At 32.2% G+C, this 67,136-nt stretch overlaps 11 protein-coding genes across 13 annotated transcripts; 3 read left to right on the top strand and 8 right to left on the bottom strand.

Moving 5' to 3' along the window:
- Window positions 1-8,284: 8,284 nt before the first annotated feature.
- On the top strand, window positions 8,285-14,311 carry LOC103578806 (centrosomal protein of 164 kDa). Of its 3 annotated transcripts, none has more exons than XM_053738148.1 (10): window positions 8,285-8,519; window positions 9,331-9,579; window positions 9,776-10,465; window positions 10,711-11,870; window positions 11,938-12,263; window positions 12,488-12,801; window positions 12,934-13,106; window positions 13,188-13,401; window positions 13,474-13,668; window positions 13,730-14,311. In XM_053738148.1, exons 1-10 carry the CDS (start codon window positions 8,441-8,443, stop codon window positions 13,966-13,968), a joined length of 3,639 nt encoding a protein of 1,212 aa, XP_053594123.1. In that variant the 5' UTR covers window positions 8,285-8,440; the 3' UTR covers window positions 13,969-14,311. The 3 variants fall into 3 exon arrangements, with proteins under 3 accessions (XP_053594123.1, XP_053594122.1, XP_053594121.1); XM_053738147.1 differs by having other exon boundaries at window positions 12,488-12,861; window positions 13,733-14,311; XM_053738146.1 differs by having other exon boundaries at window positions 12,488-12,861.
- Window positions 14,312-15,304: 993 nt separating this feature from the next.
- Window positions 15,305-16,632, top strand: LOC128667553 (uncharacterized). The gene is made up of 4 exons (XM_053737966.1): window positions 15,305-15,393; window positions 15,964-16,070; window positions 16,150-16,427; window positions 16,495-16,632. The coding sequence occupies exons 1-4, from the start codon at window positions 15,305-15,307 to the stop codon at window positions 16,630-16,632; spliced, it is 612 nt and encodes a 203-aa protein (XP_053593941.1).
- A 754-nt stretch (window positions 16,633-17,386) lies between these two features.
- Window positions 17,387-19,052, top strand: LOC103578805 (H2.0-like homeobox protein). Its single transcript, XM_053738449.1, has 3 exons — window positions 17,387-17,730; window positions 18,588-18,775; window positions 18,849-19,052. Exons 1-3 carry the CDS (start codon window positions 17,445-17,447, stop codon window positions 19,050-19,052), a joined length of 678 nt encoding a protein of 225 aa, XP_053594424.1. The 5' UTR covers window positions 17,387-17,444.
- Window positions 19,053-19,170: 118 nt separating this feature from the next.
- LOC106694134 (odorant receptor 49b-like) lies at window positions 19,171-20,617 on the bottom strand. The gene is made up of 6 exons (XM_053738184.1): window positions 20,360-20,617; window positions 19,889-20,298; window positions 19,720-19,819; window positions 19,528-19,629; window positions 19,311-19,469; window positions 19,171-19,227 (listed from the first exon to the last, which is right to left on the bottom strand). The coding sequence occupies exons 1-6, from the start codon at window positions 20,609-20,611 to the stop codon at window positions 19,171-19,173; spliced, it is 1,080 nt and encodes a 359-aa protein (XP_053594159.1). The 5' UTR covers window positions 20,612-20,617.
- Window positions 20,618-21,009: 392 nt separating this feature from the next.
- LOC103578803 (uncharacterized) lies at window positions 21,010-22,780 on the bottom strand. The gene is made up of 6 exons (XM_014444394.1): window positions 22,451-22,780; window positions 21,986-22,392; window positions 21,808-21,907; window positions 21,646-21,747; window positions 21,159-21,317; window positions 21,010-21,066 (listed from the first exon to the last, which is right to left on the bottom strand). Exons 1-6 carry the CDS (start codon window positions 22,778-22,780, stop codon window positions 21,010-21,012), a joined length of 1,155 nt encoding a protein of 384 aa, XP_014299880.1.
- Window positions 22,781-23,320: 540 nt separating this feature from the next.
- Window positions 23,321-25,000, bottom strand: LOC103578802 (uncharacterized). The gene is made up of 6 exons (XM_008559988.2): window positions 24,689-25,000; window positions 24,213-24,619; window positions 24,038-24,137; window positions 23,869-23,970; window positions 23,436-23,594; window positions 23,321-23,377 (listed from the first exon to the last, which is right to left on the bottom strand). Exons 1-6 carry the CDS (start codon window positions 24,998-25,000, stop codon window positions 23,321-23,323), a joined length of 1,137 nt encoding a protein of 378 aa, XP_008558210.2.
- A 1,207-nt stretch (window positions 25,001-26,207) lies between these two features.
- Window positions 26,208-27,189, bottom strand: LOC103578801 (uncharacterized). The gene is made up of 4 exons (XM_008559987.3): window positions 27,106-27,189; window positions 26,607-27,013; window positions 26,421-26,535; window positions 26,208-26,357 (listed from the first exon to the last, which is right to left on the bottom strand). The coding sequence occupies exons 1-4, from the start codon at window positions 27,187-27,189 to the stop codon at window positions 26,208-26,210; spliced, it is 756 nt and encodes a 251-aa protein (XP_008558209.3).
- A 745-nt stretch (window positions 27,190-27,934) lies between these two features.
- On the bottom strand, window positions 27,935-29,629 carry LOC103578800 (uncharacterized). The gene is made up of 6 exons (XM_008559985.2): window positions 29,330-29,629; window positions 28,861-29,267; window positions 28,695-28,794; window positions 28,509-28,610; window positions 28,067-28,225; window positions 27,935-27,991 (listed from the first exon to the last, which is right to left on the bottom strand). Exons 1-6 carry the CDS (start codon window positions 29,627-29,629, stop codon window positions 27,935-27,937), a joined length of 1,125 nt encoding a protein of 374 aa, XP_008558207.2.
- A 516-nt stretch (window positions 29,630-30,145) lies between these two features.
- LOC103578799 (odorant receptor 9a-like) lies at window positions 30,146-31,613 on the bottom strand. The gene is made up of 6 exons (XM_053737965.1): window positions 31,320-31,613; window positions 30,850-31,256; window positions 30,682-30,781; window positions 30,516-30,617; window positions 30,285-30,443; window positions 30,146-30,214 (listed from the first exon to the last, which is right to left on the bottom strand). The coding sequence occupies exons 1-6, from the start codon at window positions 31,611-31,613 to the stop codon at window positions 30,146-30,148; spliced, it is 1,131 nt and encodes a 376-aa protein (XP_053593940.1).
- A 1,128-nt stretch (window positions 31,614-32,741) lies between these two features.
- LOC128667601 (odorant receptor 49b-like) lies at window positions 32,742-34,165 on the bottom strand. The gene is made up of 5 exons (XM_053738413.1): window positions 33,875-34,165; window positions 33,401-33,807; window positions 33,239-33,338; window positions 33,068-33,169; window positions 32,742-32,963 (listed from the first exon to the last, which is right to left on the bottom strand). The coding sequence occupies exons 1-5, from the start codon at window positions 34,163-34,165 to the stop codon at window positions 32,742-32,744; spliced, it is 1,122 nt and encodes a 373-aa protein (XP_053594388.1).
- A 5,883-nt stretch (window positions 34,166-40,048) lies between these two features.
- LOC103578797 (cuticle protein 8-like) lies at window positions 40,049-40,564 on the bottom strand. The gene is made up of 2 exons (XM_008559983.2): window positions 40,283-40,564; window positions 40,049-40,191 (listed from the first exon to the last, which is right to left on the bottom strand). Exons 1-2 carry the CDS (start codon window positions 40,530-40,532, stop codon window positions 40,049-40,051), a joined length of 393 nt encoding a protein of 130 aa, XP_008558205.2. The 5' UTR covers window positions 40,533-40,564.
- Between the last annotated feature and the right edge of the window lie 26,572 nt (window positions 40,565-67,136).

The raw sequence follows: 67,136 nt of genomic DNA, 5'->3' as shown, positions 1-67,136 counted from the left end.
CTGGAAATAATTAGAAGCTGTGGGCACGGGTGTTGCTACGGCAACCGCCAATCAGAGAGGGCAAAGAAAAATTATTTTTTTCCTTTTCATACCGTGATTTTTCAGTGCTTGAGCACCCGTCCACACTCGCGCCCGCGGGGAGATAATGTATGCAGCGACACGTCGAAACACTGGGACTGAAACAACCAAAGAGTCAAGAGAAAGAGAGAAAACGAGACAGGGAGTTTTGAAACCTACTCCCTTGACCGCCCGCAACTCTTGTTTACTGAGCTTTCCAAGTCCCATTACATTCCATGTGTCACTGCTCCGGGCTTACGCTCTTTTATATATCACACACTCGCTCGTCTTCTTTATTCCTATCTCTTGTCCTCACCCTCATCCCTTTCTACCCACCACTACCACCACCACCACCACCACCACCACCACACCTGTGTCATTGCAAAATTAATCCCTCATATCTTTCATTACAATTTCTATTTTTAAAAATAAAAGACTCGGATTTATCTGATTTAATCTCGAGTGCATTTCTCATAATGAAAAATAACTTGATATGCATATGACTTTCAAAAAGACCTTGAGATAATAATTTTTAATGAACTTTCTCTCCTTTCAAATCCATTGAAATTATTGTTAACAATATTTTTAATTATCGCTACTGTCTAAAATACTTAGACATAATATTATTACGTGATAATTATTTTTAGTTGGGACATTGGTGTGTGGGAGGAATAATTAAGCGTACGAGTTCGATGGAATTGGATGATTTTTTGCTCTGGACTTGAGTATGAGGGTTTTAGTATTTTAGTGTTACTAGGAATTGATGGAATGAGAAATATATATATATATATGTATATATAAATGTAGAGATGGGTGTCGACGTCGAGGCTTGAATGGGTCTTATTTTGGTTGGGCTGACAAGGCAGCTCTTTGTTTTGGGCAAACTGAAACCCCTACCTGTCCTAATTAACTTATTCAGACTCAATTCTCAGCCGGATATGTTATGTCTTGCCAGCAGAACTTTGTTGTGTATGAAAATCCTGGATAATATACCCTTCTCTTTCTACACTTTTTTATAGTTTTCAATTTAAAAAAAAAAATTACAAAAAAAATTACTGTAAAAAAAAGCAATTATCATTTTTTTAACTACTGAAATATTTGATAAAATTTATTTAATTATATTTATTTGAATTTATGGACGGATCTACCATTAAATAAATATCAAAATTTGTTTTCATCTCAGGACTTACTGATGATGATTGTAAAAAATATAAATTCAAATTTTTTTTTTTTTTTAAATTCCAAGTCTTCAGTTTTGAAAATATTTATATTGAGATTTTGTTTTTTAAGAGAATGAAATTTACAAAATTTGGTCAAATATAAAAAAAAATAAAGTTTTTGCGAAATTCATCGAATTTAATTTGAGAAAAAAAACTAAGATGAGTTATGAGTAAATAAAAAAAGCAGGTTCAAATTTCTCGGTCAAAATATCTTCCGGTGGACACGTAGGATATATATGTGTAAAAGCGAAGGCGTAAAGAATACCCGTAACATGACACGTATACCTTTGCTGCACGTGGGAAGAAACCGCAATGCTTGTGTACAACGGCATGTCAAGTAAGCTCATAGAAATCGAAAATGGGTAGTATTAAATATATACCAGTGTATAACATCACAGTGTTCAGTGTCTTCTAGTCTCATAAAAGGGGTGAGTGTTTTGATGTTTTGAAAACATGTCAGATTCAATATCGGCGTTGGGCATCGATCTGCCGGATCCTCTCGTTCTCTTCTTCATTAAATCCAAACCTAAACTTGACAAATACACGGCATTGCTTCTTAATTCTTCTTATTTCTCTCACTTGTCTATTATTCTCGGCAATAGGAAGTTGTCTGATTATTTTCTTTGGTATTATTTTTTAGTCGCGATACGATAAATATAATCAGTTGCCACAATGGGAAAGGCTTAGATCGATCTGAGTGCTCAAGTTTCTCAGATAAATATCGCCATTGCCTTGTCATTTATCATTTATTACAAATCTCTATTCATTTTTTTCTTCTTATTATTTACTAAAAACATCCATCTCAAAAATAAAAAAAAATAAACTTCAATAATGAGAGAATAGAAGAGAAAATTTGTAAACGAGAATCGGTACATAAAAAAAAATCTAAATTACTAGAAGAGAATTAAAATACAAGTAGATTTCAGTACTTGACATTAGCTTCCTAATTCTGTTTTAATAATCCGTCAATCGACTCGTTGACGAGCCATATTCTTATTCCAAGACCTTTCGATTATCGCGAGCAGCTAAATCCGCTTTTAATTCACGAGGATTGCAAACGGAATGATCTCTATTAGACTTAAAATCAACTGCCCGTTTTAAATCAACGGATTTCATCCAAGGAGTTTCGTAGGCGGATCACTGGCAACTTTTAATAATTACAAGTGATCAATTACTCTGACCAATTAATCGTTCTATAAGACTATATTCTTCATTACAATTGTTATATTCAAAAACTCTATCAATACCAATTATAAATAATTATTTATAAATTTACCATCTGACTATCTCACAAGAGATTTCGATGATAAAAAATAAAAATCGTAATTCCCTGACTTGCTAGTAATTAATTATTAATTATAAATTAACAACAGATATTTTTATTATGAAAATTTTAAGTATTTAAATACTGAGTTAGGTGTGGCGTGGACATATATATGTATATAACGTTGCATTAAACGAGCCCCTCTCGCTTTAAAACAGTAAATACATTTTAGCGGTAAGGGTAATGTGTAATATTTTTAATTGGATCTCACCCTCTTGCTCGCACCTTGTAGCCGTCGGAGGAGCGTCAAGCCGAGACTATCTTGCCCTCTCAGTCCCACCGTATCCAGAAATGAAAAAACAAAAAAAAAAGCGCTCGAAGCTTTCTACTTGTACTGGCACTGCTGCAGTACAACTCGCACGGAACTCGCAATTATTCTCGGCTTGTGAATTGTTGCGATGTGAATTACATATTTTATTCTTCTTCATCCCTCATCCCTCATCTCTTGACGTAATTCTTCATGCCAACCGACCAACCGGCGACATTGCTCTTTTACGCCACCGCTTTTTCTAAAAATTTTTTTACTGGCTTTTTCCAGGCGCAAATATACCAGACAAATGTTTATATCAAGCCACTATTGGCACAGCTTCTATTGTCATCATTGAGAATAATTTATTTTTATTTGTATAAGTGGATTTAAAGATGCCTGGAGTCATCGACTAGATTCTCAACGAACCGTTCATTATGTCATGTTACGGTTCGTTAATGTTGCTGCTACGGGCAACATATCGCACTTACCGATCGCCTTGTCAATTCTGACAAATTCCCGATCGTAATCTTGTTCCAGTCGGCATTACACGATGAGAAATAGACATCTGTGATGTTTATGTCTGCATTATTATCTGTTTTGTAGGAAACACCTTGAATATATAAAAAGGAAAAAAAAAAAACACAATAAAAAATTATTAAGAAATTGCGACGGATTTGGAAGCTTGTGGAAATCGTCAACAAGCGGAAATTTAATATTTTATTATTTAAATTTTATGAATTATACAGCATTAAAGTAAATGTTCCATTATTTAAATTATGAGGATTTACTATATTGTGCTGGGTATTTTAGGTTTTTTAGTTTTTATAATTTAAATGTGACAGTTCGTGTGATTTTCACCGTTCTAATGGCGCTTTTCCGATTATTTTTTGAGTGTGCATTTTAATTTTTTTCCTCAGTGTCCAATGGTGATAAAGAAGAGCCTAGAATTTTTTATATAATTTTCAAAGATTATTACTTCTTTTTTTTTTCGAGCGTTGCGACGAAAATTATTTTTAAGACCAGAAAGATTTTCGACGCTGAAATAAAGGATTTTGCTTCGTTTTCGATTATTTCTTTTAGTAATTAACATTAAAATTAAATAACAGTAAATTTTCATCGAGTTATTGACTAATTTTTATATCTGTAAAAATATTCCATGCAAAGACTTAGAAAATTTCAAAGATTATTATCAATTATTAATGAGAATATTGTGTTTAAAATACTCAATATATGATTATTATTGAATTTAATGAATCCTTACGAAAATTCGATATTATTTATGCAATTCGATAGATTTAATCTGCAATTTTGATGAAAATTAATTGACCATTATCTATGATAAATAATAATCGAAAAGTCATTTCGAATGATTAAATTGAAAATTTTTTATGTAATATTAATCAAAATCAAGTAGTCCTAATTAAATTTGCTGTAAGCAAAATCCAGCATGTAGTTTTTTCAAAATTGACTATAAAAGTTCTAATTTACTGCTCATTTATTTATGAAAATTCAAATTTAATCAGAAATATATTAATTGAAAGTATAAATTACTCTTGAATTTAAAAAATTTTTTTTATGCACGGAGATAACTTCTGACCAAATACTAGCCTACAATTGATTATTTAATTTTCGGCCATTTAAAAATAGAGTAAAAATGATAATTATTATTTTAATTTCACGACCTTGGACTAAAAACCTCCAGTGGAAACTATTTGAATGCTGTAAAATTTTATAATGAGCATGAAATTATTTCCTGAAAAGAGTGTTTTCAGTTGATATGAATTTTAAACTTTAATGTATCAATTACTAAATTAAGAATTTAGAAGAATATGTCTACGAGAATGTAACTCGACATTGTTTAACACTTGGTTGTCGTTATTTTTCAATTTTCGTCTAAAAAAGTTACCAGAATAATTATCTAAAATAAAATAACGGAGTAGAAAATGTATTTCAATTATTTGTAATTGTTAATGATAAGCAATTAGATGGTAAATAATAAAACGTGATGATAATAGATTGATTCGATTTTAAGCTGCCTTGTGATTTAATTTATAAAATAATATTTACTTAAAAATTTTTCTTTCTAAATAAAATTCTATTAACAGTTTTCTCGTTTTTGTTAATTAGAAATTATCTTGTTTTAGAAAATAAATGTTGTTTTCAAATTTGAACGAATTCATTGATTTCTTCTAATTATAAAAAGCTGAATTTTTTGTTTTTAACTGTATCTTGATAATTCTTTCTTTAAATTAGAGGTAATTTTTTAATTATGAAAACATATTGACTCAATAATTATTCTTGTCCTTAGTTGTTTAATAATGAGCAGCAAATAAATCCTTATAATAAACTGATTTTATTAAATTACTTGATAAATATTAAAAATAACAATAATAATTAAAATTATCTAGGATAACTTACACCGTTCACTTGACACAATAATTATCGGTTTCAAATAGCGATTTCTTCGTAAAAAAGAGTAATTAAAATGTTTTTTTTTTTCTGATCCGAGCAATGTGGATTGAATTTTTTTTTTTTTTCATGTCAAAATTAATTTTCCTCTGAGATTGGAATGAAAAAAATTTTTAAATCTAAACTGATGATGCGTACGTTAAATAAAATGAAGCTCGTGCCGTGATTACATGTGACGTATTTGAATAGAAAAATCAAATAGAATAGCATTTTTTTATTCTACAAAATGGCACACATATATATATATATGTATATTGATAAATGTATATACATGTATAATACTAACAAGCCACCATTTTGATTCGTGAAAGCGTTGGCCCACTTTTAAGGGGTGGGTTTGCTTTTAGAAATAAATTTTCTGGCTGTTTCGTGACCACCCCTCGTACTGTGTGACATTTATTTAACAAGGTAACGTAGTAACTTTGTTAACTTTGATTAGGGGAACCCCCGGTGAGTCAAGTGAGAGCCTAACGACCAATAGAATTGTCCCGGACCATCAAAACGTTTATCGACGGACGTGTTATTTCTCTCGCCGATCTACTAACGGATTTACTTTTGCTTTTTTTTTTTTTCTTTTTTGCGACCCAATAGCAACTTTCATTCTGCACATTTGTAACCTTTTCTTACTACTCATTGTTCGGACTAGTTCTATTCATAGAAATAAATAAGTTGATCTATTAAATTCAATCTGTTACGTCAGTTTATTATTTGAGGCATTGGTTCAATTCAAAAGATTTATTTTCACGATTTCTCGCTTCCTGATCAACAAAAATATATTAATTTATTTCCAAGTAGTCTTTATATCAATCAGTTTCTTAAATCTTTCCGACAGTAAGATCTTTAAAAATTTTTGATGCTTGTTTATCGCACCGAATCCGAAAATTTCTTAAACTTTTTAATTATTCAAATTAATGTAATGACATCAGGCATTAAGCTGGACATTTTATTATTTAAGCAATCTTAAAAGAATAAATTTTCGAAATAATATTATTTCAACTAGCGGATATCGCGGGATTCAAGTCTCCGAAGACAAATTGCTCCGCATTTTAACTTTTATTCGTAAATAAATTAAATTAAAATTTCAATTTCGCAGAAATTTTCTAAATAATTAAATTTAGTATACGAAAAATTAAAAAATGATAATTATTTTTTTTGTTTATATGAAAATAAACTCATAAAATAACAAAAATAGTATAAAATTCCAATAATTAAAAAAAAACAATTAAAAAAATAAGCTTATCTTTGAGTTACACTGTAACAAATTTGCGGAATGAATTCATTAAGAAGTGAAGTTTTTTTTAAATATTCAAACTCCGAATCAGAGTGAATGCGGATTTAAATGAACTCCGTAATCACTCCTGATTTTTTACAGTGTATATATTTTAAGAAAAATATGAATATATTTTATTAACTAATTTTTTAATTTAATTTAAGCTTTGGTTCCTATAAGTAACAAATTGATAATTTTTTTCTATTTATATTTTATAAATAAATTTAAAAATAATACGAACGTTCAGGAAGAAACTCATCAGCTCTTTTTTTAATTGATATATCTCTTTAATTTAAATTGAACAGAAATTCGGAGCTCTTTGAACAAAGTTTTGAATTTCCGTGTATTCTTGGTCTTTTAAATTACGGGAATGGAACATGAAAAATAAAAATCTGTTTGTTGGCCGTAAAAATAAAATAAGTTTATAAAATAAATAATTACAACAATAAGAAAAGTCGAGCATAATTATGCGAAAAAAATGTCAAGAATAATTTAAAAATAAAAATAGAATAAATTTGATTATGAAGAAAAGGCTTTTTCATTAAAATTTTCATCATTTGTGTATAACTAAATCATTATTATAATGAAAAAAATAAGAATGAGCTTTTACATCAAGTGTGTACATACGTCTATATATATATATATATATTTTAGAGTGAATGTTTATGCCTATTGAATGATTATAATAAAACTATGGTGCAGCAATTATAATAAACGAAGGAATGCGCCATTACTCCGGCTAGTGAAATATTTTCTAGCAATAATTTTTTTGTCCTGAATTAACAGTGTTGAGCGACAACTCATATATTAGTATAGATATATATACACATTAAAGTAAAGTAAAAAATAAAAAATAAAATAATACATATATATATATTTGATGCTTAGTCGTGAATCAGTTAACGAGGAATATAATTTAGCAGAAGGGAAAAAATAAAGAATAAAGGACTGCGTCAAAGCTCGCAAGTTATTCTCACGTCAACTTTAGAGGGTTTATGTTCACAGTGAAGGATATCATTATCATTTAATTTTCATGTTCACGCTGTTGCCTTGAATTTCAAGTCGTTAACCTACGAATATAACACGACATAACGAAGCTCTTCTATTTCTCCAAGTTAAATTTAAATAATAATATCACTATCGGAGACATCATTATTATTTGAGGACATATACAAAAATATTATTATTTCCCTCCTCTCCTTTGGTCCCCGCGACCCTCGATCACTATACGCCATATACTTATACATAAATATACTTTCTCACGCAAATTACCAAAAATCCGCTAATAGTTTTTTCGACTAAAATATTTTTAATTATTCCCTCGCTAAAATCCATGTAAATAATTTTCTTATTTTTTCATTAGTGTCAAAAAAAAAAAAAAAAAAAAAAAAATAACATATACACTTTTGGCTCCATCTGGTCATTGAGCTTCAATGCATCTCGAGCTAAAAAAATTTTATTGCCAGTTTTACTCCCGGTCGCTCGTATCAGAAATAATTTGATCGGAAGAAGTAAACGAAAAAATCCCCGTTAGAAATTATCTGCAGCTGTCCCTTCTTGTGTCCGTCGGCAACAACGATTTCCGTATAGTTTTAATTTATAAATTTGCCGCGATAATTCGCGGCGCCGCTTACAGTCTGGCCTCCTTCCCTTAGTTCAAGTTGAATTCAACATTGACCGTCGCACGGTTTAGCTCGCGCATAGTGAAAACATATATAATATCAGTAATATGATAGCTTTATATAAATTTTCAGTTCTTCCTCTATTAAGTCCGCGAGTAAACGAAAATTTACTTAATTTAAAAATGAAAATACGTATTTAAAATATTAAATAATCAAGACGAATTAATCATGAGTATTTCTCAAGACAGTGCAGCGACGATTGTCTGTCGCGAAGTCTTTGACGAGGCTTCGCATCCTTCTAATGAAGGTGAGCTTTTTTATTCTTTAAAATTTTCTTTCATAAATGAAATTGAATTTATAAAAAACATAATTTCATAATACAGAAATTTATTTTAAAATGTCAAATGATGGCTTAAACAAAATGACAGACTAAACGACTTGTACATTTTGTTTATTAATTTAAAATTAAAAAAAATAGTCAACTTATTATAAATTATTTATTAATTTTAATATTTTATATGTTAATTTGTTTGTTTATTTACATAACGATATCTACGCAACGGCTCGACCTTACGTGCCCGTACGAAAATCAATAAGTTCATACTGCAGGCAAAACATAGTCGCTGTGACCCTTGATTTCACCCGATATAATTGTTTATTATTTTTATATCAAGCAAATATTATTAAAAAATTTTACGCGAGACTAATAAATTTATCTGAAAAAAAAAAAAAAAAAAAAAAAAAAAAAAAAATGAATACATAAATAAAACTAAAAATGTAAAAAATATTTAAAGAAAGGAGTAATGTAAAGTAGATATTTTATCCTCAGACAGCTGGCTCGCCTGGCAATCGCACACCCCCATGCCTCTGAGCGCACCTGTCAAAGTAGCCTTGATAGAATTTTTAATCATCGCTATTCAACTGCCACAAAATATTAAACCAAACATTCTTTCAAATAATAAATCTTCATTTTTATTCACACCAAGATCTTTCATCCATTTCATACATATTCAAGATAAAAATACTCTCTAGGTTTTTTTATCCGTCAATCACTTGGTCCCAGTTTAGCCGAGCTCGAAGGAAGCCGAGTTTTAATTGAGATTGATGATTTGTTGCAGAGATTATCGATTATGCTAAATGTATTGGCATCAATCCAGTTACGGAACCACACCTCCTTGATCTTGCGCGTGAAGGTCTGATGGCAGCTCTGCCAGAAGGATGGTCCCCTTGCTTCCACGAAAGCTACCAGAGCTGGTACTACTACGAGGCCTCAACGGGATTTACCTCGTGGGAGCATCCACTGGATGAAAAGTACAAAGAATTGGTCAAAAAAGCAAGAGTATCCCAAAGTCGACAACAAAGTCTTGGTATTGCCAATATCTTATCTTAATTATTTTAAATCACGTACAGTAGCGATAGCACGATTAAATATTTATCACCACGCGATTATCGTCAGTAATCTGTTTTATGAATTTAGTATTCGATTGTATGCACGTAGCACGTTTAATCATATTTACTGATATTTACTGATATCAATTGATATCAACGACTGGTCGTCCACAGACGATGACTCCAAAACAACGGCTAAGGATCTTGAATCCCATGAGGAAGCAACCATCCCCAAAGAACCTCCACCGTCAAAAGTGCCCGTTCTGCAGACCAAAATACCCACTAAATTGGCACCGCTTAAGAAATCCGCGAGCGATATTTCACGGCGCAAAGATCAAAGAAGATCTACCAGTGAGGCCAGATTGCCCATTAACTCGATGATCGACCGCTCGTCGAGGGACTACACGAACCTTCAATTCCAGGATCCCAAGTTCTATCAAAGTCCTAAAATACTCAGTCCCGAGAGGGAGATAAACCTCAGGGAAATAGTAAAACGTTCTGAGTCGATGAGTCCGAGGTACGAAAAGGACTGGGAACAGTTGTCAAGTAAGTTTAGTTCCGAAGAGAATGTTATTGATATTGACAAACTGAGCATTAGTTCGTTGACCAAGTCAGAGGGGAGGCCAATCGTCGAGAGATTTGACAAGGAGAAACATCCAAGCCAGCTGATGAACAGGCAGAAGGAGTTGACTTTAACTGGTGGCGGATCCATGTTCTTGAAGAGCAATCGAAGTCGCGATAATACTCCTTGTCATGATGGCGGTAGGTTTGAGGATTTTCAGATTCATGGGGTCAATCCCAATAATAACAGCTACTGCCTTGAGAGACCCAAGTCCATTCTTCGGGAGAAGCCTTCTGAAGATGGTGAGTTACTACTCAGATCTACTTGACTCGTGCCCTCGATTCAAAACAATAGCACTCGGTCTTTTTTTTTTAAAAGCATTGTAATATGTATTTTTAACGTACTTTTTACAATAGCATGCTATTGCTAGATTATATTAGCTACTTGTTTTTAAAAACTTATATTTATATGATGGAAAATTCGATTACAATAATATTTAAAATATCATTCTAAAATTATTATTGTTAACTCATAAAAAAAATTTCAGACGATCGGCCTACTGAAGAGGAACGAAAAAGTGTACGCTTTGATCTCGAAAAAGATAATTTGGAAGATATTAAATTCACTTACTCGGGTTCTGAAGACGAGGACTGGGACTCGGAAGTTTCTGAACCAAAGTCTGAGCACAATGAATCTAAAGATGATGCAGCTAATGGAGGAGATGATGATAAACTGAGTGTCAAGGGCGAAGGCAGTTCATTCGATAAATTGTTATTGAGTCCTGGAAGTTCAAAAATTGTTGGCAATCGGTTTCTTGTTCAAGAAGTATCAGAATCAGAACACTTGAGCCAGTTGAATAAAGAAGATTCCAAAGATGATATGGATTATTTGCCAACGAATAAATTTATCAACATTAAGAACATTGATTTGTTTTCCAAGAGCGACACTGAGAGCACGCCAAGAACCAGTGGGAAAGATGATTCCAAGTCTGGGGAGCAGACTGCTGATAGGGAACTGGTGCAAGCTAGTCATCTGATTAAACTCAAATCAGATCTTGAGGTTGTTGATCAAGAGCGCAATAAAAAACGAAGGAATCTTGATGAGGATATTAAAAGCGCTATTACTAGGCAGCATGAGCGGGAAATTGTTGGTTTGAAGAGAGAGCTAGAAGAGAGGGTGGAGAGAACGAGGAAGGAAATGGAGGCTAGTTTTAATGAGGAGCGACTGGAGATGGAAAAAGTAATGCAGGTAAAATTAGAGGAACTGCGAAACCAGTTGTTGCAGAAAGAGCAAGAGGAGATTAATAATTTGGTGGCTGAGATGGACGAGGCGAGAAGGAAGAATTTGGAAAAGGTGAGAAATGAATTGGAAACTTGCTATGAAAAAGAAAGGCAGGAAATTTTTGCTAAATTGAAGAATGAGTTGGATGAAAAGAAACAGGAGATGCTGGAACTGAGAAACCATGAGATTGAGAAAATGGAGAATGAGTACGATAAGACACTGGATGAAAAAAAAGCCCTTAAAATAGCTGAGCATGATTTGGCTCAAAAACAGAATCAAAAGATTGAAGAAATGAAAAAAGAACTTGACAAGGAGTTTGATGATTTAAGGAAGAAGTTGAGGGCTGAGCAGAGAGAAAAGATGACTAAGATCACTGAAGAACATGAAAAGTGTTTGGCTGAAATTTCACGTGATTATCGTGTTGAAGTATGTATCTGCTCATTAATTTGTAATAAATTCAGTAAAAATAGATAGTTATGGGTTTTTGTTGCAGGAAAATATGGCCAGGAAAGTTTTCAAACAAAAATTGGATGAAATTCGCTCAGACTTTTCACGAGAAATCGAAAAAGAGGCAAAAAAAATATCAGAACGTGCTACGCGACAGGATTCCATTGATTATGACAAAATTCGCTGCGAAAAACGACTTCTCGAAGATAAATACAAAACTCTGAAAGACAAATACTTGAAACTAAAAAACGACGTGCGTCTGGCCGTGGAAAAAAGAAGCAAACGCAAAGAGGGTAACACGACGGCCTCCGAAACTGAGAAATCTGCTTCCACGAGAACCAGGACCGAGAGAACAGAGTCCCTGACCCAAAAGTGAGTTTATTTATTTTATTGTTCATCATAATTTATAAGCATCACCATTAAATACGTATCCTAACGGCAATCTTTTTCTTTTTTTTTTTTTTTTTTTTTCTTATTATTATTATTATTATTATTACTAATGTTTAATTTAATTTATCGAGCCGTCGAGGTACAAGTTTCACCTTCATGTAATTCGCCTTAATATTTGGCTATAGGCCTTAAATTCGTATTACTAGAACATCATCGAAAAATGTAAGCTCGAGTTCAAAACCAGAGGTCCACAATCAGAACATCGCCGACAACTCCGAGAGCCAGCAGTCCTTAGGGTTTCAAAGGTTCAGCCGCGCCGACTCCCGAGACTCGCGGAGCGGAAAATTTGAGTCTGACGACACCACGACGGCCAGTGAAACCATGAACTCGAATATTTTACAGAAGAAAAAGAGCCACAGCAAGAAGTCGCCTGGTTCAAAAATCACTCATAATAATAACAATATTGCGGATAATCCGGTGGAAAATATTCGAAAGCAGTTGGAGAAATTGGAAGACCTAGGTGATCAATTACCTACTAATGAAAATGCTTATACGTTGAGATACCCTTTTCAAGATAAAGGTATAGTCCACGTGTGAATTTAATTCCCTGGAATTAAATAATAATAATATTTTTATAAATGAATATTTACAGTGCCAGTGAATGCCTCATCAGAGTTAGAGTTTTTTAGACATCGAATCCATGTGGAACGAGACTCTGTAAAACGAGCACGCGAAACTTTGAGAGCACAGAAAAACATATTCCAGGGCGTACAGAAAGCCTGGAAAGAACGAAGTGCTCGAGCTACTTTGGAGCAACTTGTTCAAGTAAATTTTTTTTTAATCTTGTTTGTAGTTTTTCTCTTGCTCTTAGTTTTTGTTTTCTCTAGCTAATTTAAGTGTTTGTAGGAGGAACGAGAGCTTTCAGATATGGAGGTCAGTCTACACCGTACCAAGAGCTTGCTCGGTGAAAAGGTTATTCATCTGAAGCATCTCGAGCAGTCATTAGAGCGGGTCGCGAATGCCAAGAAAAATGAAAATGATATCAGTCCAATTAAAAGTGATGAATTGACTTTGAGTGATATTTCTAGTGCCAGTAGCGGGTTTTCTTCAACTGATTTGGGTACGCTAATTATTATAAATCTCATCAATTGCTTCCAGGTCAACAAACACATATAAATATATATTATTTTAGATAAACCAGATTACTATCAAGAGTCGACAGAAATAATAGCGAGTTTAGAAAATTTGAATTCCGAAATACGTGAAATTTGGAACGTATTAAACAAACGTCGCGGTAATAATGTACCGCCTCCACCAAATTTAGATGGCCCCGACACCAGATGGTTTCCATTTCAACATTTGACCACCCAGTCAAATAATATTCAAGGTATCATAACTTGATATTTATAAAAAATGAACTTATTTTTATCTAAAATAAAATTTAAAAGCAGGTTTTGGAACTCCGAACATTCAATCAAATATTTTGTCACAACTGACGGCCCATCCGCCGACGACAACGCAAAATATAATTGCTCAATATGGACCAAACAGTGGATTCACAACGAGTGTTGGAACCGTGGAACGCGGCTCGAATTTGATCGAGCGAACGCGAAATATGCGCGATTGGTTGAGACAAGCGCGAGTTGAGACCACGGATTTGATCAGCACTGGACAAGCAACTCTATGAGTTTAAATTTTTTAACGAATCAAATATTGATATTGATATTGACACTGATACTAATACTGACATAGTAGAGACAAGAATTGATTATTATTATAAATTAATAACTCTTAATAATTAATCAATTTATATATTTTAGATAACTTTTTCTTTGTCCTTGTAAATTTATTTCGCTGTAAATAGTTGACTGATTAACGATTGATATTGTACAGGAAGGAGAAAGTAATTTTTATGACAAATTATAGTTGATCATTTGTTTTATCATTTTACATATATATATATTATATATATATTACATTTTTTATTCATCAATGCCAAAGTAAATATGCAGTACTATGCATCAAATGTATACGGGATCTTAATAAGGTTATTAATTATATATATATATATATATATCTACTCATTGACATAATTTCCTTAGAATTTTTGAATCTTTGAAATTATAAAATTAATTAATGTGATAAAGAATCTACCAGATATGTAGGATTATTTAAAATACGATCAAAAAACACCTTAAACTAATGAATAATTGTTAATTAAATTATAATCCCACGACAAAAATTAAAAAGTACCTCGTTATTGTGCTTCCTTATTGTATTTTTCATTTGTGATATCTTTCACTCACCTGAAAAAAATAATCTTTTCAAATATATTAAATATATAATTCCATAGTACTTAAATAGTTATTTATTTACATTTACAAAAAAATCAAAACTCTTCAGGAAAAACTTTGCAGTCTTCGTGTTGTCGTTCACAAGTTTCGGAGTTTTCTTCAAATACTTGTTGAGTCGGCAGCCAGGAAATGAATTCTGACCGACGGGAACTACTTTTCTTGTCGCTCTTCAAAGAGTTTTGGGCCTTCAAAATAAACGGCGATATTTTGCACATCAAAAGTTTTACGCATGACAAATCCATGCCGTCTAGTTGGTCAATCAGTTGACGCGGCAGTTCGGGATTTTGGGCTTGTTGTAGTAAATATTTAATCTGTAATATATTTCACTCATAAACAGAACTATTTATCGACAGAATAACTTTTTTCAGTCATTACTCGTTGGCTTTTTTGAAAAGTTTGAGCTTCAGATTCAAAACCAAAATCAATGACAAGTATCAATTTTCTAATGAATATAACATCCTTAATAAATAAATTACCTTGTCATCTCTAGATTCAACAATATATTTGAAAGGATCAAATTCAATTTCATCATCTGATTCATCTCTCGATGATTTCATTTCAAAAAATGATGCGATCTAATTAAAAAAAAAAAAAAAAACAAAATTTTTTTTCGGTCATTATTTATAAAAATTTATAACAATAAGCATATTTACCACTTGTGCAAGAAATATGGCAGAGTTGACAGTTATCGCGGCTATTTTGGGTGAGTCTAAACCAAGAAGTCGAAAGAACGCAGACGCCAAGTTTCCAGAGTTAAAGTTCTGATTTCCTCCATCACTTTGAGTGCTCTCATCACCCTTTTTGCGATCGCTCTGTTGTTTTAAACTCTTGGATACTAACTCCGCGACTTCTTTAACCGTTTCCAAGTAACCCCTCATGCTCGCAAGTCCATTTTTCAATTTATCAAAAAAACCTGCTCAAATTATATTAATAACTCAAATCAAAAGCTGATAGTTATTTGTGGTATATACAATTATTATTACCTTCTTCGCCGCTTGTAAGTGAAACCAAACTGACCAAAATGAATATTTTAAAGAGCACAGACATTTCGTGTGATGTCTCAAACTGTTATGAACAATCTGTCCACATAACGGTGTCATAATTAATAAACTTATTTCCAGCAAGTATTTAAATCAAAAGATGTCACGCGCTTCGCATTGTTGCTCAACCAGAAATACGGAGACCTAGACTAAAACTAAGACTCGCTCAGCAAATTCAGTATTCGCACTTTAAGTCTCATTGAATAATTCGTCGTCAGCCAACACAGTCATGATTTTATTATCAAAAAATAATTATATATATTTAATATATATTTTCACTTTGATAAGTTTTTTACCTTCTGGGTATTTGGAGCTGTATCCTCAAGAAGTGCAAAGTCTCAGTGAACTTCCGATGGAACAATTACTGAAGATAAAGAACAATTTTATTGAAACTGGTTCGTAATTTTTTTGATTTAATTATTTTAGGTACTTATTGTTGTTAAATAAATTTAGGAAGCGATGCCGTAGAAGAAGAAGAAGATGATGAAGAAGTAGAAGAAGAAGAAGAAGGAGAAGGTCTACAAGGAAGAACTTTACCAATAAAATTGCCCCTAAAAAAAATTGGCAACAAATCATTACGTAGACATGGTGACTGGTGGGAGGAAAAAGGAGAAGACACTAAAATTTCAAAAATATTTCAATTTACACTGACAACTCTATCATTTCTTGCTTTCGGCGGTTACCTTCTCACCCTCGTCATCACTTCTCTGAAAAAAAATCAAGCTTCTCAAGGAAATGTCATCGTTTTATCAGTAAATATTTTTATACAATTGAATTTATTTATTTTTAATAAGATAATAATTTTTTATAATTTTTCAGAACTTGCAAAAATATACGAGACCAAAACGTCATATATTTACAATAGACCCAGCAGAAAATGAATATGATACCGACAGACTCTACCGTGGGATGATAATGCTTTCTCGCGAGTACGCTTCCTACAATAAATGGAAATAAAATTGGTTATTATTTATTGGCTGATGCTGTCAATATCAGCTGGCAATTGAAATTTTCTTTATCATTAACTGTAAGCGTTTTGAAATCAAATAAAATCAAATAAGACCCGTATGTAATAATTATCTGTGTGCGTATGTGTGTGAGAATAGATAAACTACGATGAATAAGTACACAAACTACGGAGAATATTCTCGAGATGTAGGTGGTATAAAGCACCGTATACGCTTTCTCAAATAAACATTTAAGTGTCTGTATACATCGCCGGTGGATCTGAAGATAACCATATGGCGTCCAAGGATTAATTTTATAATAATTTACTCACTTTATTTTATAAAAATTCATTTAATTATATATTTGTTAATAATTTATTTAATAAATTGTTTATTCTCCATTAATCTAAAGCATTTATTATATTTTATTTATGAATAAAATTTATCGAGATATATTATATATATGATTGGGTATGAGGATTAAGTAAACAAATAGAGGCAGCAGTATAATCTACTTAAGATTGTTTAATGTATATAACCAATATTTATTTTCTCAGCTTCCGGATGATCATCATCTTGGTGCCCACGAAATTTTATTTTAAAATAAGCCACGCCTCCGTTTAGTTTTAGTGGCAAATCACCGGGATCTCACTACACTGTCTGCTACTAAATGATGATTTTTGTTTAACGTAAACTTAAACTCGAATTTCTTCGGTCCATCAGATTAATTTATTCCTCCATTTGGTAAATACTTAATTCTTTACCATCGGATTACAATGTTAATTTATTTAATTGAAAATTAAATTTACAAGTGAAAATAAAATGGAGTACAGTACTCACATTGCGGACTCACCGAAACTCAAGTTTGGGGTGGACAGAATTTTATCCAAGGATTTTTGTAACAAACCTTTGCCAAAAGTTACTATTAAGTTGTTCGGTTATTCGGGTCATGAGTGTCCGTGCATTGGTGGCTGTGGCAAGTGTATGACAATTTGTAATTTTACGCGCTCAGAAACGTCACCGGTGATTTGTACTCCCAATTATACTAGTGTAATTGAAAAATATCAAAATATTTGCCGGCCGTCTCCTCTCAGGCCAATTCCACGAGGTAATTACCCTATTATTTTTTTATAATTCTGCGCTTTATTTTTTTTTAATCACCTGCAAAATTATTTTTAAATAATAGTTATAATATTTTGTAGCAATAAAAAAAATTGTAATCTATTTTTTTTAAATTATATCAGAATAAAACATTCAAATTTCAAAAGTAGGAAAAAAAAATCGCATTGAATTTAAAATCAACACAAGTTTTTTCATAAGTAAATAGTGAATTACAATTAAGCTATTAAAAAGAATAATAATGTCAAGTGTAATGTTACATCATGAATCGGAGCATATGGACAGCAGTCTTGTTTCCCTGAATATCTATAACAAATAGAGACCATAATATTTAGACTTTAGTGTATTCTCGCGTTTCCTGTCTATGTTTAAACAATATCCTAAGTGCCTCGCATGACTTACCCCGCTGTGTAAACAGTCTTTTATACCTTAGCCGATGATTTGTCAAAAAAATCCATTCAAGCTACAATTAAATAATTATAAAAAAAATATCTAATGCCAGTGAAAATAAATAAATTTTTATACAACCGCAAGACGTAAACAAGTGATAATAAATTTAAATAATTTATACAATTAGTAAAATACGTCTGCGGGTAATAAAACATGGGGAGCATGTTTAGATCACGACACATGTTGTATACTTTGAGATTGTAAATCACATCCAAGTACAGACGTACTCGACGAAATCTTCACGGCATGTAGTGCATACTTTGTTTTACTTTTATGTCTTGAGAAATCGCGACCAGAAATTGCGAAATTGTTTCATTTTAAAAAATTTGAATTATTTGAGATATTTTTTTGTTTACATAGATAAGGATTAGTTGAGTGTATTTTTATTTGTTTTAGTGCCAATTTCATCTACAACGACGACAACTAACAGTGAAAGTGGTACACGTAGAAAAAGATCGTGGTCGAGAGCTGTTTTCAGTGCGCTGCAACGAAAAGGTCTAGAGAAAAGATTTTCCTTACAGAAATATATTACTAAACCTGATAGACGGCAATTAGCGGCTACTTTAGGACTTACTGATGCCCAAGTAAGTTTTCTGTTGGGAAAAAAACTTGAAATTATCAAACTTTTGATTTTTCATATGAAAATTTGTTTTTCAGGTTAAAGTATGGTTTCAAAATCGAAGAATGAAATGGCGACATACTAAAGAAAGTGAAAATATAATACCAGGTGGATCGGATTTAGTACAAAAAAATTTATCGTCAAAATTAAAAAATCAGGATTCAGAAAATTTATCTAAAAATAGTCAGACTGAAAAATCAGAAATAAATGAAGAAGAGGAAGAAATTCAAGTTGATATATGAAGTTTATTTTATAAATAAAATATTTAATCTAGTTATAAATAAATATATATTCCTTATTGATAATAAATAAAATAATTTTTTTAAGACATTTGAATATTTTCTCACGTTCAATATATAGTTATTCTCCCAACACTGCACGGAGGGTCATGAAGTATGAAAGAGTAGTTGATAAAAACTGCAAAATAAAAAATTATCATTTTCTAAATATTGAAAAAAAAAAAAAAAAAAAAAAAAAAAGAATTTGTATTTAAATCTTACGGTGGCATAAAATTGAAGAGTAAGAGCAGGAAGAATCCCGACAATTGATATGACGAGAGGCTTTTGAGCTCGACGGATGATAATTGCCGTCGACTGTTGCAATTTTTTCGAATTTCCAATCCACGAAGACTCATAGACGGACCAGGCGACTTTCTCACTCTTGAAAAAGTATTTAGATCATTACAATTAATTAGAAAAATTTTTTTTGGTTACTGACCATCTCACGCAGATCGTCAGCCGGCCAAGCACTTATGTACAGTCTCATACATCCGCCAAATACCATTAAAATAAACTGTGATAATACTGGAAGAGGTTGACGCTATTTCGAGAAACAAAAATTAAAAATTCCTAAAAATGATCATTTTAATAAAATTTTTATTATTTATAATTATTTGGTCATTATACTTGCATAAATAAGCGGGATCGCCCCAAAAATTACAGCCATAGCCATGGTCGCGTTACTTTTCAAAATGATAAATTTTACAGAATGGCAAAGTTGTCTTACAAATCTGTAAATTTTTCTACATAACTCGGGATTTCTGACAAAAATTAATTTCTTGACCATCAAAGTTTCTTACCGTATGCAATTTTGGTGCTCGTATATGCAAATTTTGAGCTCTTCATTATTTGTTACATCTTGCAATTTGTTTGAGAGTAATTCTAATTTCGTTGAAGAGTAACTCAGTAGCAGGGCGACCATAAAATCAACGGTAATGCCCATTCCCGTTTGCAAAATAGCCAAAATTTGCTGAATATATATAATATAGTGTCGTGTTGTGAAAGGTTTTATTCCAAAAGGGTACCAAGTGTCTGCTGGTAGTATTTGCTTCATAAAAAGTGGCCCACATGAAAAGGCTATGGCTGTTTGAAAATACGAAAGCCCCACAAAAGTACAAAATGGAAAGTAACGGCTCACATATTTACGAAATACAACTTTTTCATTTTCTTTTATTGTTTTTATATAGTCAGCTATTTCTTTTAACAAAACCTATGATGAAAAATTACGTTATTTAAAAAAAAAAAAAAATATCACTTAAAGTATAACTTACAAATAATTGACGGCGCTGAATTCTACAAAGTAGTAAATTGAAAAAAACATCTCCCAGTGCAGTTAATTCGGACAAGGATTTCATCATCAAAATAATTTCACGTCTATTATAATAAGCGCCTAGAAAAAGTGGGACCAGAAGTCCAATGACATTGAGGAAAAAAATAGTCCACAGAAATTCTTTGGCCAGCTTTGAAAATTTATTTGAATTAGGGTCTGGTGGCCAAGTTGAGGTCAATTTTCCGAATATCATCAAGATGCGAATCACTGTTGCAGGTTCAATGTACATTTTTATTTTTATTTATAAAAATACGCCAATAATAAACTCAACTAGCTTACAATACGTAACAAAGCTTTGTTCTTCCCTAAACTGTTCACAATATAATACATCAAAGTATCAAAGTTAAATTATAGACGTGTAATTAACTTTTATTAAATTGGATCCCGCAAATCGTACTCGTCTATAGTGAGCTGTAATTAATGTTCGTTAGTCTGGAGAAATTTATTATTTATGCTAATTGATTGACTCATCCGTCGTTATTATAAATGGGCTATCAGTTATCAGAAATATATCAAAGGAATACGTAAGTAGTTTTATAATTGCTGGTCATTATAGAAAAAGACGTTAAGTGGAATATTTTATTGGGGAGTCTATGAATTAACTACAGCGTGCATTGCTGCAAAATATGAAAACGCCGTGGAAAGAAACTGGAAATAGTTTTAATTAGTACTGTTCTGAGAAGTATATAAGTACATTTTTTCTTTTTATAATATAAAGGTAATTTAGGTAGAAAAATTACATTTGAGTAGAATTCATTTGATAGAGTCTCCAGAAAGCCCGGCACGTCAATCGTTATTGGCTTCAGTGTTCTGTGGATTACTGTTAGCCAAAGTTTTCTCATTGCTGATGGGTGGTTCCCAGATACGTGGAATATTTCATTTGAAATTGTAGAACTCGACTGTAAGTGATTTTTGTCAATTATCTTTTTTTACGGATAATATAATTTTTTTTATGAGACAAAATAAGGTTTGCTGAATTTTGGTGAAAAAAAAAAAAAAAAACATCAGTTTGTAAATTATAGTGGAACTGAATTTTTTATTAGGGTAACATGAAATTTCAATTAAAGTAATATCAGATGTAGTTGAAATTTTTTTTTTTATCAAAAAATCAGCTAATATAACAGAATATTTTATTTTAGCCAAAAAAAGTAGTGTAGTGAAATTTTTGACTTATTTCTTATAAACACCCATTTTACCTCATTTTTTAAAATATTTATATTTTCTTACAACAGTCAGTAAGTTATCGGCAGCCCAAGTACAAACGTAAATATTTACTGTTGCACTGACTACCAGTATAGCGAATTGTACTTTAACAGTAATCGGTTCATCCTAATTTAGAAAATAAAAATTAATTTTACAATTAAATGATAATCAATAGTTTATTCCTACCGATATAAGAACAATGGCACCAAAAATCATTCCAACTTTAGTCATTGTGACTGTTGTCAGCACAATCAACCGAATCGGCCGAATTACTTGTTTTCCATATCTATAATATTAGGCAAACAAATTTCGTTTCTAAAAATATTTGATTTGACTAAAATAAAAATTAATTAACTAAATTTACTGTAATATATCCTGGTGGGTTTTAATGAAATCTTGAATTTCTTTATAACTCGCAATATTTGCAGTTTCTGAAATAAGAATTTCAAACCTGGCGCTCAGGTACCAGATAAATAATGCAGCCTGACAGTCTAAGGTCATCCCAGCTGCGCACTGATACCCGACAATGCACTGATGCAAGTAGACAATTGTCGCAACAACCGGATGATCTACCGGAAAGGGATACACAGCATCACTGGGAAATTTTTCCGGCAGTACCAGGGGTCCCATTAAAACTGCGCTTGTAGTCAAATAATAGCTGCAAGTCATGTATCCATGGAACTTCCAACATTTGTCGACGTATTTTTCTAAGTAAAATCTTTCATTTTCATTTGAATTTCTCACAAAATTATTCAGAGACGTTCCCAGTTCCTGTTGTTAAAAAAATAATTACCATAATTTCTTTAAATAAAAATAAAAAATTCCAAACCTGTAATTCCTGACGGTAAATCCTGCAGACAATAACTTTAACAACGAAGTTAACAATTCCTGATATCAGAATAAATGATTTCATTACCACAAATGTGTCATCAATAAATTTAATGATAGAAACTATGAGAGGAAATAAAAGTCCTAGAGAAAGAAAAATCGAAAACCAGAAAAATATCTCGAAAAGTATGAAAGTTAATTTAGTCGATGATGTAGATGGAGACCAAATGCACGTAAGATAGACAGTGAGTCTTGTAAAGGAAATAGCCGTTTCTGGTGTTACACTGAACCCTTTAGTTCCAAGTTTTTCTTTGCTGGCTGCTTGTTTCATACTGATAATAAACTGACTAATGAAAGACAAAGTGCGTGGGGGCAAGTTGCTACTTATTATCGATGTACTAGACAGCAAGGCGTCTGGGGTATCTTGCAGTTGCGGAAAATCATGAATTTATAACTAAAGTTATATTTAAGACACAAAAGAAGGGTTGAAAGTTGCAACTGATACCTTCTCATACGCATAGAAAATGTAAGTCATAATTTATGCTTTCAACGCTGCAGGTTACACAGTAATTATTTTAATTGTAGTGTCTGTTGAAGTAACAAAGGAGCAACAACGCAACTTACAGCCGTGGATGGGGTCTTAACTATTTTTAGCTGTACATTCGTAGAAACAATGAACAATAGAAAACTAAAATAGTGCGAGGGTGGCTGGAAAATCGAATTGTTATTTATAAGGTTCCAGAAATAGTGCGAGAAAATATTTTAAATAAAATTTATTTTTGCTAAATCTATGTTTTTCATTAGCAAATACTGGTATAGGAATTTATATAAAATATATATTCTGGAGATAAATTTTAAGAGATGGGCAGATTCAGGAACTGACGACGACTCGTGCTGCTGCGAAGCAGGAAAATGCTGTTGAGAGAAACTGAATAAAAATATTTTTAGTCATAATGTATCTCTATTATTTTTAGAAGGAGTTTTACCTGAGCGTAATATTCATTGGATAAGGTTTCAAGAAGACCAGGGATGTTGATAACAACGGGTTTTTGAGTTCTGTGGATTATAGTTTGCAAGAGATTTCTCAGTTTTGGTCCATGCGTCCATGATATCTCAAAGATTGCATTTGACATCGCGGTGCTTGACTGTCAATAGTTTTTTTTCTTTATTGAGAATATGATATAACATAGAAATCGCGTTACTAACTCCAAAAGGATTTACATTTTTTATGTAATTTTGGCCTTGGAGAGTTCCCAAAACCCAAAAAGGCGTATAAAAATCTAAGCCCTTTTGAAATTAGTTACGCGATATATTTATTATGTATCAAATCAACTAGGAATCGGATATTAACATGTAGCGATGTTAAAAAATTTCTAGTCAATTTGGCATAGAGGTATTAAATAATATTTTTTTGCTCACGACAGTTCTTAAATTATCTGCAGCCCAAGCGCACACATAAATATTTATCGTTGTACTGATTACCAATATTGCAAATTGGATTTTAATTACCACAGGTTCATCCTAATTTCCCAAATATGAATTTTCACTAAAAGCATTATTATACAATCAATCTGTAAAAATTTCTTACTGATATCAAAACTATCCCACCAAAAATCATTCCAATTTTGGTCATTACCACCGTCACAAAAGCTATCAATCGTGTTGGCCGGATCAATTCTTCAGCATATCTGGAAATTTAAACGTTGGAAACAGAGTAAATATTTGAAATTTTTCAGTTTGTTTTTGCGAAAATAAATTTTTACAAAAGGACTTTCTGATGTTTCCTAACATAGGTACGCAATTCATCAATACTCCACACATTTTTTGCTTCTGAAATCAATATTTCGAATCTGACACTCAGATACCACATAAATAAAGCAGCCTGACAATCCAAAGCCATTCCAGCCGAACACTGATATCCAACAATGCACTGATGCAAGTAAACCATAATTGAAATAATTCGATTATCCACCGGAAACGGGTACACTGCATTGGTAGGAAATTTCTGCGGCAAAATTAACGGTCCCAAAATAACAGCAGTTGTAGTCAAATAGTAACTACATGTCATAAATCCATGAAATTTCCAGGTGTTATCAACATATTTTTGCAGAATTACCTTTTCACTCTCATTGGCTTTTTTTATAAACTCATCTAATGCTGATCCAAGTTGCTAATATTTTAAATAACCAATTCTTAAATGAAAAATAAAAATTGGTTAAAAATTAATTAAAGTACAAACCTGTAGTTCTTTATGATAAATTCTCACAATAATGACCTTGATAACATAATTCGAGATTGCTGACATAAGGATGAAAGACTTCATGACAACAAATGTATCGTCTGAGTATTTTATGATCGAGGCAAGTAACGGAACGAATAGAGAAATTGATAAAAATATTGAGAGCCATAATATTATTTCGTAATTAATGCGCACTTTGGTTTTCTCTGTCAATGGGAATGATATACAAGTTAAATATACTGTCACTCTGATAAAATTAACAGCGCCTTGAGGTGTTACTTTGTAACTTTTTGTGTCCGCTGTTAGTTTCATGTCAATAACGAGACTGCACTGGCACCTCGATCAGAAATAAACCAGACAAAGTGGCTCCACGGCTAGGAAAATTTTGCATTAATAATGACCAACGCGGAAGTTGTTTAATAAAGGGTTGAAACATATGATATTTTCCCATACGCTTGCGTTTAATCGAACCTGTAATTTGGGCTTTTAACTCTTGTTAGAAATAGTGGAAGATATTATATTAATTATAAGTCTAGCGACTCTACATGTCTTGCACCTTACAAACGATACTCACACTTGCTAAATATGTATAGACCATTGTTGAAGAGTAGAGATTACAGTTTAATTTATTTTACATTTTGCACTGTATTCGAATTCAAAGAGAAAAATAACAATTTCGAATATGCTACCGAGGGTTGAAAAAAAAACAAAAATATAAATTGTTTTTCTATAATGTCAGTTTCTAAATAATAAAATGAAAAAAAGTTCAGCAGGATTTGAAAAATTTTATATTCATTCAATAAATGTCAGGTGAGTAATTTATAAGACTTGTTGAAAAATTACAAAACTTTGGTTCTTGCTTTTTATTATTTTTACTACTTTTTTATTTTACAAATAAATCTACACTGTAAAAAATTGAAAGTGGATTTGGAGTAATTTCGAATTGTATTTCAATCCGAATTCACTCCGACACTCAAAGTGCAGTGATTTTGGAGTGATCTGGATTTTATTCAAACCCGCATTCACTCTCGTATTCAGAGTTTCAATATTAAAATTAACTCCTCTTCGAAATGAGTTTTACTCCGAGGGAATTAAATATATAAACAGTCATCCAGATTTAATCCGCGTTCACTACTCAAATTTTTTCCAGTGTATGTAATATGATATTAATATGAAAACAATTTTACGAATTTACAATAACTCGGAGTGCTGTAAAACCAGAAACTGCTGCAGAAAGAAACTGAAAAATGAATAATTTTTTTTGTTTTCAAATAGAGAGTAAGTTACAGATTCTATTTTTTTCTTTTTTTTTTTTATCAGTACTCATAAAAATACATACTGATGAATAATATACATTTGAAAGAGTCTCTAGAAGACCTGGAATTTTTATCATAACGGGTTTCTGCGTTCTACGAATAAAAAGAAGACATGATTTCCTCATTTGCTGTGTCCATGTCCAACACATATTATATATTTCATTTGTTATAAGTTTGCTTGACTAAAAAATAATAAATTTATCTTACAATGTATTTGCTTTTGATATTTTTCTATAAAAAATAGTCCTTACAATGTCTAGCAAACAGTCCGCTGGCCAAATAGAAGTGTAAATATTCAACGTTGTACTCATTACCATTATCCCAAACTGAATTTTCCCAGCTATCGGTTCGTCCTATTAATTTTTATTAATTTTATAATTTAAAGGTTATTTTTACAATTGACGGTATACAGTTACAAATATGTATTTAACCGATAGCAGAAAAAATGCACCGCAAATCATGATAAATTTTGTTATCGTGACCGTCGAAAAAACCACTGCATGAATTGGTTCCGTCACCTTTTCAGCATATCTGCACAATTTAAAAAAATACCTTAAATTTACAATAAATAATATTCCTGTTAAAGATAATTTAGTTTTTACACAAGAAGTGATTGGTGTTTTCTGATAATGTAACGCAATTCTTGATAATTTGTGACATTTTTTATTTCTGATCCTAATGATTCAAATCTGGCACACAAGTACCAGAGAAATAGCGCCATTTGACAGTCCAGAAGTATTGCCGCGGAACAATGATAGCCAATAATGGACTGATGCAAGTACACAATACATGAAACGATTTTATTTTCCACAGGAAATGGATATACTGCATCGGTAGGAAATTTTTGTGGCAGCACTAAAGGTCCCAACATTACTAAGGTTGTTGTCGCATAACTCCCGCAGGTTACAAGCAATTGGAACTTCCAGCACTTGTTGACATATTTTTGTAAAATAACTCGTTCACTTTCATTGGCATTTTTCACAAAATCGTTTAAAGTCAATTCGATTTGCTGCAGTGGGCATTTAAGGTGTTAATAATTTATCTATTAGATTAAGACTAAAATATATTTTTGAAAATAGAAAAAACTATTTAGTCACAGACCTCAAATTCTTTGCAGTATATTCTGACAATTATTACTTTGGCCACGAAATTTGTTACTCCACATAAAACAGCCATTGATTTCATTACTATGAGTAAATTGTCAAAGTATTTTATGACTGACAGTAGCAGCGATAGGATAAAAATTATTGAAAAAAATACTGATGTGTACATAAATATTTTAAATAACATAAATCGCACCTTGTTTGCACTTGGAGGCGACCATATGTAAGTCAATAGTACCGATGTCCTGGTAAATTCAATAGCCGCTTCAGGCGTTACTTTGAATCCCTGTCTTTTCACTGAATGTTTCATATCGATGTTTGCTGTAGCGCAGCTTTATTAACTCTAAGTGAAATAAAGCGACTCGCGAATAGGAAAATTTTGCATTAATAATAACCAACACGGAAGTTGTTTAATAAAGGGTTGAAGCAAATTATGTTTTCCCATACGCTTCCGGTTAATAGAACCTGTAATTTGCGCTTTAAACTCTAGTTAGGAATAGTGTAAGCTATTATATTAATTATAGGTCTGGCGACTCTACATGCCTTGTACCTTACAAACGAGCTATCGACACTTGTACTTGCTTAATATGTATAGACCATTGTTATATACAAGTTACATTTTGTATGAGTATAGAAAACTTACCGTCTTTGTTACGGAGTTTAAATTTTTGTCTAAGTACTAATTGTTAGAAAGTAAAACAATTTTTTGAGGTTTTATGTTGATAATTTATATAGTAACAAAAACTAGTTAACATTTTTTATAAATTATCATGCAAATAAATTTTTCGCCATGTGATTTTGTTGGGGAAAGTTAATCATTTTTTTTTCTAAGAATTAACGACAACGCGAATTGTTGCGAAGCAAGAAAACGCTGCTGACAGAAACTGCAAGTAAAGTTTGTTTTAATTATTATTTTTGTTTGTACATTCGTTTTATTGATACAAAAGAGTGACATGTACCGCAGAATAATATTCATTGGAAAGTGTCTTGAGAAGACCTGGAATATTTATAACAACGGGTTTTTGTGCCCGGTGAAGAACAATGAGCCATAATTTTCTTAATTTTGGTCCATGCATCCATGTTGTGCTGAAGATTTCGTCTGACAAGGTAGAACTCGACTGTCAATTAATTAATTTTGCTGAAAAATTTACTAACTTACCAGATTTCGTGATTCTCTCTAAAGTTCAGTAACTTACTATTTCAGTAACTTAACTTTAGAGTTAAGAAAATAAATAGACAAGACTCGTGTAAAAAAGTTTTGAAAAATTAGAATAACGAGTTATCAGATTTACAATACATTTTTTTAAAATTTCCGTTTTAAGCTTACTATTTTGTCTGGGTTATATATTTTTTGATTTTTAGTTTTGTCTATTTTTCAAAAATGTCTTTATAATTTCTTACAATAGTTATCAAATAGTCAGCAGCCCAAGTGCAAACATAAATATTAACTGTCGTACTTATAACCATTATTCCAAATTGAATTTTTACAGCCAATGGTTCATCCTATTTATTATTAAACAGTATATAATATATATAATTATACCAAATAGTAAAAATAATTTTTTTTAAATTAAGAAAAATTTTTACTGAAATCAAAAAAACACCACCAAAAATCATTCCGATCTTAGTCACTGAAACAGTAGAAAAAGCCATTACGCGCGTTGGGCGAATCAACTCCTCTGCGTATCTGAATAATATTAAAATTTACAAAATAATTTTATCCAGTAAATTAAAAATATAAATTAATATTTACGTTAGTAGATCTTGGTGCTTTTTTATATAATGACGCAACTCATTATAAGTTACTACATTCTTAGTTTCTGAAATAAGCAATTCAAATTTGGCGCTCAAGTACCAGATAAATAAAGCAGCTTGACAATCCAAAGCCATTCCGGCTGAGCACTGATACCCAACAATGCACTGATGCAAGTAAACCATAAGTGAAATAATTTGATTATCCACCGGAAACGGGTACACTGCGTCAGTAGGAAATTTTTGAGGTAGCACTAAAGGTCCAATAATTATCCCTGTTGTTGTCAAATAATAACTGCATGTCATGAATAACTGAAATTTCCAGCATTTGTCGACATATTTTTGCAAAACTTGCTTTTCACTGACACTAGCTTTGTTGATGAAATCGTCAACTGCTGATCCAAGTTGCTATTATGTTTATCAATAAATTCTAGATTGAAAAATCCACTGAAAAATATTCAAATACAAACCTGAAATTCTTTTTGGTAAATTCTAACGGTAATTACTTTGGCGACATAATTGGTGATGCCACAGATAAAAATTACCGATTTCATTACGATGAAAAAATTATCGCAAAACTTGATAATAGAAACTACTAGAGGTAAAAATAATGCAATGGATAGAAAAATTGAAAAATATATGAATAGTTTAAATAGTCGCGATTCATTACTCGGTGGCCATGCACACGTTAAAAATACTGTTATTTTGGTGAACTGAACGGCCTTTTCAGGCGTCACGTTAAATCCGCGACTGTTAGCTGGATGTTTCATATCGACGAGTTTGCTCTTGCGCGGTTTTACTGAGACTAAGTAAAACAAAGCAGCTTCGGGGGGTAGAGAAATTTTGCATTAATAATGACCGACGCGGTAGTTATGTAATAAATGGTTGAAGCAAATGATGTTTTCCCATACGTTTCCGGTTAATCAAACCTGTAATTTGCGCTTTAAACTCTAGTTAGAAATACTGTAAGCTATTATATTAATAACAAGCCTAGCGGCTCTATTTCTTCCAACTTGTTAAGAAGAAATTCAGGAGTAAATTTATTATATTTACAGTGCACACAAACAAGTTAACATTATTTTGTATGATTTTTTAACGATAAACTTTCAGAGATGACTATTTTTAAATTTAATGCTTACTTATAAAATTTCGGGATTGTGAGTTTTTTGATAATCAAAATTTTCTTAGGGTACATTAATTTATTTATGATACATAAATTTATATATATTTCTTAATGAGTAATTGTTACTAAAAATAGATGACTAAAATATTGTTTTTTTTTTTTTTTAGTCGACAGAATCAGCAGCATAGACTACGCGCAGAGTCGTAAAGTACGAGAACGTGGTAGAGAGAAACTGAAACAGGAAAAAAATATTTATTTTTAAATACTCGCTAAAGGAAATTGAATTAATGAAGCTGTCGTACGGATGTGTAGTATCTCAGACATAGACTGGGCATTACTCCACGTATCGATATTGTACTTGGCAACTGCGATCGATGAATTACGCTCATTGTTGTTTTTACCAAAGCAACGGAACCTTTTTGCCATTTACTGTTGTAAGCACTCTGTCCGATTGCTTGGCTCTGAAGTAAGTATTTTTTTGTAAGAAAATGATTAATGACGTGAAAATAAGGGTGAAAATAAAAATTACTGACCACTTGAATGAGATTGTCAGCAGGCCAGGCATAAATGAAAAGCTCAGTCGCCGCATTCCCGACGATGTTGGCAACTCGTAGCTTAACAGATATCGGCTGATGCTGTATATAAGCATCTTTAGTCCAGTATCCAGCGACTTAAATTTTTTTCCTTTTAATTACTCACACTTAACAATGCCAAACAGCCACAAATAACTCCAATCGTAGTAGTTGCTATTGTGCTGAGTGTTATATACCTTATTGCGTATTTAACTTCATTAGCATACCTACCAATTTATATTCAGAAATCTGTTCAACTTAATATGAAAATCATTAATTAATTTTAAAAAGTTACCATAGTACTTTCTGATGCTTTTTGATGCACTCCACCAACTCTGCTTCATTTGAAACCTCTCTGAAGTAATGACTGAGTACTTCAAATCTTACACAAGTAAACCATAGCAAGGTCGCCACCTGAAAATCAATTATCACAGCCGCTCCGACAAAAAAAAGAGCAATTATCTGTTGTATGTACAATATTATACGCAATACTTGACTTTCCACAACAAATGGATACGCGGTGTCTGTTGGGTAGGGATGTGACAGTAAAATAGGCTCGATTATGAATGACAGGCAAACTGCCCACACACTGAAACTCCCAAAGACATGAAAAAATCCACTTTTCTTAATATATTTTAGTAGATATTTTTTTTCCAGTGCATCGGCATTTTTCATAATGATTTCCATCTCTTCATGCAACAGCTAAATCAAAAAATATTTATTCAATTAAATAAATTTTTGTATTAAATACTTGGGATGATTTACTTGAAGACGGTTCGACTGAAATCGGCAAACTATCAATTTCAAAAGTGCTTGAGCTGACGCACTACTCAAACAAGCAGCCTTCACCATTACCAGCGAATCATTTCGATACACATAAACACCATTAGTTAAAGGTAAAAATAACAGTAGTATTGAAATAAATGCAGTCCACCAACGAACATTGAACCAAATTTTACTACTCCTGCTATCAGATTTCGAAAGAGGCCAAGAACTTACGAAGTAAACGTTCATTTTTGTAAATTGCAAGGCAGCTTCCGGACTTGTTGTCAACTTCATTGTTCTGATAGATATATAACTCTTAGTCAAGATGATGTTTCTTCAGTTGTACAAATAGAACTGACGGCAATGTCTTTACGGAGGTGGTGAGTCGTGGGGGGAGAAAAGGGGAGATTGGTTTAAATAAAAACCCCTTTGTTATATTCTTCATTGTTTGTAGCATATAATTATCTATAGTGTTGAGTGTAATATATGTATTTTTCCCGGGTGTTTTCTCCGAAGGCGAAGCTATATAATTATAAGAAATATGAAATTAAAAGCTGCCGGAGCCTCGATAATAAAGAAAACCTAGACTACTTTTCATTAATTTTTAATAAGTTTTTTTTTTATCAGCAAGGGTGAGTCTATATTCCTAGAAATAAATGTAGTGAAGGAAGAAAAGGTTTTAATTTTTCTTTGTTTTGTGTAACAAACTATTTTTAAATTTACACATTCGTTTCTACAAAATTAAATCTACGTATACTTTTATTCATAGCCGATAATTTACATTTGTAAAAAAAAATCTAATACTTATGCTGACCATAATATTGTTTTCAAATACGTTGTAAATAAAAAATAAAAATTTCAAGAATGTGCATCGGAAATTATAATCAAAGTATTTTAGCACAGCTGAGGGACTCAATTTCCATCACGTCCAGGCTTAAGGTCCAACGTTCAACTCTAAGATTGGGCACCAATTAAAGTTTGTTATTTGTTATAGACTTTTCAGCTCTAATAGCATAGAAATTATAAAAAATATATATGTAACTCTATTTAAGCTGATAGAATGTGGAGGGTTGTTAATTGAGAGACTAATTTCAACAGAAACTGTAACAGATAATGTGAACAATTAAAAATTTTGTTGTTTAAATTTTCAAGTGTTGACTCTGAGCTAAAATTGGCCAATAATCAACATCAAAATTATTTGATTTTTGCTTTTTTGTACTCCGTTTTTGTTCATTCCTATAAATATATTAATAATAAATTAATAAATAGTTAGTAAAATTGAATGATCTTCTGTATTATTAAGTTGTGTTGAGTATCTATAACATCATATTATTTTTTTGAAATTTCTAGTTGTTCGATTGTTACTTGATGTCAAAATTAAGTTACTTTAATTATTTCGTTATTAACAATCTACATAAAACTTTATTCGAACTTGGCTAATATAATACGAAGAGTTGTAAAGTAAGAAAAAGTTTTTGATAAAAATATAGCATAGTAGTTCAATGAAATCGCTGGAAAAATTCCTGAAATATAAATTACGGCGGGCTTGTTAGATCTCTGTATAACAAATTCAATGCCTTTGTTTAGTTCTTTTGAATTTCTCATCCACTCAGAGTTGTAGATGGTCCAGCCAATGTTTTGACACTAAAAAAATATATATTTTTATTGATATTTTCATGCTCAATTTTCTACTGCCCAATCTGAGGATATTTTTCAAGGATAAAGTTACTGATGACTGCATTACTTACCATTCTTGTAAGGATTTCCGATGGCCACGCAGTAACGTATAGTAACATAGAAAACCCTCCGACAATAATTACAAATTGTAATTTAACAAGCATCGGTTCATTCTACGATAAATTTTTTCCAATCATAAATAAAATAACGAATAATTTAAATTTACGATAAATATATTTTACCCCAACAATATGGACACCTCCCAAAATAACAGCCAAAGTTGTCATAATAACTGTTGTAGCAACTAAATACCGGCCAGCTTTTATTGTTTCGTCGACAAACCTGTAATTAATAGCCTTATAATTCTAAAAATATAAATTAGACATGACAAATGTATCAAATACCACAACAAAAATTGGTGCTTGCGAACGCAGTTGTAAAACTGATAAACATTTGTTATATTTTTCATTTCCAGGCTCAAAAGCTCTAACCGAGCGATCGAAAACCAAAGTAGCATAGCAATTTGACAGTCTATTGAACCGATCGAGGAGCAAAGGATTCCCGCAAAGGTTTGATGAATGTAGATTATTTCATAATTTGGATGGTTTTCGACGGAGAACGGGTACTTGGCCTCAGTTGGGAGGCTCTGGGGCAGAACGAGAGGTCCCAAAATTACTCCAACACTTGCTACCAGCGAACAAACATTCAAAGTCACGTGAACTAGTCCGCAATTTTTTATGTAACTCAAAAATATTTTTCTTTCAAAAGGCCCAGCTGCTTTCACGTACTCCTCCATTTCGTCGAGTAAAAACTGCCAAAGAAAATTAAACTTTTCTCTCAAAATTATCAAATTTCATTGAAAAATTTACTTATTTTACCTTAATCCGATTATGCTGCAGCTTGCATAAAAACATTTTCACCGCGCACTGGCCACAGGATACCGCGAGACAAAGAGATTTCGTAAACTCTAATACGTTCCTCCGATCAATGTATGCCGCATAAATCAAAGGTATCACCAGAAAAATTCCCAGCAGCCATGAAATCCACCATTTTATCGTAAATAATAAAAAATCTCGTCTACTTGAATTCTTTCCCGGCGGCCAGGAGCAAACCAGCGTCACTGTTAACTTTGTATACGCGATCGCGAATTCTGGATTTATTTTAAACATTTTGTTAAGACGGTTTCCCTTCGAGTGTCTTGGTTCCGAAGGGGAAATTCATTTGCTATTCATCTTTCAAACATATAATTTACCTAGATGGAGTTATTATAATAACAGCTATATGCAGCTACTGCATTTTTCAAAATAAAATTATCGAAAAAAAATTTTCTTTGCTGTCAAATTATTAGAAAAATTTTTTTTACCCTCCAAAATATACGAATTTTTCACAAATGATCTATTCATTATCTACAAGATGATTTTCTTTTTATTTTCAAGAGGAAATTGTATGTCAGGTTTTAAATGTTTATTTTTAATTGACGCTGTACATACGGCGATGATATGTTTCATCAAACAATAATGCACTTTTGTATTAATAAAGTATTATTTAATTGCTATGAGCTGTAAATGTAAGGGATCTCTATGAAATTTTTTTTCATAGACTATATTATTATCTATAAATGTATACAAAGAAAACCCTAGACGGTTTAACAAGTTCATTAACCCGGACTTTTTTTTATATAAATAGACGAAAAAATTTTTTTTTCAATTTCCATTCTGTCATACTGTATTCATATTTATTTCTATCGTCTTAGAGTTATTTTTTTATGACTATTATTTCGTGTACTTTTTTACTAAACTATAAAAAAAAAAAATTATCATTTTTTTTAATTTGAAAAAGAAAAAAAAATTTATATAAAATAATTTACATATTTATCAGGTGCAAATAACTTATCATGTAAAGGTATACTACCATGATATGATAAATTTTTCAATGGATAAATTCAACGAATGATAATTTACCGACAGTATGTTACTTATGTGTCTGTTGATAAAATAAAATCTTACCATCGGAAAAAATAATATTTTATGGTAAAATATTATATGAAAACCTGCAGATATATGACCTACTAAATAAATAATTAACACTTGGGAAAATGAATAAATTACTCATTTTACGTATGAGTGGATAATTAATAATATTAAAATAAATGATTTAATTATTTGCTTTTCCATTCAAGTTTAAATAATTGTTGAGGAAAGTACAATATAATAATATATATATATATTACAAAATAGCCAATAAATAATAATTAATCAATAATATTTTATTATCATGGCAATAAATTAAAATGATGTATAATAAGTACGGTGACAGAATACGAATATGATTTATCGCTGATTTGATGACATTAATTTTCCGAGTTTCCCGTTGCAGAGTTGTACGTTCGTTCTGTTTCTCGGTATTGCACGTACATTCGTGATTTACTTCAAAGACTCGTTAATTGCTTCATGGCTTCGATGATTGCCCATACCTAATTAATCTTCACTTTCTATTGTTCGATTATTTGCTGCATCGAATTTTTTATTTAATCGCTTACTAAATAATAATAAAAAAAAAAGTTATTATTAATTGCAATAGTAATTTAAACAACATGTATTAGTTTTTTTCGAGATTAATTGTCTTCTTAAAAATAGTCCACAGCAACTGTTTACGTCGAATAATTTGCGAGAGGCGTTGTAGCGAAATCGACTAACTATTGAACAACGCTATACTGTTTTGTTGTATTTCGTACTAGTAGAGTAATTCTAAAGCAAGTGTATATTGAACTATACTGATGAGTATGATTTGTTCACTGAGACGAAACTATTGTAAATCCAATGAAATACTTGATGAACAGTTACTAAGACCTTAACCATGTTATTCACCATAAACACTTGCTGTAAACTATTTACGAAGGAATAATTAGTGCTATACAATCGATCCGACACTTGGAATCATTACAATACTTTTAATAATTTAATTTCAAAAAATTTTATCGTATAGAAAATTTTAAAATATTCTACAGAGTTTAAGAATTAAAAGGGGATTGCAGATGATTTTGTTAAAATTTTTCTCCCAATGAAAACTTTTATGATGATGTACTACTCTTATCTACGATCTAGCGACTCTCAGTCTAATTTTATGAAGATTTCCAGTCAATTGGGATAAAAGTATTGAAAAATCCTCTATTTACTGTGCGAGAGTGAAAAGGACTGTTCCGTTCGTCCACTCCAGTGATAAAGACAAAAAAGTGCAAGCCCCTCTCAAGAAAAAAGAAATATCCAGGTAAAAATATTTAGTCGAAAATACGCCGAAAAGACTAAATCTGGCTGAAATTATGCTGAAATCATACAATTTTATTTAAAGAGGTCTAAATTTTGCCGAAATTACGTCAAAGTCGTAGAATTTTATTCGAAAAGGTTGAAAGCTATATTTTAGCCTTATGTTCATTACCTGAGCCTTTTGTCGACTATATTTCGAGCGAGAAAAAATTTTACTATTTTTTCTGGCTTAAAATTTTTTTACCTGGGTTACTATAAATATTTATATTGATCTAAGACTTACTAATAAAGTATCGAGGGTATCAAAACAACAATTACTGATATAGAACTTGCGGCTACAATACCCGAGAGTATTATAGCAATCTCAATAGCCGTAGGCTCAATTGTATTTGGTTTCTATACAGCAATCAAATAAAAAACAAAATAAAAATATATTAATATATAAATACATGTTTAAATAAATCCTGAAGGTCAGATAACATTAAGAACTGTTATTAAAAAGTTCTGCTAGTTTATTGATAAAAAAAAAATGGTTTCGATAAAATAAATAATTTGAAACTTTCTCTAAAAAATTTAAGCGATAAATTTAATAAAACTTTCATATACAAACAATTACAAAATATATAAAATCAAAAGTTGTCAAAATTAGTAAATATGATTATAAACAATTGTTGTTAATTTTTATTAAAATTAAATTTAATGAAAAGTTTAATTGCTTTTAGTAACTCTGTTATTATTTTTATTATTAAATTAGTTAACTTTATAGCTACCTGAGCGTCGATGTTCTGTGAGCAGACAAAAGAAGCGAGCGAGAGGAAAAATAACGTTTGCAACATGGTTTTAGTAAAGCGAATTACGCTTTGTTGGATAAATTCGGTCGACCGATTCGATCAGAGTGTTAACGATACCTATTATTGAGTGCACGTCTCCTTATCTTTATACTGAAAAACAGAACGTATGAAATTGCAGAATTGGTAACCAAACCTCATTAATTGATTGATAAGATAATGAGACAATCGGGTATTTTTAAAAGATATCTTTATCTTTGAATTTGTTTGTTATTTTTCGATAGCGATAGCTTTGCGATTTATGTATTTTTTCCAAGACTTTGACTGAATATAATCCATTTTAAAGGAAAAATGGCATTAAGAACTATCTACTTCGCTTCAAGTAATATCTCCGGAGACGACCGTATTTTTTACCCAGGGGAAATATTTTTATATCTTCAGATATATTACGATAAACTATAGGTGATGAAAAATTTGAGGCTCTTGACGGTTATAAATGAATTCTATAGTTATTTGTTGGCTACCAAAAATAACAACATTTTTTTTTTTTTTTTTTTTTTTTTTTATTATTTATTCAAAGGAATCTTGTGATTTGAAACTGAATTTTTGTATCATTTTTCTGTGATAAGTGATAGTATATATTTCACTGAGAAAGAAAAAAATTTTTTAAAGATAATATTTTTTTGACAGAAAAAAAATCGAAATTTATTGACACTGTTTCAAAAAAAAAGTCGAGATATTTTAAATAAAACTCAGGTTTTTTTTATTCACAAAATGGAAAATAGGAAACATGATAGTGTCCTAAGTTATTTAAATCAGTTGATTATTTTTTTAAATATTTATGATGCGTATATACTCTAAAATACTTTTTTGTGTCCTTGTTCGAAAATGGAATTAAAAAAAAATGAGATGGGGAATGATAATGATCTTTATCAATATTAAGATGAAAATAAAAGTACAGTTTGAAAGAGAGATAACTATTGGCAAGTATATTGAATATTCAAGTGTTGATCGAATATAAATCTATTTGAACAGCTAAATCTATTCAATATTCCTATAGACCGTACACTATGAATCTGAATCGTTCGATGAAAATTTTCTTCTCTCTCTCTATTATTCTCGGCAGGACTCGCTTGCTCGGCGGGGTCACCAGCTCACTCGAAAACTCTGCCAATATCGCTCACTCACATTGAGTACACTCGTACCAAAAAAAAGTAAACTCATAACAGGAAAATTCCGAAACCAATTGATTGTGAGCCAGTAAACAGTAAGCCGAGGCTTCAAATTTAATCTTTCCTTAACCAACGGCTCGTAATTTTTTTTTTTAATCACAAAAATATTTACTGAGGAACATATTCACACTCACATATATAAATAGATATTCGATCATATAATTATTTGTTTTATAAAGCAATGAACTCTGTTAATATTATATATAAGTTATATAATATAACAGATCAGCGATATCAGAGCTTAGAATAATATTCAAAGTTATAATAATTCATAAAATCGATAAAGGTCTTGCCGATCAATAGATTTAGTATAAAACGAACTAGATTAAATTTTGTTGCCAACAAAGACGAGTAATTTAACTGAGATTAACATATTATACTCTCGAATATTAATCCTGCTTTCAATAAATTTATCTCTCCCATATTATATATTAATAATACATATACATTTCCCTTTTTAAATATTTAATACTCGGCATTAAATCTCTCGTAATTTATTTTTCAATAACGATCTGTATATAAATATATATTTATATGTATATATATAGAGGGTAAGAAGCTAATTTTCATGCAGCTCCACGTCTCGGGATAAATATCGACAAACAAAGCAGAGCGACTCGAATATTAGCTACCATTTATTTATCTTTTCTACTCGAGAAGAGAAAAAAAAATGAATTAATAAAATTGTATTATAGACGGAGAACGAATACGTAATATCTGAATCTGGATCGAAGCATTAAAACAATTTAAAAAAAAAAAATAAATAAATAAAATAAAAAACTTTTGTTAAATTACTTTTAAAATAATAACAATAAAATTTAAAATGAGTTTTAATTTTTTTTCATTACTGTAAATATATAATCCCTTGTTATATTTTTAATACTTAGGTCACGGTGATTGACATATTGGCAATCTGTATTATATTATAATTATGAATATGATTGAATTTCATAGTAAAAATTTTCTCAAATTTTATATGATATTTTATTAATTATTCAAATTCATCTCCAGAAAATGGAAAAAAAAAATTCGAATAATAAATGGCAGCAATTATTCGTGAAAGATAATTTTGAAGCTTCCTTACCCTTTCTCGAAATACTTTAGTTAAGAATTTATTTGTTTTCAATTTCGGTATAGCGAAATAGTTGTTTAAACAGTGACACATGCTACACGAAACTGAAAGTAATCAGTAGTGTTTATTTATCGTAAAGCGAAGCCTTATTGTTAACAACTGCCGACATTTCATAGCTAGAATTACGCTAAATGTCGACATTACTCACTATGTAAAGACAAAGGCAATTGTCATCTCGTATGTATAATATTTACCAATAGTACAACAATATAATTCCCCATCTAATTGTAAAATATCATCGTTAATTGATGTTCATTCACTTATTAATTAAATCAATCGCTTTTTACAACATGTAAAAAATCATACTCAGGCAAAGTTTTAATTACCTCCCAAGCTGGGTATTGAAGTAAAATTCTGACATTGCTATCTTTTTGGAAAAAATATTTTTATTCTATCGTATATCGCACATTTGTGATAATTAAATTTTCATTCACTCACTGCAAATAATCTATTATATTTTTTATCAACGGTGCACTACTTTTGCGTATGCTATTAAAAAAAATAAACAATGATATCTGAATGTAAATAATTAAAAAAGTAAAAACAAATAAATGGATTAATAATAATTATTTATTCAACAGATTAAAAACATTTTATTTGTTTTTTTTTTTTTCTGTGTTTTTATTAAAACAGTTTTTTATCTTCTACGTTCATCACCGTGATCATTTCCATTGCTATTATGAACGTCGGCATGAAAACCGGTATCGTCTGCATGGTACTTGACAGTCCGGAAATTACCGCCTGGTTCCTGAACGGTATACTCTCCAGTCACTTCTTTACCTATTTTGAGAACAAAAAAAGTATAATCTATCAATTAGAAAAACTTTTTCCTTACATCAAGTGAATGACAAAAACCAGAGCAAATACTGACCATCTCTGTGCTCCTTTTGTCCGTGAAAGTCCTTGGTATGTTGATCCTTAACTCCGTAAGTGAATTCGTAGTGCGGATGCGCTACGTAGTCATGATGATGATGTCCGTGTTTGTCAACCCAGTTTATTTCTTGATCGTCACCGATCACCGGGCCATGGAAGTGTTGGAACGAGTGCGCGTGTCCATTTGCTCTGACGCTGATGACACAAATCGCTGATAAAATTAATATTCCAGTCAATCCGGACGGCATATTTATAATTAAATATTTAGCTAGGCTCTGGAACTCAAGAACACTGAGAGACCAGATCGATACTACAAGACTTTGAATCAACTAACGTGCTTTTATACTCGTGATTCTTTGAAAACTAAATTCGATGGCTTAACAAAGTAAAAAAAGTACTCGCTTGAGTGCGTATTGGTTAAGTTTTATGATCTGTTGACTTTCGTTACGTCTTTTAGAAAAACGTATAATACACAAGTTTCACTTTCTTCATATTATCTCATAGACGTAACGAAATTATTTTATTTAAAAATGAATATGACTGATGACAGAGAATTAGAGGATTTCACAAAATCCTATACAATTTAAAACAAAAAAACAATAGTTTGAGAAAGCTGTTAAAAACACGTGGAGCTTGTATATCTATGGACATGTAACACTGCGCTGCTCTTGGTGGAAACAAGTATCTGAAGCAAAGATTACAGCAATAAATTATGCAGCGTAATAATGTTTGCCCGGATTAGCAACCTTGTGTCCTTGGATTGCAATATTTCACGATGTGCCGGTCGAGTCTAGTCTGTTTCCCGACTCGAGAAAAATATCAAAGACAAGACAAGATTCTAGAAGGTGGACTCTGGATTCTAGATATTATACTCTAACACTGCACCAGACTAAAGCTGAAAAAAAAAAAAAAAAAAATAGCTTCCCAGTTGCAGGCTGGTGCTACAGAAAGACGAGACCTAAAGAAAATAAAATACGAGAGCTTAATTTCATGCTTTAGCTCTGTAGCTACGGAGGACATATTTATACGGGTCATTTTACTTTTCATATTTTTTACAGCAAGCTTTAGGATGTCAACGTCAACAGCAACAGCAACGGCAACGGTATCCAATCCGCGTAATGCGGATAAGAAAGCATAAATATACAGTAAATAACAATAATAAAGAGCAAGAAAAAATGTAAATGCGAAATAGAATAATAATATTCCAGGGGGACAGATAGAAATAAAAAATTAGCATACCTCTACAAATCTCCTTAGCAGACATTTATTGTTATTGTCGAATTAACCTGCTACAAGTTGTGTTTTTAAATAAATAAATAAATATGATATCTTGCACGCATGATAAAGTACTAAGCAGTTTGTAAAAAAAAAAATGAGGAACACTGTATAGGCAACTGATTCAAATTGCTAGATGTCGCCATACGTTATCTTGGAATTCGCATTATCTTGATAAATTCAAAGATAAATTTCTCACAAACTTAGAAGATTCATATATATATATATATATATATATATATATATATATATATATATGGGTATGGATACAAACTAGTTGGACGATAGAGATGAATAGTTCTGTTTGTCGGATAGTTTTCTTGGAGCAGTGGTTCGAGGACAGAACTCGCGTCACCACACAGAACTGCAGAGTGTAGATCTAAGTAGTTGTAGGTCAGGATCATCATCTTGTTGGTAAAATTCCTAGCATGCAATATGGTAAAACACTTTCGGATATCGGTGGTTGAAAACTCGGTTTCGGATGCTGCCGAAGCATCCACGAACCGGCACTCTGTCTACGTCTGTTCGAAAAGGAAAACGGACCGAATTGTAATTGCGCTTTAATTAAGTCGTAATTTAAGGACATACCTTGCAAGAGAGGACATTCAGAGAGTGTCGAATTCAGTTAGAGCAGAGTGCCTTTAGTGGCAAGTGCCGAGTACAGAGGGTACAGAGTATGGAGCACAGAGTAATTCGAACTATCCGACGGTTTACTATCATGATTGCCATCAGGGAATAGGGAATAGGAATTGGGAACAGGAACGAGAACAGACCAGATCTACCTTAGTCTCGATCCCCGTTCTCACTTACTCTGGCCTATCGTTGCCTCTCCTTGTGTATCCCTCCCCCTTCAATGCAGTTTCTAGAGAGATTTCCACAGACCTCCAATTCATATGCAAATTAAAGCACCGGCGACCTCCAGGCATTGTTCGCGCCGAGTTTCAGTGTCTCGAGTTGACTTACTACATGAATTTCCCCGAAACTCCTCGCGGGTGTGGATGTGGGTGTGGGTGTGGAAGTGGGTGTGGGTTTACCGTGTAATTGATACTCACCGTTGTCGAGTTCTTTCCTCTACCCAGTGCGTCTGGACAAGTAGATTTATTGCTATGACGACAAATATCGTAGTTGTTTTATGTGGATAAGACAACCGTTGAAAATAATAAAGATAAATTTTTATTTCGAGCATTCGTACTCGATCACCTTTGTCCGTTCTCGCCTTTGTTAGTTTTTTTTTTTTTTTCTTCGTTTCTTTTCTTTTTTTCGGAGAGATGACAAGGAGTTTCCGTCGCATTATCACCGGCCTCTTAGGAGCTATTCATACTTTTCTGCCCGGGGGAACTTGCCTGGAAAAAATCCTTATTTCTATTTTTTCTGCTCCAGTCTTATTATTATTTTCATTATGGTTATTGTTATCATTATTGTTATTTTTTACTATTATTTATGTGATATTATTAATAATCCTTTAGGTTCTTTGTCTTGTTTTTATCTTAAGTGGATTACCCGGTACGGCTGGATGAATAATAAGTTGAGCAATAATTGTTCCTCTGATAGCTACCGCCATTTATCTTTTCTTTTTTTTTAATAACTATCCATTACTTTAATCAATTTTCTTCGTTTGTCTGGGTCCTGTTCCACGAGATTATTTTGCCAATTGATAAATAAATTTTTTTTTCTTATCGACATCAAATTGATTATTTGTGACAATCCCATGTTTAACCCCTAGTAACAAATATCAAACGATTAATAATTCAAATAAAAAAAAAATTTTTAATTTCCTTGATGCGTCATAACTTTTAAAAATGCATATTATTTTTTACAAGCACTTAAATTATTGTTATTATTTAGCCTGAAAAACATCAAAAATTCGATTAAAATTCAAACGAAAAAAAAATTTTCATACGTGAGTAAAATAACAAAGTACATTTATATTTTTTTACCGCCGGAAATTATACATATAAATGGAAATATTGTGTATCATTATTATTATCATTTTTTTTTTTTTTTATAAAAAAATCTCCACTTCTGTCGACGTTCAATCCAAGAATAAAATTAATATGAGTGAAAAATATTTTATTTAAGAGTCCTATACCCGTCCGCGAGTATGTGCGAATAAACTTTTTTTACATCAAACTCAAGATTTTTTCTTTTTATATTTTTTTATTTTTCGTGTACTATACGTCCAGCATTTAAAATGGAACCCAACTCAGAAAGCACGTACGTGTGACTTTATTATAGTTTCTGTCAAGTGGCTTTCCTTGTACTTGCACACGCTCGCGCTCACGTATCATCATACTAACTATTATTTAATATATATATTTAATAATAATAATTATTATAAATAAAATAACAAACAATTTTTGTAAAATTATCCGACTGAATCCTAGTAAAAACTTTAATGAAATCTGTCTGAACCCTCGGGATTCACGAAACCTTAAATATTCCCCGGTCATCATAACACAGATCAATAATAAAATACAAAAATTAAATAAATTTTTTCGACTCATATATTTATTTATTAAATAAATAAATAAATAAATAAACAAATCAATGTCTTTTAATTAAAATTTTTTCATTACCAATAAATAAAGTCAAATATTTCAATGATTATCAACAAATAAATCTGTACCAATTACAAATAATTCAAATTTGTAATGCCCTAAATATCAATATTACTTTATTAACAATATTTCACATCGAAAATACCACAGATAAATTAATATATTCGTAATATTGGATTCGTGGAACGCTGGGTGCGTATTTGAATGAATAATTGATTGGCATGTAGCATTAAGTTTATGAAAATAATAAGTGTGACTTGGTTTATTCAAATCTGTTGTCAAAGAGAACAAAAAATTTATGGTTATTAAATGAAATGCGGATATCTGATAATTAAAGAGGAAATATTTGGAGAGTGATTTAATTAATTCAAATAAATTTTGAATTTTAAAGTTACTGATATTTTTATGCACTGAATAATGCATGAGTTTTTTTTTTTTTTTTTCATTTCTTTTTTCTTTTTTAGACAATAAAAATGTGATCTACAAAAGATATAAAGGTGACAATTGATCCTGCATGCAAAGTGCTGTTGAAATTTTTTCTGAGTTTTTCTGATGTTGAATATTCAATACGTAATGATTGGTTCATTTCCATCTCGATTTGGTTACTCATACACTATTATTTAATATACAATCCACGTTACTGGTGTAATTAGTTATATGGTCATATTGTTTTAAAAAGTTATACCGAATATCAAAATATGGCAACGCAAACAAATAAATATTTATGATTCGAAGTTTTATTATTATTTTATTTATGTTATGGAAAAATAAATTACTTTTATTTTTACAAATTAAATCGATTAATAAGAAAAATTATTTGATTCCATATTTTTTTTCTTTATTTTTAATAACTAAATGTCAAAAATTAATTTTTATTTTTACATATTAGTACAATTTTTACATTTGTAGCTGGAAAAATTTGAATCGAGTCGAAATTTGTTGTCAATTAACGACAACTAGACTTCGAGACGCACTCAGTTAGTCTCTGATTCTATCAGAAAGAACAAACGGGCTTGGCGTCGACAAGATTATGACGGCAAGTAAGCTAACGACGTGAGATTTTATAGCAATTTTCCCGAGCAACTCCCTCACGTGCCTTTTGTGCGGGATTTAATCTACGCCGACACCCTTTAACCACTTGGTTGTTCTCTTAGCAGAGAAGTCTGAAGCAAAACTAAGCACTAGACTACTCTGTCGTGCAGACAGGCTCCGGCAGCCAAAGAGATCTTTTAAATCGCGTATCCAGATGCAAAACATGTCTGCACTCGTGCGCTTTATATTCTCAACGCACTCATCCCTTTGTGTCGTAAAATTATACGTGAATAATTATTCTGAAAACGTTTACCAGTTAGTCAAAGATCCGAGGAAAGCGTCGTCAAATCTTTCCCAGCGATGCCTGTAAATGATTAATTAAACTTTACTCACTCTTAGTCGTTACCTTCCCCTTTCCTCTTTCCTTTTCCCATTTCCGTCCCCTACTCCCGCCCTCACTCCTCATATTTTAGTTTGCTATAATAAAGTATTTTAAATTTAAATTGTTAAACTTTTAAAGATATTGTTAAACAATAAATGCTGAGAGCTGTTATAAACATCCATGCTTTGAGCTTTATTCACATTATTATCATGAGGGCCTTGAGAATGCTCTTTCTGTGCTCTCTCCCACGGGAAAGATCTTATCCGTCGAGTGTGCATCGTTTATGAATTCAGACTGCGCCACTTGCCAGCTCCGCTAAATTTGTACCGTCGTTTGAGTTTCGGTCTTAAACTAAACTCCATCCTTATGCACTCAACTATATACACACATACAAACATATCAACACACACTCATTCATGCATGCATAAAATTATATACACTTGTACAGTATATAATCCACGTCTATTTCTCGTTATATTTCTGGTGTCTATACTGTAATTAGTAATTAGTAATTACTCAGCGCACTAATCTTTGCATCCGCGCTACTGGTTCTTCATATTCAAGTCGAACTTGATTTACAATGTCTTTAAATTTAATTATAAATTATGAATCTCCAGTTGCTAATTAATCTAAACAACCAGACACGAGTTTGTTAGATTTATTTTATTTTATTCTCAATTAAAAGTTTAAATTGATCTCAACGTTGATGTGATTGTCGAGTCCTTAGACTCGAGCCGGAGTCATGATTTCGTTTTAAAATAAATAATTCACAGTAAGTTTTTATTGTTTAAAAGCTGTACGCGAGTCGAGGAGAGTTGATGCGGAATGCTTGGTAGTTGGTACATTGTAGACAAGTTTTCGTGCCTGTCAGTGGAATATGTCGCTTGCAGTCAGACTGGCGACCGAGCTGATACTTGCGCTGTTGTGTGCTGGACTGTTTACCGAATCTTTAAAAAACTTTTCACGACAAGATGGTTATAGCTATGAAAGACGTGTGCTGTTTATGCAACAGGAACAACAACCAAATCGAACTAAGCTCTCAAGATATTTTAAAATGCACTCACCTTTCTTTTCAAAACTTTTAAATCGAAACTTAACAAAACCCGTTTATGTTTCATATTTTTTTTTTCTTTACAAATTTCGAGACCGTGTGAGTTTACACTTTTATTTAAATTTTAAATCTATTCTTTGATAAAAAAAACTTTTGATACTCGATTACCTTCAAGTCAATAATATTTCCAGAGTTTTTACTTTCACTCTATCACGATAACTTTACATTATAAATTCAATCGATTATCTGTTTATTGGATGCCTCGATAATTATTTACGTAAGGCAGGGTGAGATGATTCATTTTTTCAAGTTTTCTTTAGGTTCCTGTAGCTCCAAGATTTTCAACTCTTGGAATAAAAGTTTTTCGAGCAAAATTTCGACATTTTCTGTTTATTTTTCTGTTTATATACAAGAGTGAAAAAAAAAATTGAATATCCTCAATTACTTATAGACTCAGCGGTTTTGCGGAAAGACCACAAAATTATGAGGCTACCGGGGTTGAACACCAACGATTTTGTGGCTCGTTAAATAGACTTTTACGAGGTGCTTCGTAATATCTTAGCCACGATTTAACCCCCTTTGTTATGCACCGTAAGCCGCTAAGGAAACGTTCCTAAGTGTGTTGTTGTTGCTACTCATAAATATAATAATACCCATCTTCAGTATTTTTATTTTATTCCTCAACCTCAATCTCTTCAGCCTCAAGCTTCCTTATAAAATCTCCATGAAATAAAATTTATTTACTCTATTAATAAATAACTACTTTATTATTCCGCGAAAAAAAAAAAAATTCTATTTATAAATGAGACTTTTATTGACAAGTGAAAAAATATTATTTATCGATATTGTCAAGCTATTTAAATACTTTTATTATTGTGGGTATGACACAAATAAAAATAAAATTTCCCGGCGAGACAGCGACGCTGAATTAAATGATCCGTGAAAGGACATGAATTGCTATAGATAATAGATAAGACTTTTAAATAAATTATTAGATGTAGTAAAAGTATTTTAAAGACCACTAAAATATTCATTTGATTATTCAGATATGATATTATTTCCAGTTTCCATTGGTACTTTTATTGATCAACTGAGAAGACGACCAAGCGAAATGGGACGCTGAGAATAATGCAATTGATATCTCAAATTTTTATTTATCCACTATTTTTATAAAAAATAAAATTTATTTTCAGTTGTCAGATTCCTTTTTTTTTTCTTGCTAATATTTTTTATAAAATTTCCATGTCAATCAGGAAGCGATCTTGTGACGAGGCCCTTAATGATGTAAGCAGCAATTTCAGCTGAATTTTCAGAGCAAACGACTTTGACTTAGCCTTAATTATTAAAATAAAAAAAACTAAATAATTTAGTCAGCAAATTAATAACTTGGAATTATAAAATTACTCAGGTTATTAAGCAGCAAGTGCTTATTAAAATTGATTAATTAATATTACAAGCCGTGCAATTAATTCTGGTTTAAAGAGAAAAATAATTAATAAGCTACGAAAATTATTAAAAACCCAACGTATTCACGTGGATCTCAATCGGATTATACTCTCGCCTAATTTTTACACCACATGATTTAATTAATTACAGCCTCACAGCATTCGTCAGGCTTGCGGCTCCGCGACCGTCGCAGGTGATAATAATTATTGTAAGCGTATTTATAACTACAGCACATGAAACGTCACCTGGGAAATTCACCACCATCGCCGCCGAGGCTATTATTAATTCATTTCGCGCTCACCGTGTTGACGGTACTCGCGCGACAAACTTTACCCCTTCTCTCCCTCACACCTCACCTACATCACTTTATACCTGAAATTTTTTTCCTCATTTTGTTGGTTTCACGCTCACCACTGCCGAACAACAATCACTCATCAGTTAATTATTTAAAGCCATTTATAAATGTACATACTAAATACTGTTTCAGTATATATACATTCCTTGCTTTACATTCGATGGCATTTAATATCGCTAATTATGATTTGACCCAATAAGAGAATGAAAAAAAAGAAAATTAAAAACGACATGTTCTTTATTTAAAGTAATTGAGTTTATTATATTTTAGATTAAATTAAAAGCATGTCCGTTTATTATTCTACTGTTGTTTCATTGTATTATTATTATTATTATTGGTTACAGTCGCAAGCTATAGAGCATTTAATAGTTAATTCATTTCGTGCAAACGGTGATGGTTATTTTCTGCAAAAGTCTAGACTGCGAGTTGTATTTTCTCGTTTGTCTTTGTCGGCAAGTCCCGAGCCCGACGTGATTATAAGTTTAACCGTAGTTGTCTGGAGAGCTGAAAAGATAGATAGATAGACAGAGAACCAGTAAAAGGGGCTAGAAGGGCGAGAGGGAGAGATAAGTGCCAGAGAGTTAACTTTAATCGGAGTTGCTATTGCTGAGGATAAATACTTTGGGCCTAACTTGGGGCGAGGTATATACATCACGGCCTTCTGTTACCACCAGATAATAACTCACCATTTTCCCTCGGTGTAAGGCACCACATCGTGCCCTACTGAGAATAAGACACTCTACATCCTACACTCTAGACACTAGACTCCATACCCTTATCCTTTATCCTTTAAAACATGGCTCTGGCATTCAATTGTTAAAGCACCTTCTGTCCGATTAGATTACTCGGCAGTTTAATCCCCAATATTACACTATTTTTACTTACATTTACCCACAATATAAATGTCCTGGATTCTACTGAATTTTAATAAAATAATTTTTAAATCACTTTTGCGATTTGAATTATTATTATATCAGCAGTGACTTTGAAATGAGATAATGCGTTTACCCTAGAGAATTTAACGGCAGAACATTTATTGGCGTTATCGGAATTTTCGCGTCAAACTGTCGCTGTTGTAAGCCGAGAAAATTTTATTGTTGTTTACTAATCGAAAATATTTGCTCTGTTCTTTGTTATCGTCCCAATAAAATAATTTACATCAATTTATATATTTATTTAATTTACTGGAGGGGGGGGGGGGATAATAACCTTCTATCTGTCTGTTTAATTGGGCTAAAGGTTAGCAAATTAAACATTAGCCGGTTGAGCCAACAGAATCACTATAAACTTCCCTACTTAAATCCACTTGTAATTGGCCCTTTGGTATCTCGAAATTGCCTAAAACAATTTAAATAAATAGGGGAATGAGGATCTTTTGTATTTTTACCAAAAACTTTAGTACGAGGAAGCAAAACGGACAAAAAAAAAAAAAGGATCGCTTAAAAGTTTTAACGACAAATTTTTTAATTTTAATGACTCATTTTGCCCCTTGATGGTTATAAATAAAATTAAGGATATTAACTGGCAAGACAACCGACTTAATCCAATTAAAATTTAATATCATCTCCGATATAATTTATTCAAAGACAAAAAAACGGACCAATAGGAGACTACGGACGGATAGTTTGAAAAATAAACGTGACATCTACGGCCTCGAGCGATTTTTCACCACTAAACCAAAATTCAAAGCATATATAATAACACATAGTATCTATATAACAGCAACTCGTTTATTCATCCCTCGGATGTAAAGTTTTTTTAGAATTTTTGGCTTACAGCCAATTTTTCGTAGCTCGAAATTAGTCCGAGATTTACAGTGTGTTGTGTTTGTGAGGATTTAGATGTTTGTTAACTTCCTGCCTCCATAACAGATCGTTTTGACTCTCCGTTAAGTCGTACATATTCTCCAACAATATTTACTATCGCTATAACTATTTGCAGTTCAAAATACAATTTTCAATCGATACTACTCCCTTCTACTTGTTCCCGACCCATACACACACATACATACACTCATACGATAGAATTGATAGTAATGATAAATATAAACAAGGAAATAGATAAATTTATCCTCTTTTGAGTTCTCATGACTTCCGGTACATACCCGGTACTCTACCGGAAGTAAACACAGACTTTATATACTTATAATAGTCGGTCAGACAATGCTATGCTGTGGATCTTCCGGAAGACTCGAAGCTATTTACATTGTAATCATCAGTAATTCAAGCTCCCTTATCTCTTTTACTTTTATCATTTTATTATTCACCAATCATTAATTTACGTGCGTATAAATATTTAGGTTGAATAAAAAATAGAGTGATTTTATTCTAGCTGATGATTGCCAGGCAATCTCGGGAAAATAAAGTTGCTCATCGCTGCAAGACCTGAATACTCAATATAATGTTTTCATGCCGGGACAGTTGAAGATTGCTGGCACTAATACGGATACTGGTTCTCGTGCTAGAACTTGTGCTAGTGATTTTGCTACCACGTAAATCACCCGAACCAGAAGCTGTGTGCAGCTGAGTAGAGTAGAATCGGACGTAATGAATTCTTGAATAGGTTCAAATGTGGAGCTGACCCCCTGCTAGAAGGAGCGTGTCCGGGAAAGTAAATTTACTCGTCATGCCCGCGAGTTATCAGTTAGCGCTGTGTTGACGCATACTGATGTCTCTTGATTAATATTTTTGCCTCGCAAAAGCCACAAGGGCTCACAAATAATTATGCGCCCTTATGAAGCCCGGAAACTATAAAGGCTTAGAAAAATTCATTAAATTTTTTACTCGGAAATGCTCTTATGGCACTTTTCACGCAATTCAAGTGATTTTTTGTTTACTTAACGGCAATAATTTTCTATTTCAAATCAGTTACTAAGTAGTAAACTTAAAAAGTAATTTTCTCGATAAAAAAAAGTCTTTGTTGAGTACGAAGCACTTTTAAAATAGTCAGCAATTAAATTTTTTTTTTGGCTTCACTGTCTCTTGGTTGTCGTCAGTTCCGTCTTCGTTTATCTCCTTATTATTTTTCATCCTCTTTCTCTTTTACTTCTAGTTCTTGGTGAGCAAGAGATAACTTAAAAAAGATATTTACCTAGAAAGTACGCTCGACCTCGGTATAGGTGTCGTGTGCTTGTTCACTGTCTTGGTACCCTCAGTCCACTCGCTGTCGCCGTCTTGCCATAGAAACGATTTTTACTTATGAGCAATTTCATTAAGCTGATCCAGGGAACAGAAAAAAATAAAAGAAAAGAAGTGAAAAAAAAAGAAAGAAAGATCGTCAACAGTGTCCAACAAATCTCACTTAATTAGATATGCTATGTTGCTTGAAATAGATTAAGACCAAGTTGAGGTAGAGAGAGAGAGAGGGACATGTTAAATACAAAGTCATTTCTCATTTCACAATCTAAGAACTCGGAATGAGATGGGAAATAAAAACTTTGTTTTCCAACGCTGATTAAATAACTCACTCACTCCGTAAATCTTTAGTTACCAATTGAAATTTTATTTCCGAGTTCTGCTCAAAGTTAATTATTTTTGCTCGCTTTGTTACAACTGGATCTCAACTTCCAGCAAACCCATTGACAGATTCCCAATAAAAATTTAAACTCGGTTACCTGGGATTCGATTTCGTTCAAAAACAATTTCATTAAATTAAATTAAATTAATTATTTATTCCATCGGGTAGTCAATTGCGAACCGATTGTCATCCGGATCATCAATTTAACTATTTATTTAATTTAAAATAACAAAAGCCAGACCCAGTTAATAAGTAATTTATGATTCGACCTCGTAATTGTATCGTCATCATTATTGTTGTTACTATTGTTGTTGTTATTATTATTTTCTTTTTTATTCAGTCATGTAGCGTCTTTGTTAGCAAGACACTGGTCATTGTTGTACGAACAATCCCGAAGCATTCTTAAGTGTCTGACGATCGGTGATGGAAGATACGTGCTGTAGATGGCTAAGTGGTCACCTTTCTTGACGTCACTATCGCAGATAGATTGAGAGACATGTAATGGATTCTGTATCGCTCCAAATGGAAGATGAAGCACCAGAATGAAAGTACGGGTGTGTGTGTTGGAATGAAATCCAGTGTAATGATCCTTTATTCAGCGAATAAAAGCAATGGTGGATCGGTATCGGCTGGCAGCTGGACATAGACACTGGATGTCACACTACTGGAGATAAAAGCGTCGTGGCAGTTGATTGTCGTGCAAGTGGATATACTTGTATCAAGTCAGACGGAACAGTGACCCCGAGATAATAACGTGATTTTTAACGTCAACCTTTTTAATTAGTCACCAACAATTGATGCGAGACTTTTAATTAATTAATTAATTAACTGACTGACTAACTACCTGAGACCAAATTGCTCGGTCTATTTTTATTAATAAATGGGTGAAAATAATGGCCTGCGAGTTATTTAACATTTAACAAAAAACAATGGATTAACCGTAGAGAAAAGAACAAATAGCTTTCATTGCGCGGCTCATCTAAAGGCTTACATATATATATAGATATAGATATAGATATAGATATGGTGCACTAAAACGTGCAAATTGGCGAATAGTAGGCGCCTGAGGGTCCCGCTGCACAGAAACACAACCAGAGAACCAGAGAACCAGAGAACTATAACCGAGAAATGCAGTAGGCCATTAAAGGCAATGCACTCATTCCACCACCATCAGGCTCGTTTTCCTAATTGCTTCACCGTCTGTATCCAAATTACTGCTAATGTGAATACGCTTTAGCCCCTCGCTCACCGTCAAAAAGTCACGATCAACCTTTATTTACACTTATAATCTTATTCATCAGTCATCACCATCGTCATTGTCATTATTATAATGTAATCAAGTCTTTTATGATAAAAGTCGTCATTAAATACTTGAATTACAAGCCCATTAGTGGTTAAAATAATTTTCCGATTGGGTTACTATCGGACAACTGTACTCCAGAGGCTCATAAGCCCTTCCGAGACTCACTTTACTGGGCAGGAAGTCAGACCAAATGAAAAAAAAAGTAGAAATGAGTAATGTCGTGGTGGAGTTAATAAAGAAGCTATAGTTTAGTAACGGAGTGAAACGAGTAAAATAAAAATAATTGCGAGGAGTAGGGTGTTGAGTATAGAGACAATGATGAAGAGCATGACAATGTAAAATAGTTGAGGTATTTTATTTTAAAAAATTTTCAGCCGAGCGTGTCATCGCGTGCTGCGCTGTTCCCTTAGACTGGCAAGCCATTGCAACAGAATAGAGTAGAGCTGTAGAGCATTTACGCGGCGATTTGCACCCACACATTTTTCTCTTTTTAGTTGTTCTTCGCTTGTCTTATTTTCGAAGCAGGTGTCACGGGAACGGAGCTGGAGGCGTAAGTAAAAGGTTTGTTCTTGTGTACACAAGAGAGTGTATACGTGTAAAGAGGTTGAGGTGGAAGAAAGGAAGAAAGGAAGGATATGTTAGCAAGGTTGCACGCGAGAAAACTGCAAGAAGACTAAGATTGATGGTGGTCTTAGGTAGAACAACTTTATCAAGTGTATAACTTGTCAAGGGACGGAAGGAAAACAGGTAATGCGGCAACACATCAGCTACTCTGCTACTCGTCTTTACACTCATCTTATTATACCAACTAAACTATTCCCACTTTTAAATACATCATCAATACTCTCCTGCCATGCAAATAAACTGCTGATATAGTTTTCAACTCGAATAAGCTTAAAAGCTTTGAAAATCCTCAACCGCAGGGATTCGACCCCACTAAAGGAAACTGTTGGCAACTATTATTGAGTACACTGTCAATAGCTTCATCATCATCATCATCATCGTTATTTTATTATTATTTTTATATTGATCATCTCTAGCAACACTCACTACCAACTCACTGGCCCGGTATTTCCGTATTTCCGAGACTCAAGCAAGTTTAGCATAACCACGCAACGCTTGGAATTTTTTCCAAGACCTTTTTAAAATACTTGTCGTATTCGCTAAGAATATTCATATATAGTTAAAAATTCCGAATTTATAATGAACAAAATATTATTATCACACTCGTACTTGAGCGTGAAATTTGATTTTTATACGCACTTAACATATGAAATTACGATTTAATGTAGAAATTTATATGGAGATCATAATATAATAATTCCATTATTTGAAAAGAGAAGATCGAGTTGGGAAATTTTGATTGCCTGCGGCAGTATATAAAATCTCCGAGAAAGTAACATAATAATAAATGGTAAAGTCATATGATGAACTCTGATGGTAGACATGAGTGCATCAGTGGATGTGTCTGTGTACCTAAACTATTTAATCCATTTAGAAATGACGTAGCGTCCTGGATCTCTAGATTCGACGTTTGTTTAAGTAACTCTGTCCTTCTGAGAGAGGTAATATAATGTATTTGGTTTACTTTAATGCTAGTGGTGCGCGTTTCAAGTTGACCAGAGGTAAGCATACAGTGTGCAGTGGATCCAAGAGTGGAGGTAAAGGAGAGGGGAATAGGAATGAGAGGATGCCAAAGGGAGGACGGACAGGATATGAGAGGTCAGAATCCTATTACCCGATTAGTCAACCTGGACCTTTGATCCGAGCTGGATCGGAAGGTTGCATCAGAGACTATCCTACTGACCCGAACATACTCTTGCTCTTGTGTGTACATTCCCTTAGACTCACTCATCTACTCCTTCACTCCGGCACTCAGGCGGCTCCTTTACAGCTCATTCGTTCCGAAAAAGCAATTAAGCTACGATTAGTGAAGTCGATATTGATTGCGACCATTAATTCAAAACAACGCCTAGTCATATGCTACAGCACAGACACTGTCCGAGTTTAATTCACTCCGTTTATGCCAACAAAAATCTCCAGTCGTTCGATAAAAACAATTCATCCGTTTTCCTCCATCTATTTACCCAATTATTGATAATGTTATTTTTACGCCCACGCGTATCATGCAGAGTGAGCATGGACATTAATCAATAAAATACTTACGAGGAATTTAAAAACTAAAGCTCACGGCTTAATAATAAAAAGTTTAAGCTATTTTGGTTGTTTGTGTTGTTTCACCAAATAGCTGGTAATTCTCTCGAGTTACCGTGTGTGTAAGTGGAAAACTTTTACTTCTACATGATTTACAAGCCACACTGTCTAACTACAGTAACTGCGCTAAATACATAAAAATATATGTCTGATGCATTAAATAACGCCGCTCGTTATACTTTTTACTCCACTGGTAGTTTTTTTTCATCGTGCGATGTTTATCGACGCAACTCTGTTCGTGAATACGTTTCATCCGTAATTAACAGTATTGACGCTCGATCAATAATTAATTAATTAGTACAAACATTGACGAAAAATAAACAGTTTAATTTTAAACAAGTTGAACAGGGATGGGCAAAATGAGACATTCAATTATTTCTCTAGATAAATTATGTTTAAATTTTTTATAACATTTGTGTTCAATAATATCGTAAAATGATTTAGTATATTGAGAATAAAAAAAAAACATTTTACCCTCGGCGTGACTATTTTTCTCTCCCCTAATCTGAAATTGAATTTTAATTTAGATGAGAGCTGAGCAATAAAATGAAATCTTATTGATACTCTAATTGAATGTTTGATTATTCCTCCGCTCGATTGACAGCCGAGCGCATTGCCGTATTCATGGATTTATGCAAATAATATTCATATATATGTGTATAAAAATATATATAACTATATAAGTATACTTATATTTCGTTCCAGGTTTTTATAATTTTTTTTTTTTCAGTCTAGCGTTGAATATGCCGCTATCATGACGAAGTAAATTAAATTCAGCTCGGCGACGTTTCAGCTCGACGTGACTCACGAGAATCGATTCAATTCTCAGCAGATTTTTATCGTCTCGCAAAAAGGAGGGAATGTATACATTGATGCAAAAAAAAAAGAAGAAGTAAAAGAAGAAGAATACGACTAAGAAGAGTAAGAAGATGAAGGTGTGATGTTGCTTCAAGGTATGAAGATTCTTTAACAACGTGGCAAATTTAACATCTCAGGAATAGCGATCAAGTAGTTTCTCCTGTAGACTAAACTCAACTCTCTGCACTCCAGACTCCAGTCTCTAGAAGGCAGCCCGTCTCATCTCACGGGGAATCTCGAGCTTGCAATCTTCTACCTCAAATTGCTGACATTAAATTGTGCTTCATTGCCTAGTATACCGTTTTACTTTACGAATGCCTCCAAGCCTCTATATCTCTCTCCTTAGATCTACCAGTAGTGCTATTAGTTTTCGTTCGTTCATCGTACGCTCATTTCCATCATCATTAGATACACAAATTTCTGGTTTTGATTAAGCTCCAGGCTTTCGTCACCTTAATAAGAAACTAAACTCAATTAATTACTATTAGTATTATTATTGTTATTGTGGCAATAAATATTATCGAATGTAATTTTGTAGAAGTTGGTAAATTAAAATCTAATATTGAGCATTTAATTGGTTGGGTTTGGGATCCGATGGAGTTGCAGCAATGGCTGATGCGCTGCGGTCGTAACAAAGGAATTTAAGAATGTGAGGACTTTTTTATGTTGAGTTTTTGTTAGGGCCAGACGGAGAGTAGTGACTAGTTGGAGTTGTAGGAGCAATGGATAGTAGGTCGGAAAAGGGAGTGAGTGAAAGAGAACTGCACTGTGAGCTTGGAGCTGGAAGCTGTGAGTTGGTTCTCTCTTCTCTTATTCGAACCTTTGGTGAAACACTTTCCGGGTCATAGAGTAGCGCGAGGAAAATGGCTACAAAAGCTTCATTTGAGGTCGCACGTCAGTGAGTTCTTGATGTTTTACGAGTTTCAACCTTTTACTGTCCTACTTAATTTATTTATTTTATATATCTATTCATTTTTATTTTCCTTTTTTTCTTTTCTTATAGAAAATCATAAAATTAAAATAAAATTTTTTAAATTTTAAAACTCGCTAAATAATATCGTGATTCTGAGGATACGAAATTTTTTATTTTTTGCTTCTCATTAAAGATAAGAAAAATTATTAATTGTCTTAAAAATTTTTTTTAAATTTTTTAATGAAAGTACAAAGTTAGAAGGTGAAAAAAAAATTTCCCTCCCTTGTTTCATTTTCATTAAAAATTACTTGAACATCCGAGTAACTTCCAAAGTCTTTCATTATGAACACTAAAAAAAAATTTAATTAATAAATTAAATAAAATATAATGAAATGTAGATTATGTACAAGACGGGCACTTTGGGTGAAAAGTCACAAAATAAATGTTTAAGTTGATACAAGAGTGCTCGGCGCTGTCAAGTGAATGTCAGCCGTAAACTCAAAAATGCTTCATTTAATTAAATAAATATATATATATATATATTTTTTTTTTCTTTTAATTTTATAAATTTAAACTGTTCTATTAAGTAGTAAATAAAGTAAATAAATCTACTTAGCACATAAAATGTTTTAGCAGAATTTAATCTCAAATGTGCCATATAACGTGAATTATGTTATAAAAGTTGGAATTGCGTTCAGACCTTTGTCTCAGACTTATAAAATCTTCTCGAGTATCTTTTTATATATATACGTTTATATGGGCTGTCTCGAAGTAAAATATACCATAAAGAATGTTTCAACTCGTAAATACCTATAAACTAATTTACTTTAACTTTGTTTCCTTATTTTCTGTTTGTGCGTTTTCGTTTCATGTCCAAGATAAAATAACGGAATCTTACGGTCTTCAGTCCAATTTCCTCTCGAGGAATTCGTAGGTCACGCCAGACATTCGTGAATTCTCCGAATTCCTCGGACACTATAGTCACGACAGCGATGGCGATGGCGACGGTGATTCCGGCTTTTTGTAACCTCGACTTTGTTTTTATTATTCAAATTTTCTCGGTGAGATGGCAAATTTTGATCTGTAGTAGTTGTTTTTTTTATTTTTTTTTTTTTTTTTTTTCACGGTATCTATTTATTTTCTAATGCAAATGAGCGGCTCATTGTAGTCGAATATTCTGGGCTTAAGTAGTCAGAACTTTTGTAGCCAACGACCGACTGGGTGTGGGTACGGGTGTGTTTCATTTAGCATAACTTTACATGACGGATGTACAGCAGAGAATAGCGCCCTGGAAAACGGTATTTATAGCCGCTGAAAGTACTGACTGTTAAAATGGGTTAAAATATTATTTCACTAAGGTATTTCACGTCGGCAAGAGGACCCAGTCGCGGCAGAGGTTTCCTGGTTTTGTGCGTTCGTAAAAATTATGCAAACTGCACACAATAAGGCGAGACAACACTAAACCTCAATGTTTACTACGCTGGGTTGTAACTGAAAATGTAATCTTACTGTTATTTTAATTTAATGACTATTTTTGTTTTTTTATTTTATGTTGATTCAGAAAAATTTTTTAATTTTATTAGAATAATCGTATTGAAATTAAAAATTTTTTGACATTCTCAAACTTGAAATCAATTTTTTTTTTGTAATTAAAAGTAATGAGTAATGAATATTTGATAGTCTAAAATAGCATATCTGACGATCAAGTTGTGATATCGACTAATATGACAAAACAGGAGCAGCCAATTTCAATGTTAGATGTCAACCATCTCTAGAGAGGTTTCCATTAACGTACATGCCTCTATGTCACGTGACCTGCAGTTAGTTCCGCGTTCTGTAAAGCCATGCACCCCATCAAGACTATTATTAATATTCTGCCTCAATACCACAGCAACCTACTGATATTCCAGTCAAATATTCTGGTCTATCCTCTTCTCTTGTCTATTACGGATCACCCTCATGCACAATTGCTCAATTTCAATGGCTTTCGAATCCTTTGCACTGCGTTCAATTTCTCATACACTAAAATACCTGCGCTTAATAATTAAATTAAATGAACGCACTGAAAAATCTTACGTCGAGTTTCTAAGTTCGACAAACAAATAAATCTCAAATTTATCAACTTTTTATTATTGTTTTTCCTTACGAACTTACGATATTTTAACAATTACGCTTAATTTTTTCCCTTTCAGCAAATACCGAAATTCATAATTTCCAATGATTAACGGGGGAAAATATACGGTTTGAATTTTCCATAACGTAAGTATGAAAGAAAGATATACATTGTAAAGTAAGAATATAAAGTATAAAAAAAATAGACGGTCACGGGTAAGTATACAAAGAGGAGAGACGGAGGTAGAGGATCGCAAAGAGAAATTTGTCGTCTAGCTGAATGTAAACGTGGATTTATCCAAAAAAAGTAAGTCAGTGATAGTGTTGGTCGTGTTGGTTGAACCAGAGTGTTTTAAAAAAAGGATAAAACGGTGAGTGGATGAGTGGATGCGTCAGTAGATAAATCCTGGTTAGATAGAGACGGATAGATGGATAGTGAAGACCGAGAACTGAAGAGGGAAAAGTACCGAGGAGAAATGTGTGATGGAGGTCGATTCTGCAAGTATATATATATATATGTATATATATAGATAGAACTACCGAACGACGCTGGTATATAATGGAATTGCAAATCCGACGACATTACATGCCTCTTGGCAACTGGTGATTTCTCGCTGGCTCCTCAACCGTAACCCTCTTTTTCTACCTCGAGGTTTTGTTCGCTTTCATGCCCTCTCGACATTACTCAAATTAACTATCTGTATTTCAGAACAAGTCTATAGCTTGTACAATTTGTATAAATAATTATTTAACTCATGTAAATTAATTTTTAGCTCCTTGCCTTGCTGGCGAATTAGTTGGTAAGAACTTAGAAATTATGTATAGATATTTTAAACTTTTGCTAAATGAGATTAAGCCTAAGAATACTTGTGGTTGCGAAACCTTATTCCTGCCAAAAGTCCTGGGCGAAAAAATAAATTAACTTTCTGGCATTTAATCTGGGGGAGTGTTGCCGGCGGATGACAAGATTGCACATATTATTTGCTTTATTCTTCGCGTGTCTCGAGCACTGAATTGTTTCGTTTGGATATAAATTTATATATATTTAATGTATAAGTCAATAATTTTATATTGCTTTGAATCTGCAGGCTTCGGATCCCAGTGTGGTATTAATGTTTATAAATATACAAAGTCACTGGGGCGTTAAATAATTTCTTTGAGTTTATTTTTCTAGGTCTTACATTTTTATACGGGCTTATTTCGAAATTTTCGAGCACTTTCATCATCTGTCGGAAACGCGTTAATTTTTCGTTTTACATTTAAAATGTGGTCGATTAAAGTTATTTTTAAACTCAGTCCAGTACCAGAAGAAAAACTTTTAGTTCGACTTGCGAGTACGCGGCACCGCCGAAATGCTTAATGAACACAAAAAGCTTAAAAAACTTGAACACACGCTCGAAACTCGCCCAAAGTATTCGCTTTGATGTGTTTGCCGATTAAAAAACGGGCAAAAAGTAACGTTATCATCAAAATTACGTCTCACCCTCATAAAGAAAAAAAAAATAGTGATAATAATATTACTAATGCAATGCCATCAATGAGCGTAAAACACAAACGTTTTATCACGTAAATAAAAATGTTATGTCACGAAAAAAAAAAAAGTAAAAAAAATATAGTTACAGTCCCGGATGGCAAATAATGCCTGTCATGTTGGGAATGCTCGGCAGTTATTGTCGGGTCAAAGTATAGCGTCCGTGACAGCTATAAAATTCTCTCTAAAATACTTTGTGCAATAACTATACCCTTCTGTAACTAAACCCAAAATTCGCATCAAACTTAAAAAAAGTATCCAATTTCCAGCCTTTATTAATTCTAGCTCTGGATGAAAAACATTTTTCCATTTTTGATGATAATTTCAACACAAGTTCATAATCACACGATGTCAATTATTATGTAAATAAATATTTTTTATAAAGTCAGAGCTGACTTGTCAAAATAAAAAGTCTATCAGATATAATTTTTATATATCACCTTCATATTTGCGACGGAATTGTGTTTTGAACTGTACAGAGAATCAGCCAAATTTACAAAGAATTCAACCTGGAAGCGAAATTAAAAATTTAATCATTAATCACTGTCAGAACATTGATCCCCGCAGCGTAATTGCCGTATTAACAGTTACAATATTGAACGAGTAATTAACTACAATCACATATATACATGGAGTTTCAATTGATTATGATAATACTGCTTGGTTTGTTAACTATTCGATCACTCAAAGAGACTATTGCATTCTAGCGATTGTACTTACTCGATAGCTACATATATGTACAATCTATCCAACATGAATGTATCCCAGCATGATCCACGTCAACTTGTTTGCTGCACTATCCGCAATTGATTACTGTGATTGTATCGTTTTGCACGCTCTTGAGGAGCTCAACTTAATGTGTTGATATCACCGACTATATATATATATATATATATATTCTATATCAAATCTATTTATATATAAATATATGCGGGAACCAGGTGTGAGAGTATTTAATTACTTTAGCTGTTGAATTATCTTTTGATTGATTGGTTGATTAATAAATTGCTCTTGGTTTAGTTATTAAAAAATAATTAATAATTCACAAATATATCAAGTATTCATTGAAAATTGATTAAAATTATTGGGGGAGTGAATAATTTATTTTGCTTGTGATTGGAGGGAAAAGGGGTAAAATGGGGTTGAAAGAAAACTCATAAAATTGCACGAAAATTATTTGAAATTTTCAGGATTAATGAAAAAATTTCTGTCGATTCTTTTTTCTGTATTCATAGATAGTATATACTTCGATATAAAAGCATAGAATTTTTCATAACTCGATTTATTTGTTTTTCCACTTTTCTTCCCCATGTTCAATAAGACGAGGAATTTTTCGTTTCCGCCCGAGAATCCAGCGTCAAAACGGAAAAAAAAAAAATATATATATATATAGTGTTTTATTGAACAAAAAAATGACTTGAAAATTTTATGACCTAGAAATGACAACAGGCAAGTTCACCCAAAGGATGTCATTCAGCTAAGATTTTTTCTTAATTTGGCAGCAATTACGTTCTGTCTTTGGTTGGTGAGTATTCGGGACCCGGCCCATGAGGAATAGAACCCTTAGTTCATAACCCTAACTTGTTTTTCACATTTTCCTACTCTAAAATAATTTTTCATCTTGAGAAGGAAATAAATGTCCAGATAGCTGCTATAAAAACATGGATCAAGTCTTGAATAAATAAAACCAAAGCAATAAAAAAATGAATTCTGAAAATTGACTTTAATACCGGTAAAATATGAGCCCGCGCTTTAACGACGTTACTCTTAAAAAATAAACAACCAGTAAGTTTTAAGAGTGCTTAGGGTGGTGTAAAAAAATATTACACATAAAAGTATTTTCTCGATTATTGAGGGCAAGCTAAGGCTGCGTAAGTAATCTCAGCTCAAGTGAAAAATTTAACCCAGAATTATTATCATAAAAGTTGATATTTTATAAATAATTTAATAATTCAAAGCTCTGATTGAACAAATTTAAATACTTGATAAAGTTGGTTCAAATATTTTTCTTTCAAGAATTAATTAAACTAAAAGTTATCTGAGGCCATAAATCTCGGTCTCGAATCAATGAAAACAAAAATATTTGGTTATAAAAGAGAAAAAAATAAATTTAAACCAACAAAACTTGGAGCAACTTACAAAGTAAGTTTTATCGAAAAGATTACAGGCTCGAGGGATTTTCCTTTGTTTCTATTTTAGTATCATCCCCCAACATATCTACCACTCGGCGGTTTCTCTCTCTTATAAATATATACCTGACATTACCTCTTGGTTTCTCGGATTTATGAGAGAATAAATATTCCCCTCCAGGATCCCCAAGCAGCGGGATAAGATTGTCCTTTTCTACTGGCAACTATTTCACATGCACACATATAAGAGTATAAAATAATATAATATACAAGCTGTAGTGAGTGGGTCGTTGCAGCAACGATGAAAACTCACTAGTTATACCCAGACAATTTGCTGGGGCGCAGTGAAAATTAAATTGTGCTGGTGCTTTCTATTAGCTGACTATCATGGAAAATAACTAAACATTGTTGGCTTTGCCTTCGCCTTTGCCTTTGGTTGGCTTAAGTGTCTGCAGGAACATACTGCCAGTTAAACGCGAGTTGTTAATACTTTGGCATTAAATATACTTTTTAAATTTAACAGCGATACGAGTTTCACAAATAATTTCACTGTTTGCTACAGCAATACTCGGGTGTTCCTTTGCTAAAAATTTTCCCAACCCTCAGCGTTACTTTTTTTCTCCTTTTTCATAAGCGCATAAGCTTGATGAAAGCCAGAAGTTTATAGTGCTGGCAGTTTCTGTCTTTAATTTACGTACAAGCAAAAAGCTCTTACGTACACTTACTCTGGCTTTACTTACTTAACTCGCTCATATTATATTTTACTGAACAAAAGTTAACTTTCGTTACCAAGAAATTAATTCCAAGATTACTTTTCTCGAAATAAATAAAATCTTATGCAGTTTGTAGATTCAAAATCTTAACCAAGACTTTAACAGATTTCTTGTTAGAGAAGTAAGTCATTTATTATTTTTATTTTTCTTTCATTGAGAGGACGCACTGTAAGCGATTGGGTTGAACCGTGGGGTATTTTTATTGAACAGATTCAATGGCTTCTGCATCAAATACCAGTGATTGGATCCACGTCGTTTAAATTGTCAGCTGGATGCCGTATAATAATCACGTTTACTATTTCTGGTACTTGTAGTTCAGCTGTTCCAGCTACAGACTACAGACTACAGACTACAGACTACAAACTACAGACAGCGGATTTGGTTTAATAAATAATTCAACAGCTGTTATTTTGGCTGTATCTAAGAATTATGCTTACGGACACCGAATTGGGATAGAAGACGTAATCTAAGTTGCGCGTCCACTCGTCGAAATTGGGATTTCCGAGCTCCAAATGGAAAACGAACGTTCAGGAACATAGGGAAAAGGGTAAGGGGTAAGAGGTAAGGGGAGCAAAGGCGCTAGGGACATAGAATTAGTTTAGTGTAGTATAGGTTTGGAAAACCGGGTAAACTACAAACTGTCGTACACGTGGGAGCAGCTTGGAACTAGAATTCTCTGCTCGTGATAGTTGTGTATAACTTTAATCCACGGGTGTGTATCCCACATCCAGGCGCACCCACTGTCTCGATAAGGATTAGTTTCCGTTGAATCAATACTCGGAAAAAGATAAACACTAAATATACAGTGTGTTTTGTTTATTTGTTCTATCGAGATTTCATTTTCTCAAGGATTAAACAAACATCAAACTCCACATGTTTATTGTTTATATTTATTTTACTTTATTTAGTTTTTGTTCTCCAGGACATTTTTTTTTTTTTAGCTACATTTAAAATCCCCTCGAGATATGTTTTTTTAAAACAAAGTTTTTGAAGGAACGTAAAAATCATCGGCAGTAAAAAGTGATTGAAAAATAAAATTTTTATGAAATTTATAATAAGATAGAAAAATAATTGGAGCTTATAAAGGGTAATTGAACGTGTCGCCTTTGATTAGATTGACGGATGATAGATAGGGGCGAATCGTTTTCGCGTAAAACGGCAAGTTTCGATTGTGACTCGGTCTTGGGGTAAGAGCCAGCTTAATCTTCCTTGACATGCTGACTCGGTCGTAAGGGTTTAGCTGCCGAGGACTACCAAAAGTATACTGGTGTTAGGCTATAGAAGGTATTGTCGGGTTTATGGGAGCGTAGAAGGACAAGTGTGTTGTAAAGATGTTGCAAAAAAATAAAAGAAACGAGAAGAGACACGGAGGATAAAAAAATGTCGGGTAAGGCGGACGATAACAAGGGACATGAGAAGTCGGGTCTGATATCCGTAAGAGACCCAGAGGAGCCATAAAAAAAATGTCAGCCTTTTTGTTGGGCTTGAAACGACCCCCAGACAAGAGTGCGAGACTCGTATATTGGAGAGTAGATATCCCGGTGCGTGAATCGGCTCGTAAAAAGTATTTTTGGAATCCGAAAATCCCGGTGTGATGGCCATACGCTTACTTGTCACTCTTGCGGATTTTCTCAGTGTCCTGAGACGATAAAAAAAAAAATATATACATATATATTGTTAGTGTGATCCGATGACAATGTCGTGAATTAAAATAAATTGTTTGTTTTACTTTTGCTTGTATTGGTTCTACCGGAAGGTAAATTTATATTTTACGTTAAATTTTTAAATATGATTGGAAAAGTTTAAGAGTGTTAAAAAAAGCTGATATTACGAGATATTTGATAGGAATAGTCTGTTTCACGACTCTCGACGGGTATTAAATTCATAAATTACACGGACGTGCGAATGCCAGGAAAATAAGAGGGAAAGTTATCCGAGTTGAGAGCGATTTAAATGAGGGGAAAATTTATCTATATATATATACATTCGTATATAATCACGACACAGCAATCTGTTTAATGAGAAATGTCATAATAAAAAATTCAAATATAAATATAAATAAAATAATAATGGGGGGCAGGTAACAAAGACCGGAAATTTGAATATTACTCCGGCCAATAAACGAAATTATGGTTTTACATAAATTAAACTAATTTGATATTACAGATGGAAGGATTAAAGTTGATCAAATATATGTTTGTATGAAAATAACGCAAAAGGTAATAAAAAAATTCCAATTACACAAATTAAATTGTTAAAATGTAATAGACATCCGCAACGGATTGCGTATGAGTTTGGATTAGTTTCATTAGTAATATATTTAGCTTGATACCTTTGAAGTAACTAAATTCACATTCAACTTGGCAATTTTGATAATTATAACACCCTCATATATACCTACATATACATGTACAAATATATTACTCCTTTCAATATTAATTAAACTTTAACAGCGCCTTTGGTTACGAACTAGGATTCAAATAGTATTTATTCGCGCTCATCAAACAGTAATATTGGGGTAGAAAAGAAATGCTCAAGTTTAATATAAAATAAAATTTATTTTTTGCAAAGTAAACTCGGAAGGGCTGAATTAAAAAAAATTTTACCTCAATTTTGATGGTAATATTTTCAAAGTGAATTTTTTATAATTTATAAAACACCCTTTACTCTTTTCACATATTTACTATCATAATAATTACTGTTTTAAAAAGTAAATTATCGAAATAATGAGATTTAATAAAAAAATCTCGTTATTCGGTGTTTTTATGAAAAAATTTATTCTAATGTCAATGAAATAAAAGTAATATTAAAAATATTTAATTTTTTAATTTATAAAAATGTTTTAATTCCTCAAAGTCCCTTGTCGGCCAACTTGACACTAATTAATAAAAATAAAAATAAAAAATTTTGATATCAAATAATTAAATGACGAGCAATATACTGAGAATAAATTTGCCTTTAACCGGGAACAAGTCTCATGGGCAAGTATTCATTAGATAATTACTGTGAGAATAATTAACATGACCAGCGACCACAACGAGCTTCAGAGAGCTGATGACGGTCTACAACTCATGCTCAAATATAATGTCGTTTTATTATCCTATGGCGACGTATTTCAATGGGCATTTTAATTACATAACGCGCCACAATGCAACTACGAATTTTGTTATAGCAGTTAATGATATTAATATTGATAATAATAATAACAGTGATAAAGAGTTGAGTATAAATAAACCAGAATACGCAAATAATAAAAGACCGCCTTTAATGTTTGCGAGATTTAATGACGATATTAAAAAATTAAAAGGACATTAGCGAAGAAATGAAATTTAAAAAATCTATAAAAATATGAAATTGTATCTTGCATCTTGTATCCTGAATCCTGATCTATAAAATGAGCTCTC

This window comes from Microplitis demolitor, chromosome 4, assembly GCF_026212275.2.
Source record: "Microplitis demolitor isolate Queensland-Clemson2020A chromosome 4, iyMicDemo2.1a, whole genome shotgun sequence".
NCBI classification, from domain to species: Eukaryota; Metazoa; Arthropoda; class Insecta; order Hymenoptera; family Braconidae; genus Microplitis; species Microplitis demolitor.
This window is presented reverse-complemented; position numbering and strand designations above follow the sequence as displayed.

Coding starts and splice junctions, on each gene's coding strand:
- LOC103578806 (XM_053738146.1), top strand. CDS start 8,441: ATGAGTATTTCTCAAGACAGTGCAGCGACGATTGTCTGTCGCGAAGTC. Junction 10,466..10,710: donor GGAGAAGCCTTCTGAAGATG/GTGAGTTACTAC, acceptor AAAAAATTTCAG/ACGATCGGCCTACTGAAGAG. Junction 12,862..12,933: donor ATACCCTTTTCAAGATAAAG/GTATAGTCCACG, acceptor GAATATTTACAG/TGCCAGTGAATGCCTCATCA.
- LOC103578805 (XM_053738449.1), top strand. CDS start 17,445: ATGGAGTACAGTACTCACATTGCGGACTCACCGAAACTCAAGTTTGGG. Junction 17,731..18,587: donor TCTCAGGCCAATTCCACGAG/GTAATTACCCTA, acceptor TATTTGTTTTAG/TGCCAATTTCATCTACAACG. Junction 18,776..18,848: donor TAGGACTTACTGATGCCCAA/GTAAGTTTTCTG, acceptor TTTGTTTTTCAG/GTTAAAGTATGGTTTCAAAA.
- LOC106694134 (XM_053738184.1), bottom strand. CDS start 20,611: ATGATATTCGGAAAATTGACCTCAACTTGGCCACCAGACCCTAATTCA. Junction 19,630..19,719: donor GGGCGATCCCGCTTATTTAT/GCAAGTATAATG, acceptor TTCTCGAAATAG/CGTCAACCTCTTCCAGTATT. Junction 19,470..19,527: donor CTGACGATCTGCGTGAGATG/GTCAGTAACCAA, acceptor TACTTTTTCAAG/AGTGAGAAAGTCGCCTGGTC.
- LOC128667553 (XM_053737966.1), top strand. CDS start 15,305: ATGGCAGAGTTGACAGTTATCGCGGCTATTTTGGGTGAGTCTAAACCA. Junction 15,394..15,963: donor GCCAAGTTTCCAGAGTTAAA/GTTCTGATTTCC, acceptor CACTTTGATAAG/TTTTTTACCTTCTGGGTATT. Junction 16,428..16,494: donor GAAATGTCATCGTTTTATCA/GTAAATATTTTT, acceptor ATAATTTTTCAG/AACTTGCAAAAATATACGAG.
- LOC103578802 (XM_008559988.2), bottom strand. CDS start 25,000: ATGAAACTAACAGCGGACACAAAAAGTTACAAAGTAACACCTCAAGGC. Junction 23,971..24,037: donor GTGGGATAGTTTTGATATCA/GTAAGAAATTTT, acceptor TTGGGAAATTAG/GATGAACCTGTGGTAATTAA. Junction 23,378..23,435: donor CCAATGAATATTACGCTCAG/GTAAAACTCCTT, acceptor ATTTTTATTCAG/TTTCTCTCAACAGCATTTTC.
- LOC103578799 (XM_053737965.1), bottom strand. CDS start 31,613: ATGAAGTTGACAACAAGTCCGGAAGCTGCCTTGCAATTTACAAAAATG. Junction 31,257..31,319: donor TTCAGTCGAACCGTCTTCAA/GTAAATCATCCC, acceptor TTTTTGATTTAG/CTGTTGCATGAAGAGATGGA. Junction 30,215..30,284: donor GTCTGAGATACTACACATCC/GTACGACAGCTT, acceptor TTCCTGTTTCAG/TTTCTCTCTACCACGTTCTC.
- LOC103578801 (XM_008559987.3), bottom strand. CDS start 27,189: ATGAAATCAATGGCTGTTTTATGTGGAGTAACAAATTTCGTGGCCAAA. Junction 27,014..27,105: donor TATACTGCAAAGAATTTGAG/GTCTGTGACTAA, acceptor TGCCCACTGCAG/CAAATCGAATTGACTTTAAA. Junction 26,536..26,606: donor AAACACCAATCACTTCTTGT/GTAAAAACTAAA, acceptor TAAATTGTGCAG/ATATGCTGAAAAGGTGACGG.
- LOC103578797 (XM_008559983.2), bottom strand. CDS start 40,532: ATGCCGTCCGGATTGACTGGAATATTAATTTTATCAGCGATTTGTGTC. Junction 40,192..40,282: donor ACAAAAGGAGCACAGAGATG/GTCAGTATTTGC, acceptor TTCTCAAAATAG/GTAAAGAAGTGACTGGAGAG.
- LOC103578800 (XM_008559985.2), bottom strand. CDS start 29,629: ATGAAACATCCAGCTAACAGTCGCGGATTTAACGTGACGCCTGAAAAG. Junction 28,795..28,860: donor AAGCACCAAGATCTACTAAC/GTAAATATTAAT, acceptor AATATTATTCAG/ATACGCAGAGGAGTTGATTC. Junction 28,611..28,694: donor GTGGTGTTTTTTTGATTTCA/GTAAAAATTTTT, acceptor AATAATAAATAG/GATGAACCATTGGCTGTAAA.
- LOC128667601 (XM_053738413.1), bottom strand. CDS start 34,165: ATGTTTAAAATAAATCCAGAATTCGCGATCGCGTATACAAAGTTAACA. Junction 33,339..33,400: donor AAGCACCAATTTTTGTTGTG/GTATTTGATACA, acceptor TATTAATTACAG/GTTTGTCGACGAAACAATAA. Junction 32,964..33,067: donor CGGAAATCCTTACAAGAATG/GTAAGTAATGCA, acceptor ATATTTTTTTAG/TGTCAAAACATTGGCTGGAC.
- LOC103578803 (XM_014444394.1), bottom strand. CDS start 22,780: ATGAAACAAGCAGCCAGCAAAGAAAAACTTGGAACTAAAGGGTTCAGT. Junction 21,318..21,645: donor CCGATAACTTACTGACTGTT/GTAAGAAAATAT, acceptor AATCACTTACAG/TCGAGTTCTACAATTTCAAA. Junction 21,067..21,158: donor CAAATGAATTCTACTCAAAT/GTAATTTTTCTA, acceptor AACTATTTCCAG/TTTCTTTCCACGGCGTTTTC.